This window comes from Ascidia mentula, chromosome 6, assembly GCF_947561715.1.
Source record: "Ascidia mentula chromosome 6, kaAscMent1.1, whole genome shotgun sequence".
In the NCBI taxonomy this organism is placed as follows: domain Eukaryota; kingdom Metazoa; phylum Chordata; class Ascidiacea; order Phlebobranchia; family Ascidiidae; genus Ascidia; species Ascidia mentula.
In genome coordinates, this window is record NC_138571.1 from 3,878,811 (window position 1) to 3,947,066 (window position 68,256).

General features: G+C 41.1%; 2 protein-coding genes across 2 annotated transcripts; both read right to left on the bottom strand.

The window, feature by feature from the left end:
- Window positions 1-1,837: 1,837 nt before the first annotated feature.
- On the bottom strand, window positions 1,838-52,500 carry LOC145906907 (protein NLRC5-like). Its single transcript, XM_082994368.1, has 5 exons — window positions 52,482-52,500; window positions 50,662-52,310; window positions 42,225-42,386; window positions 7,624-7,785; window positions 1,838-2,108 (listed from the first exon to the last, which is right to left on the bottom strand). Exons 1-5 carry the CDS (start codon window positions 52,498-52,500, stop codon window positions 1,944-1,946), a joined length of 2,157 nt encoding a protein of 718 aa, XP_082850494.1. The 3' UTR covers window positions 1,838-1,943.
- LOC145906294 (uncharacterized) lies at window positions 44,071-44,796 on the bottom strand. The gene has a single exon (XM_082993709.1). The coding sequence runs from the start codon at window positions 44,794-44,796 to the stop codon at window positions 44,071-44,073; it is 726 nt and encodes a 241-aa protein (XP_082849835.1).
- Window positions 52,501-68,256: the final 15,756 nt, after the last annotated feature.

Sequence of the window (68,256 nt, forward strand, 5' to 3'; positions counted from 1 at the left end):
AAATTTACATATTTTTTCAACATTCCAATGTTTACTGCAAAAGTTTGCACATTCATTTCTCTGAACAAAAACTTAAGCCCTAATCTAAAGGCAATCATGCACAAAGTTGTATGCTATTTATTTGCAAAATTAGTATTAATGGTAATAATACAGTTCCATATTGCTGATGCAAAAGAAATTTTTAGTCCTAATTAAAATGTATACATACAAAAATTGATTTCTTTTAAATTGACCTCTTTTACCCTGTGATCTCTAATACTCGCCTTTCCCTATCCTATTTGAAGCAGCAGGTGGAAAGATCATCATAGTATTTGGTACATGCTGTGTTTTTCGATTAGATGGTGATGATTCTGCATTGCTATTGGTGTTTAGCATTTTGTTACAAACAGAACTTTTTCAGAAAATGAAATGTTTCTGACATAAATTTAAACTTTAGATTAGTTTTTGTCAGCCTGCAAAGCACAATAAATGTAAAATATGTACATAGCTATTGTTGCAGTTATGTTTGTTATAGAATTGTTATTGGCCCAAGAGCTTTTCGATATACAAGACTGATTATTTTGACGGTGGTCAACAAATGTCAAGTTTAATAAACAGAAGAATATAGAACTGTGTTAAAACTCGCAGAAGCTGACCAGACAAACGTTTGAATCATACACTTCAAAAACCAACGTTTACCCGGTTTGGATACCAACACCAACATTTGGATACCAACACTTTTTTTTAATTCACACTTGGTTTTCTACCCAAATAGCTCAAAATGCTTTAACAATTATAACTTTCCAAATTTGCCTCCCTATTGCAGATTCCTCTGAATAGAACGTTTTCTATTTCCATGAAAAGTACTCGACCAACACGAAATTATTTCATTCGTTTCTCGTCTGTCCAACACATTTAGCCTACTAGATGGGATGAACATGTAGGGCGTTCTTTAAACGTCTACACAAAATATCAACACTGCGTATATCTGACTCCTGAAAAAAGGCTACTATCTAAACCAAAGTTAATCTGTCAGTTTAATGCATAAATAAAAGTCGCATAAGTATTACAACAAAACGTTACAAACCACGCGTACTAAAGTCTCTGTCTGTGAGTCTATAAAGAAATCATGGAATAGAGTTATAGACTGAAATATCGTCCTCTTCAAAGACTGAATTATATATATCTATGACTCTATGTTTCTCTATATTTCTCTATTTTTTACCCAAAGATGTGTGGCGTATATAGAAAACGCATACAGGGTCGTTTGGGTTCGGCCCGATCCGTGACTCATTTGAAAAGACAGCTGTGTTGATGGAAGGGTCACGTAACTTGAATAGCCGGATATTTAGCTGTCTTTCGTGCATACAATAAACAACGCGTTATCCGCCGTATGTTGAAATGGGTTCGTGGCGTATTACTCGACGTTAATAAAAATACAGATGCCACGTAAATACAACATAACATACGAGAAATGTGACGTCAGATACAAACACGTGAATCAATATGGAACTTGTCGGTGGCAATGCCTTTTACCTCATCAAATTTTTTAATATCAACTTTCCGCTACGAAACACTTACGGATATAGGCGTAGGTATATCAGGCGCAACAATACTTGTATAAAATTATTGAGAGTTCATCCAATAACGCAAAGATATTTTCCAAGAAAGACAAAAGAAGTGCACACTACACTTGCATCAAAGTAATCCCGGTGTTGTCAAAAAATGAGGAATTTATCCAGAGCTTGAAAAAGTTAAATAGAATCACAGACAAAGTCATAGACAGATTAAATACGAAAAGGACATGACGAATTTGCAAGTATAGAGTAACATAAAATAAATTCTGGTTAATATTGCATCGCGTGTTACGTCACTGAATTAGTGTAGCGTGGTAATATTATGTTGATTATACATTCAATGTTTTATCGGAAACAACTTAAGGAACTGCAAGCTAGAAAGGAAAGTTAAAAGTACATTTTTCCTGGCGACTTTGATCTGATGAGATTCTCCCCTGCTTGTGTGAAGCCACAATACGGAGCACACAACTCCACAATGTTGTGAACACAGGCAGCCAATGACTCAGCACTTTCATCCGTCAAATCGTTTTCGGACAGATCAAGAAACTCCATCTAAACAACAAAATAACTTATGCTTGGAGGTTAGGATCATGTTATGGTCGTAAATATCTAATTATGTTGTTGTAAAATGACCAGAGTGGATTTGTAATAACATAAACGAAAAAGTCCAAAATGAACAACAAGTTTCTTCTGATCAGATTATTACGTCAGTGATCTCATCGTCGTTTACAACATTTTATTCAAATATTTGTCAAGAAGTAAAATCACAAGGATTTTGGTAATAGTGGTCATTGTTCAAAAACAATTCACATTGTTTGCAAATAAACAATGCTTTGTTGATATTTGAACCAAACATGTAACAGCAAACTACAGCACAAATTAATATTTTGCATTATCGACGTCATCCTGCTGATACTTGGATAAGGAGTGGTTATGTCAGGCGATTTTAGTCTTCTGGTATATTTATTACTGTTTCCTGTTGTGATGTTCAACTGCAACTTTGTTCTGTGGTTATGTCAGGTTCGTTTGTTTCATTGCAGTTTCCAGATGTTATTTTTTGTTTGTTTCAAACGAATACAGAAGTGGTTACCAACCGGGATGACATTTGTAACTTTAATGGGAACTTTTCTTTGTATTCTAAAGCGGATTATTTGCTCAAAATAAAGTTTAATGTAAGAAGCCAGGATTGAAAAGGTTACCAACCGAAAGTATCTCGGGACGCAAGAAAGCAGGTAGGGGAGACCGGGGATAGCTCGGACGGTTTTGGGAAAATTGCTCATATTTTTTTTAAATTATGAACCACATTCTTAAATTTTGTTTTGTTGTTAGCAGTAAAGCATTGCTCAAAAAACAAAAGGTTTTTCGTTCGTTTTAGCTCACTAAAAATGCTCATTCAGCCCATTTTTTAAACAGGTCTCAAATGTCCGATGTCACCCCGGTACCGGGGTAACATCGGACGTGACTGGGGATATCTCGGACAGCAAGTTTTAACAGACGTTTTTTTTGTTTATTTAACAAATAACTGAAATCAAACTTGGCGCAATATCAGCATTGGGGCATTAGCGCATAAAATATCATTCAAGCTTTCAGGAATCGGGGCGTGGCCACTTATCGTTTCGACCCTTCCACACGTTCATGCTTTGGGTAAATCGTGTACGTTTAACGGCAGCACGGATATCATACATTTTAGAGTCAACAAACGATTTTTTATCTTTGGGGCTTTTTCTTACTGCCAAAATTCAATCATTTCATCCAGCCTCTGTTTATTCTCTACTATGACCGATAATTTTTCATAAAACTCAAATATTTTTGCCTTCTCGCGATTTTTTGCCATGATGTCCGAAGTATCCCCGACCACGTGACGACATGGAAATTCCTAAACTATGGCCGTATTTTTAAAGGTTACACAAAATCATCATTGGCCTATCCAAGAATACATATTTGATTATGCAATCAACCCAAAATTACTGCATTTTGATTAACTGTGACAGATATATAACCTTCCACATACAAATTGAAAAACCTGGTTTCACTGATAAATTGACTTTTTCGATTATAACTTTTTAAGCAGACATGATTTAATTCCAAAGTTCCTGTTAATGTTTGATGGAGACATAAGGCTTTTGTAAAGTGTCTTAACAATACCTAATTGTGACGTAAAATACCTGGTCCGAGGTATCCCCGTGTCCGAGGTATCCCCGGTCTCCCCTAAATATAAAACACTGCGGAAGTTGTCATGGATGGCAACGTATTGTTAATTTCGCAAGTCTGGGTTTCCGGGGTATTGCATCACACTGTTGCTTCAAAAACTCACAGGTATAATTTTGTTAGACGTAGTGGACATCTGACAGTTGTGAGTCGTGAAAGCAAACATATTTCAAGTGTGAGGTTAGTGGCAATTCTCGTAAGCAAAGCCGTGCAAAAATGTTAATTCCACTTATCGACTCGAAATGGTTCAACATGGAGCTCGATTCAATGGCAACTGGCAACATTTTTACAACCAAAGTTTGGACAGGTGATTGGACGATCGAAACTTGAAGCAACAAACTTCGGTCACCGATCAACTTCGGGACATTCTCTAAATATTTTTGGTTCCTGTCGTTTAAAATTCTACTTTCCAATTTCGGATACAACGAGTCAGCTCATGGGAAAACTTAACAAGAAACTTGGGTATCTGGAGTTAAATAGTCTAAACAAAAAAGCCAGAGCTAGAATGCTGTTCATCATAATCCTGGTAAACGTTTCGAACTCATACAGTGTTCATCATCAGTACTCAAATGAGCAGCTTACAAAAAGCGTCAAGGTAGGGAGGGGAAACAAAAGACAGAAGGGAAACAGCAATGACGTAAAACAACAAGCCGGAGGGCGTTTCACGTGATAACAGCACCGGCAGCCCAGCAGCGAGGTGATCATTAGCGACGTGTCGAGCTGCTGTGCAGACCTAGATGTTAAACAGATAGAGAGGTTTAGAGCTATCATCTATGTTGAGTGTTGGTGTATGGTGCTGGATGTATATGACAAGAAACTTTATCAAAAAAATTGAAGTTTGCTTTGGACCCAATATTATATGGGAAAAAAGTCTGTTCTGTTTGCTCTGCTCAGACGATTTAAATCAATGTCACGAAGCAGGAATATGGACGCCAGGGGAACTCCGTTAGTTCCAGTTCGAAATTCGACGTCACCAGGTAGAACATCTGGTAGACTCTTTGTTAACGCCGTGTTTCAGCGTGGGATTTTACAAACGTCGATACGTCATCGCTGTGTCGTCTCAAAGAAGAGTAATTTTGCCCCACGCGGGTTTTCCATATATTTGTCACATCGTTAACCAGTGGGCATCAGATTTTACCCGGGAATACTCAATGACTCAGGCTTGGGTAAAATTACCAGAGGTAGGCTAATTACACGTTATTGTCACATACTTGGTATTTCAGAGATACAACATTTATTATTGGACGAAATCTTTGTGTAGGACGAGCAGCTAACGAATTTGTTGTGGTCCAAAATATGAAATGGACAAACTGTACAGACGTTGTTAAATATATTACTCACTGGAGATGCAGATATCAAGGCAAGATGTAATTACTCACTGGAGATGCAGATATCAAGGCAAGATGTAATTACTCACGGTGGTAGACCGATTCACTCGCTGCTAGCTTGACGTTATTTATGGACATTCTCACCCATCTATCCGCATCACCAAGCTGCTTATCACATTTGTTACAACAATTGCAAAAATGCCAAACAAGAAGATACAAGCGCTGAGCTGGGAGCAGGGCTACCCCTTGCCTTAAAGCACGAAACAAGTTGTCGCTGCAATTTGCCGAGAGCGCAAGGAATCGTGTAAGTAAACCGCTTTTTGGTGTGTGATAATCGTATCAGAATTTAAATTAACTCTCGGGAACTGTTAATTTATTACGAGACATCACCTGACGAATCACAGAAAGTATACTCAATTTGTAATTTCCTGTTAGTTCAGACCCTTGTCTAGGAATTCTGGTCAAAATTATATTCGAGAGAAGTACTTTGGGGCATTTTGACCCCCTGTTGTACATTCATTTGTCGAACAAAGCGAAAAAAGTGTAGGTTTGATTCGTGCAAAAATGAATTACCGGAAGCTGTCTTAATGCAGCTACAATAATTTTTTTTCTATTAATTGATAGTAGTCCCCCTTCATGAGTCATCAGACCCGGCAATTGTTTTTGGCAAACAAGAGAAACTGTAACCAGATGCATGAAGTCGAATGACCTCTAAAGTTAAATTTTCAAGATTGTAGTGCATGTGACACGTAAAAATCAAACTTGTTAATTATTAAACTAAGAGATGGTCATAACTTTCAAACATTTTTGGCGAAAAAAGAAGCTTGATACGACGACTGGTTTCTGAGATACAGTTGATCAAAGTCGCATTTTTACCGCTGCGAACGAAATCGTGCGAAAGCGAGCTTATTGTTGCGTGACGTCATAGAAGGCCCTTTGGTCGTGCGAGTGCTGGCAGCAAGCCTTATGCGTAGCAATGGAAAACATTGTAAAACACGTTTGGTATAGTATTGCAAACAGGGGACAACAAGTGAACAAGTGCAACAGACAGATGACCGTTGTTTCGACCTATTATGTCTTATTTAGTTGTGTAATAATAAAACAGTTACTGGGACAAGGCGTTCTTGTTGTTACAGCATTTATGATCGCTAACGTGATACATGAACTTTTCAAAACACGACAAAGACAAACCGTCAATTTAGCATTGCCGTTTTGTCCACTCACAGCAAAAGATAGAAGTAGGTTAATTGAATTTGAGGCTGGCAAAGACCTCCGAGAAAAACCGACTATATTAGGTGATTATGCAACACAACACTGTTATTCTGTCATAGTACCACTTTTTGTCCGACAGTGGCGTTGCCAACGAGTTCGCGTCATAAATGACTTATTAAACCCGCCACAATCAACCACTAATGTATTTTTCGCAATAGAGTTGTAACTAGAAATGTTGAAATCATCATTTTAAATCAGCAGAAAGGTGAGGTTAAAGTTATGACATCAAACCAAAAATGACGTCATGTACTGTCACTGAGCAAAGAAACGCACCATCCCCGTCTTATCGAAGTACAGAGTAGTTTCGTTGCTGCTATACCCTTGCTATTCCGATGATCAAGGACAAATAAGACTTTGGTTTGTGACGTCACAGTGACATATTTTTGTGTGATGTAAAACCTTGTCCTGACCTTTGAGGTAACGTAATCTGTGAATTCTCCTATGTTTGAAACAATTCGATATCTGCAATATATGGCGCCTTCTCCCATGTAAACAATGCATTTTTTCGACGCGAGCGCCTTGTGTGATGTCATTTCCGCCATAGCGAAAAAGGTTTACGATATTTGGTCGCCGATACTTTTCGTGCAGTTTTCTCCATTTTTTGGTTGACGTAGAACTGTAAAACTTTGGATATATGTTTGTTGTAGATGTACATTTAGTTTTATGCAAAGTTGTCATGGCGTGGCAAATGCACTTTAAATTGTGATATAACCAAAACTAGAAGCAAGTTGGGGCTAGACACCAATTTATGTCGAAGTTCCGGTTCCGGTGTAGTAAGTATGCGTCCTCTTACACATTTTCACATCCAAGTGATTGAAAGCCCGCCTGTTATACTATGTTCTTCGGACTGCACAGGATATATGCCCGATGTGTGAGATGTGGTGTACTAAACACACTGTGTCAACTGCGACGTGATCATTATTGGTGAGCCTGACTGCGCATTACGATCACGACCGAAGAAACAACAGCGTGATGTAATTAACTGACAGAAGTCTACGGGAACAACGAGTGAGCAGCTTGTAGCGAGTTTGGAGCATAAGATAGATCAAAATATGGCATGATCTTTAGAATGACAACAAATCATAGTTGAGGAATAGTGGAAATACAACGGTTAAGCATTACATATCGATATGGCGATTGTAGGCATTTAAAATAACTAAGCCTGTAACTTTCTTTCTTTTCGTGTGTTGGATTTTTGCTCGCGACACAAATGTTCGTGTGTGTTGGACGAATTCCGACTAAGACATGAAATCACTCACCGGTTCCTTCAACAGTTTAATCTTCTCGAATAGGTGTTTGGCACCAACACCTGTCAGGCCGCATCTCATCAGATCCACTTGTTCAATGTTGTGGATGCAGTCGGCCACGTAAACCGCACCACGGTTTTCTATATTGTTGCCCCAGATGTCGAGCTTCTTTAGCTGAATGAAATAATATTGATGTTAAACAAGGTGTGAATAACAACACAGATAAGTGATATCAAAAAACAATACGTTGAAAACACGAATCAAGCAAGTAATAATTATTTTTAATCAAGCGCGAATATTTCTTATCCCGATTTAAACAAATCCGATTGATTTAAAAGAATAAAAACTGAGACAGACGAAGTAATTGTGAGGTTTGTATCAGAATGAATGACGGAGGTAAACCGATTCCTGATAATAAAACATCTTACAACCACCCAGTGTAGAACTAGCTTGCTAATAAGACTCGGCGATCCAAGTTATGAGATTACAATGCAGGGAGTTTTGTTTGCCAACAATCGCCTTCTTGTTATTTGTGATAAAATAAAGGCCATTGTATTGCAGGCATCGCATTAAACGTGTCACAAACTGAGTGCTTTTTACCCATGTGTTTTCCGCACTTTAGAGATGCTGTTCACATGCATTTAACTGGCTGTATCTGAGCGCTTAAAATAAAAGCTGAAACCGCAAGCTACCAAGGTACTTTCGCACAGATGAAACCAACTATATACGCTTTAGTGCGTTGGAATCAACCGGGTTTCCTCTCTTCAATTTGCTGTGTGCAATATCTGTGTGCCAACAGTTAAGTAGATTTGCACTGAACATGGCGTATGTGAAAATACCAACGACACTAACTACATAAGCTACTTCAACAAGACTCGGTTTGTGTTATACGATAAAACCTAATGGTTCTGCATGGGATGTTAATGGTTATGGACTCGTTTCGAGGCGTTCTAAACAAAAGTTACAATCATTTTAACTAGTGAACCCCCATTCCAACAAAGATTTATTGGAATATTCCACGCAAGACGGAATCTGAAAATGCTGAACGACATTCTGGCCTTCGTAACCACGTATATGTCTGAAACAAGTGAAAGCACAGTTTACACTTGGGAACATCAAGGCAGATGAAACGAAGCTTATTCACGTTGTGTCCGCACCAGATCAGGACACAGCGCTTCGACCGATTAATATTTTAGAATAACCACCTGATAGAGACAAGTATGCACTGCCGCCAAGACACGGTTGACACTTTTGACCTTTCTCGCCAAGAGCGCTCATCACGCTTAATCAACTTGCCTTCCTGTAGGCGACCAAAAGCCATCGGCGTTAATGGTGGAGATGCTTGCTTTGTTGAGTGATCATCACACTTGCTTTCTGCTTAAACCACTTTATTTGCAAACATGCATGAAGACCTTCGTATTGTTGTTGCAAGTGAAGACATTGCTGCCCTCGGTATTTGGCAAAGTGCATAGATTTATTGTGGCAGGAACGAACCACATCGTCCGAGTTTTCTGTGAGCAAAGAAAAGAATCGCGCAACTTTGCAAACATTTGGCAATCCCGAAGTTCCTGGCATGTGCTTTTACCATGAAGGTTTCGGGCAAAAAGCACGACAATGCTGTCCACCACCTTCCAGGAAAACTCCAGCGCTGGTTGGCTGTAATGGCTGAGGTAACCGGCAAACCAACCGGCCTTTTCCTTGCACGGCATTCCAGCCGAAATTTTCGTATCGACACGAACGTCAAAGTCAGTGCCATGTGTCCTACTGGATTTGAACGACGCACAAACTCAAGAGATATTGCATTCAAATCTGCTAAGTTCGATTGCTGCATAACCACGGCCTCAAGACTGTGACAAAAGAATTTCGCCTATATATTTATTTTGGTCGACCTAACAACATGGACGAAAAGTGTGTTTGACGTTATTCATGGACATTCTTACCCATCTATCCGCATCATCAAGCAGCTTATTGCCTCTAAGTTTGTTTGGCTTGGATTTCGCAAGCAAGTGGTTCAATGGATGAGGCAATTTTCTTTTATGTCAGCAAGCCAAACTACAACATCACATCAAAGCGCCGTGATAGGAATATCCACATCCGTCAAACCGTTTCAGTCATGACAACATTGTCATAGTTGGGCCATTACCACAATGTCAAGGCAAGATGCATTTACCCACGCTGGTAGACCGTTTCACTCGCTGGTTGGGGGAAATTCCAATGCAAGATTACGTGCGACCGCGCTTATATCTACCATTGGATATCCCGTTTCGGTATTCCAGCCAACATGTCCACCTTGGGTAACATAGGGTATTGTTGGGAATACGCACTACCCCTAAATATGATTTGCAGACGTCTTCAGCGGAGATGATTTATGGTACAACATTGGCGGTGCCTGAGCAACTCATCGTAGCGATTAAATAAGAACCAACGCTTTGCCCTGCACTCCGAAGATATCTTAAACAGCTGCTTCCGACCCCATGTCGAGAAATAACTAGGTTCGCGTAAGCGTTTTCAAAAAAATCAAGTTAATGTTAATCCGTGTTCGTTCGGTGCGACACCCACTTAACGACTCGTTATACTGTCCCTACTGGAGTTATTATAGAGGCCAAGGACCGAAACGGCCTCATACCGCACCGATATATAGAGACAAATATCCGGTTGCTGTTCGACATGATTGACAGTACTGACCCTTACCGTGTCCCTGGGGCACTAATGTCACGTACGGCCACCAGAATATTATACCAACGTTCGCATGGATTTTAATTGACTCTTTCTAAGTCGCATAAAGTAAAATCTGCTAACAAATATAATGATAAAAGATAATATCAATAATAATCACATGAAATCACTCACCGGTTTCTTTAACAGTTTAATCTTCTCCGATAGATGTTTGGCACCAATGCTTGTCAGGCCGCATCTACCCAAATACACTTGTTCGATGTTTTGGATGCAGTCGGCCGCGTAAACCGCACCACGGTCTTCTATATTGTTGTCTGAGAGGTTGAGCATCTTCATCTGAATGAAGTAATAATAATGTCATATATGGTGCGAATAACAACACAGATAAGTGATATCAAAAAACAATAAGTTAAAAATACGAATCAAACGAGTAATAATTATTTTTAATCAAGCGCGAATATTTCTTATCCCGAATTAAATAAATCCGATTTATTTAAAAAGAATATAAACTGGGACAAACCAAGTAATTTTGGTGCTTGTATCAGAATGAATGACGGAGGTAAACCGATTCCTGATAATAAAACATCTTACGGCCACCCAGTGTAGCGAATTCTTAATTAACAAAACTTTTTGATGCATAAAGGTCAAATTTTTATGTCAGTAAAGCCACATTGGTCGTTGTGTTGCAAGTAATTTCCAGTATATCTTCTTTGTTGGCGTTGGCCAAAGTGTGACCCTGTCAACGCAAATTTGCTTTGCCTTCAATATATGTTGTACAACGTTGTTTCACACGCCTGAGTGGCGCGGCTATTTCCTCTTTGATCATGGTTTGCTTTTGCAAGTGCTGTGCAAGGCACTCTGTAATCTGTCGATTGCCACGTAATCTGCTTGTGTGAAAAAGTTTAAGTTAACATTGCCTTTCTTTTGTCTTCATACTGAAATTTGGTAAGAATAAAATTGTGTATACAAGTTGGAGATAGATTGCTTCGAAATCAGAAGAAAGGAGATTACCAAATTCTAGCCCCAAGGCTCAGGCCTTTCAATTAAACTCTAAAAAAGGTGCACATAGGAAATCTATGCCTCAACTAAACGCTACCTATTGAGACATTCGTTGCACTAACAACAAATGAGAAGGTAATTTCGCACGATGTCAGAAGAAAATACGACGATTTCAGGTTCCTCGCTATTCCCTAAAATCACTTGGATCTGAAAAAAACTAATTTGAGAAGAACTTATCCTGACGATGGGTCAATTGTTATTGGTTAAAGAATGGATAAAAAGGCAATTTATTCTTAGCTTTCGTTTCGCATAAATCGACGAGGTTTACTGCTTTCAGTTTGCTGTGTGGAAGATCTGTGCGCCAACAGTTAAATAGGTTTGTACTAAACATGGTATATGTGACAATACCAACGTCACTAACTACAGTAAGTTACTTTAACAAGACTCGATTTGAGCCACTCGATAAAACATAATGACTTTGCTCAGGAAGTCAATGGAAATTAGCGGGCGTATCATGTGAACATGTTGGATGAGTTCACGTGAAACCTGCGATAAAACGTTGGACGAACAGACGACCGATTGTACTCAGGTTAGCGGTAAGGTTGGCGACAATGATACCAATGATGCGTGACGATGAGGAGTTACTAGGAATGAAGTTGGACCGAAACCCGACGACCGAACAAATATTACAAGTGTTTGTGCAAACAATTCTTCTCTGTGTTGATTGGTACCTAGTTTGGTACTCAACATATCGACGATTGACAGTCTATCAGCTAGCATGTGCCACTGTCACCAGCTGCACTGATGAGACCTTGTAGGTCGAAACAGTTTGTACACCTGTCTGCAGCTCTCAATGACTATTATGGCTCTTTTGCGCATATAGTAATTCTTCTCTATTTTCTAAACATCTATGCTGTTTTGCTTGTTTTTACACACCTCAATTTAATCACTGATAATTATTTTTACATGTATTTACGAAGGGGGGACTCCTATTTTGGAGAGCTATCTGACACCTCTATGTGTCCTCTTATTTAAATGTGCCACAAACTGAGTTCCTTTTACCCATGTGTTTTTCGCACTTTAAAGATGTTGTTCGCATGCATTGTAATGACTATTTCTTAACCGGCAAACCAATCGGCCTTTTCCTTGCACGCAATTGCAGCCGAAATTTTCTTATCGACACGAACGCCAAAGTCAGTGCCATGCCTCTTACTGGATTTGAACGAAGCACAAACGCAAGAGATATTGTATTAAAATCTGCTAAGTTCGATTGCTGCATCCACCACGGCCACAAGACTGTGACAAAAGAATTGCCCCCATAAATTTATTTTGGTCGTCCCAGCAACATGGACGAAAAGTGTGTTTGACGTTTTTCATGGACATTCTAATCCATCTATTCGCATCACCAAGCAGGATTGCCATGTGTGTTTGGCTTAGATTGCGCAAGCGGGGGTATCTATGGAGAGGTAAATTCTGTGACGACGTTTACCGCCGTGTTACAACATATACTATCTTGGTTGGATGATTTAGCAGCAACCTAGGCCAGACCTAGGAATCACTTTTTGCAATCCAAAGTATATTACGTCACAAACAAGAACAACAAAACCCTTGCAAATTCTCAATGATTCAGTTTTATTGTTGAAATGGGATTGAATCCCAACCGTTATTACGTTTACCGTACGTTTACCCATGTAGCACCATTATGAGTCTAAGTACAAGATCACTCGTGAATACGTGATTGTTCGCAAGAAAGGACACCGGCTTCATTTTAATTCACTTATACTTGACCTCTTCATGTTGTAAGACGGTAAACACAAAATATTATGTGTTGGTTGGTCGTAGAAAGAGGATCAGACAACAGACAAGCTACTGAGAAAATGGTGAAAGGAATTCAATGTTTGTGGAAGAAAATATAGAATGCATCTTCACAACAAATTGCTATTCGATCAATTTCAAGTGGATGCAACACGGTCATGTCAAATTTGCGTACAAATAAATGTACAACTTCAACAAACCTATTTCAAAAGCTTCTACGTCATCTTAATAAAGCAGAAAACTGCACTATATAGTAGCGGCGACCAAAAATCGTAAACCGTTTTCGCCGTATTGTGATCAGCGTTGGGTTAAAATAAAGGCTTATTACGCTTTGCTTTTGCATCGAAGAAATCGACAAGATTTTCTCAATTCCAATTTTCTAATGGCGAAATATCAGTGCGCTTACATTTCAAGGGATTGAACTCAATTACGCAAGTTGAAGTTAGAAACCAAGTTACATCGAAGTTCGGGTTCGGATAAAGAGATGGTTTAGAACTTTGGTTATCAACCGTTTTTGTTTTGCGCTTATATAATTACATTAATTTTGATTAGCGACGCCACTTTGAAAACTGCAGGATGTTTAATGTTTCTACAATAATATTCATAAATATGTGAATTTACCCAATTAATATTCAGCCACCCAAGAGTTAAATTTCCAGGTTACATGAATATTAGGCAATCGATACGTGTAAACTAACGATACTTCATACAGACGTTTATAAATAATTACGAAATATTGATGTTTTGTTGCAGCGCATTAAGCTGGCTTGGACTCGCATTGCCCAGCCGCTTTGGAGGTTTCATTGTAATCATATTAACCTTGAATAAAAGATGAACAAAAACAATTCAGAAAGGATTGAGACGGAAACTAGCGGCAGAAGAACTAACAACCACTGTCGTGCGATGCTACAAATTTCATTTGCCACGAAAGAAACATGTTATTTGAAATTGCATAGTGTTCGACGTTATTTTTCGCATCAGTTTGCGTTAAAGGTCCTGACGATGCTGAACTCTGACCTCGATACCTGCAAGAATGTACCACTTTGAGGGTTAAAAGTTGTTTTTGTTGACAACACGTCGATCACGATTGTTCAGTCGATCGTTTAACTGGTCGATCGCGTCTGATTTTGTTTTGTCTTTACAAAGAAAATTTCAGTATCGCGAGGCGACTATTCGCAAACTACTTTGGGAAACTCGACCCAAATCGAATTGTTTCTGATTGATCGTATTCGCTGACATGTTAACCATCTCTGGTACATATATCGTTATATGAGTATTCGGTCCGGAAGTCGCAAAAAGGAAACAAGTGGCCGACAAAACATGGCGATCAATGGGAAATCCGCCCAGTCAACTTAAACATTAAAATCTTGATTCTATGTGAGCACACACATCCTAAACCGTCCATCTGTTTTCTGTTTTCTTTTCTAGTTTGCTTTTGAAGTTCGTCGCGCCATGTTTTTTTCCATCACATTTCTTACAACAATTGCAAAAATGCCGAACAAGAATATTCAAGTGCTGAGCTGGGTGCAGGGCAACCCCTTCGCTAAAAGCACGGAACAAGTTGATCCACATCATCAAGCAGCTTATTGCCTCCAAGTTTGTTTGGCTTGGATTTCGCAAGCAAGTGTGTTTATGGATGAGGCAATTTCCCTTATGTCAGCAAGCCAAAGTACAACAGCACATCAAAGCGCCGTGATAGGAATATCCACGTCCGTCAAACCGTTTCAGTTGTGTCAACATTGACATGGGGCCATTACCACAATGTCAAGGCAAGATGTATTTACCCACGGTGGTAGACCGTTTTACTCGCTGGTTGGGGAAAACCCCAATGCAAGATTACGTGCGCCCGCGCTTTCATCTACCATTGGATATCCCGTTTCGGTATTCCAGCCCACATGTCCACTTTGGACATTGTTGGGAATACGAACTACCCCTGAATATGATTTGCAGACGTCTTCAGCGGAGATGTTTGATGGTACAAAATTGGCGGTGGCTCAGCAACTCATTGTAGCGATTAAATGAGAACCCACAACGTTTTTGCTTGCACTCCGAAGATCTCTTAAACAGCTGCTTCCGACGCCCATGTCGAGACATAACAAGGTTCGCGTAAGCGTTTTCAAAAACATTAAGATAAGTTAATACGTGTTTGTTCGGTGCGACACCCACTTAACGACTCCTTATACTGTCCCTACTGGAGTTATTCTAGAGGCCAAGGACCGAAACGGCCTCAAACCGCACCGATATATCGAGACAAATATCCGGTTGCTGTTCGACATGATTGACAGAACTGACCCTTGCGGTGTCCCGGGGGGCAGTACTGTCACCTACGCCCACCAGAACATTATACCTACGTTCGCATGGATTTTAATTGACTCTTTCTGAGTCGCTTTAAATAAAAGCTGCTAACGAAATAAAGTGATAAAAGACAATACAACAATCAATAGTGCAGACGTATTTATACGTGACAAAGTATATTTTCGCACGATGTAAGAAGAAATTATGGCACCTTCAGGATCTTTGCCATCCCCTAAAATTACAAAGACTACTAAAGACTGAAAAAAACTAATTTGAGAACAACTTCTTCAGGCGAATGGTCAATTGTGATTAGGTGAAGGAATGGAACCAAAGGCATTTCGCTTTAATTTCCCAAGAATCGACAGGGTTTCCTCCTTTCAATTTGCTGTGTGGAAGATCTGTCCGCCAATAGTTGAACAGATTCGTACTGAACATGGCGTATGTGAAAATACCAACGTCACTAACTACAGTAAACTACTTCAACAAGACTCGGTTTGTGTTACACGATAAAACTTAATGACTTGGAGCGGACGTATCATGCGAACATATTGGATGAGTTCGCGTACAACTTGCGATAAAACTTAATGACTTTGCTCGGGATGTCAATGGGAATGAGCGGACGTATAATGTGAACATATTGGATGAGTTCGCGTACAACTTGCGATAAAACTTAATGACTTTGCTCGGGATGTCAATGGGAATGAGAGGACGTATCATGTGAACATGTTGGATGAGTTCGCGTACAACTTGCGATAAAACTTAATGACTTTGCTCGGGATGTCAATGGGAATGAGCGGACGTATCATGTGAACATGTTGGATGAGTTCGCGTACAACTTGCGATAAAACTTAATGACTTTGCTCGGGATGTCAATGGGAATGAGCGGACGTATCATGTGAACATATTGGATGAGTTCACGAAAAACCTGCGATAAAACTTAATGACTTTGCTCGGGATGTCAATGGGAATGAGCGGACGTATCATGCGAACATGTTGGATGAGTTCGCGTACAACTTGCGATAAAACTTAATGACTTTGCTCGGGATGTCAATGGGAATGAGCGGACGTATAATGTGAACATATTGGATGAGTTCGCGTACAACTTGCGATAAAACTTAATGACTTTGCTCGGGATGTCAATGGGAATGAGAGGACGTATCATGTGAACATGTTGGATGAGTTCGCGTACAACTTGCGATAAAACTTAATGACTTTGCTCGGGATGTCAATGGGAATGAGCGGACGTATCATGCGAACATGTTGGATGAGTTCGCGTACAACTTGCGATAAAACTTAATGACTTTGCTCGGGATGTCAATGGGAATGAGCGGACGTATAATGTGAACATATTGGATGAGTTCGCGTACAACTTGCGATAAAACTTAATGACTTTGCTCGGGATGTCAATGGGAATGAGCGGACGTATCATGTGAACATGTTGGATGAGTTCGCGTACAACTTGCGATAAAACTTAATGACTTTGCTCGGGATGTCAATGGGAATGAGCGGACGTATCATGTGAACATGTTGGATGAGTTCGCGTACAACTTGCGATAAAACTTAATGACTTTGCTCGGGATGTCAATGGGAATGAGCGGACGTATCATGTGAACATATTGGATGAGTTCACGAAAAACCTGCGATAAAACTTAATGACTTTGCTCGGGATGTCAATGGGAATGAGCGGACGTATCATGCGAACATGTTGGATGAGTTCGCGTACAACTTGCGATAAAACTTAATGACTTTGCTCGGGATGTCAATGGGAATGAGCGGACGTATCATGCGAACATGTTGGATGAGTTCGCGTACAACTTGCGATAAAACTTAATGACTTTGCTCGGGATGTCAATGGGAATGAGCGGACGTATCATGCGAACATGTTGGATGAGTTCGCGTACAACTTGCGATAAAACTTAATGACTTTGCTCGGGATGTCAATGGGAATGAGCGGACGTATCATGTGAACGTGTTGGATGAGTTCGCGTACAATCTGCGATAAAACTTAATGAATTTGATTGGGATGTCAATGGGAATGAGCGGACGTATCATGCGAACATGTTGGATGAGTTCGCGTACAACTTGCGATAAAACTTAATGACTTTGCTCCGGATGTCATAGGGAATGAGCGGACGAATCATGTGAACATGTTGGATGAGTTTGCGGGAAGCCTGCGATAAAACTTAATGACTTTGCTCGGGATGTCAATGGGAATGAGCGGACGTATCATGCGAAAATGTTGGATGAGTTCGCGTACAACTTGCGATAAAACTTAATGACTTTGCTCGGGATGTCAATGGGAATGAGCGGACGTATCATGCGAAAATGTTGGATGAGTTCGCGTACAACTTGCGATAAAACGTAATGACTTTGCTCGGGATGTCAATGGGAATGAGCGGACGTATCATGTGAACGTGTTGGATGAGTTCGCGTGAAACCTGCGATAAAACTTAATGACTTTGCTCGGAATGTCAATGGGAATGAGCGGACGTATCATGCGAACATGTTGGCTGAGTTCGCGTACAACTTGCGATAAAACTTAATGACTTTGCTAGGGATGTCAATGGGAATGAGCGGACGTATCATGCGAACATGTTGGATGAGTTCGCGTACAACTTGCGATAAAACTTAATGACTTTGCTCGGGATGTCAATGGGAATGAGCGGACGTATCATGCGAACATGTTGGATGAGTTCACATGAAACCTGCGATAAAACTTAATGACTTTGCTCGGGATGTCAATGGGAATGAGCGGACGTATCATGCGAACATATTGGATGAGTTTGCGGGAAGCCTGCGATAAAACTTAATGACTTTGCTCGGGATGTCAATGGGAATGAGCGGACGTATCATGTGAACGTGTTGGATGAGTTCGCGTGAAACCTGCGATAAAACTTAATGACTTTGCTCGGAATGTCAATGGGAATGAGCGGACGTATCATGCGAACATGTTGGATGAGTTCGCATGAAACCTGCGACAAAACTTAATGACTTTGCTCGGGATGTCAATGGGAATGAGCGGACGTATCATGTGAACATGTTGGATGAGTTCGCGTGAAACCTGCGATATAACTTTGGACGAACAGACGACCGGTAGTTCCCTGGTAAGTGTTATGGTTGTCGACAGTGATACCAACGAGGCGTGACGATGAGGAGTTACAGGGAATTAAGTTGGACCGAAACCCGACGACCGAACAAATGTTACAAATTGTTGTGCAAACGATTCTTCTCAGTTTCTAAACATCTCTGTCGTTTTATTTGATTTAACACACCTTAATTAAATCACTTATTTTTCTTTGTAATTTTTTTCTTTTGTTTTGCGCACATGTGGTTATGGATTATCATTTATTCCATTTGATGATGCCAACACTTACCTTTACTTTATAAACATATTTCTCCTTACGTAATTTTACTGCTAGTTATGTCAAAGTTCGAGTTACGGTGTAGTACGTACAATGAAAACAAGAGTGGTGACTGACTTTGGGGAAAGAGGCAGTGGAGCAGGAGGTGGGTGACGTAAAGCGGGCGAAACGGTTATTATCCTTCCTATATGCGGCGTAACCAGGCTTCACCGCCTAGATGTGACGGGACGACTCCTATAGGTGTGATTATGTTGCCATATTTTGGAGAACTATCTGACACCTTGATGCGTCCTCTTTCAGATTTTCACATCGAAGTGTATGAACGCCCGCCTGTTATACTACGTTCTTCGGACTGCACAGGAGATATGCTCGATGTGTGAGGTGTGGTGTACTAAACACACTGTGGCAACTGCGACGTGGTTGATATTGGTGTGACTGATCGCGCATTAGAAGTCTACGGGTTAGCAGCATGTAGCGAGTTTGGTGCAAAGCATAGGCCTCAAAATGGCACGATCCTCAGAATGTCACTAAATTATAGTTGGGTTATATAGTGCGAATACAATGGTTAAGCATTACTAAGCATTTAACTTTCTTTCTTTTCGTGCGTTGGATTTTTGCTCGCGACACAAAAGTTCGTGTGTGTTGGACGAATTCCGACTAGGACATGAAATCACTCACCGGTTTCTTCAACAGTTTAATCTTCTCCGATAGATATTTGGCACCAATGCTTGTCAGGCCGCATCTACCCAAATACACTTGTTCAATGTTTCGGATGCAGTCGGCCACGTAAACCGCACCACGGTCTTCTATATTGTTGTCGAAGAGGTTGAGCATCTTTATCTAAATGAAATAATCTCAATGTTAAACAAAGTGTGAATAACAACACAGATAAGTGATATCAAAATACAATTAGTTGAAAACACGAATCAAACAAGTAATAATTATTTTTAATCAAGCGCGAATATTTCTTATTCCAATTTCAATAATTCGATTTGGAATAGAAACTGGGATGGACAGAAACTGGGACAGACGAAGACTCGTTCCAAGTTATAAGATTACAATCCAGGGAGTTTTGTTTGCCCAAAACACTAATTTGAGAACAACTTCTCCACGATTGGTCAATTGTGATTACGTAAAAGTATGGAATCAAAGGTAGTTTACTCTTTGTTTCTCTTTCGCAAGAATTGACGGGGGTTTCCTCCTTTCAATTTGCTGAATGGAAGATCTGTGCGCCAATTGTTAAACAGATTTGTACTGACATGGCGTATGTGAAAACAACTACAGTAAGTTACTTCAATAACTACAGTAAGCTACTTCAACAAGATAAAACCTAATGACTTTGGTCGACGACCGAACAAATGTCAAGTGGTTGTGCAAACGATTTAAAACTCTTTTTAACATCTCTGTCGTTTTTTTTCAGGTTAACACACCTCAATTTAATCATCATATATACTTGTAAATATGCATATAGACAACATAACACACTTTGTGTTCGCTTTAAAATCGCCAAGAACAATTGAATCGAAAATCGATCGTAAAATCGAACTACATGTTTATAATGGAATGTGACCGTGCTTGACTTTTACCCAAGTAATTTATGTTCGATGCCGATTTCACGCCAATAAGAATTGTTACTTTTCTTTTTTTCCCTTTAATTTACAATTGATGTTTTTTTTCTGTTGAAAAGTACTCAGCGCATATGATGCTCAAAGACTGTGACCTCGTTTAGCGCCGTGTTATTGCGTTAAATTATGCAACAAAGTTGGTCCTAGATTCAACCATGATCTTTTGAGAAATCTTGATAGCGTTGACTATATTTTTAGGTGCGAATTCGCTTGTGTAATACGATAATCTTTGCAAACATTTCAAAATATTACACAGTTCACTATTGAAATAAAATTCCCGGAGATGAGTTAGTAACTTTCCTGAAGAGCGTGAACTACTCGGTTAAAAAATTGGTTGGTATAGCTGATATACGAGGAAACAACCTCGACATTACATGTACAAGCAGAGAAAATGTTATTAAGCTTTATGGCATACTGGCTGATAACGAATATATTAAGTATGTCCGACTGTATGAAAGCGACAAAATTAATGTTGCGATCGGATGCGTGCCTTATCCATTTCCTAACGAATACCTAGTCGACGAACTAACAAAGAAATATGGAAAGGTCCAAAAAATTACCCATCGAAAACATAAGGAAGGGCTGTTGACCGGAATGAGAGTGGTCCAAATGATTTGAAAAACGAAATAGAAGAAAACCCGATACCAAGCTACATTAGAATTGACAATTTCGAATTTTATGTTACCTATCATGGGCAAATTTTTACCTGCAAGTATTGAGGAGGAAAAGGACACAAACAAGCAAACTGTCCAGATAGAAAACAGGATTTCCCAGATTTAGGTGCACAAATACAAAATAACCAAACACCACACCGAAACGCCGCAACAACCAAAAAGTCTGATAACAGAGACCCAACTGGTGAGAGGGCTGAAAAACACGCAGCAACCGACGACGAGGCTCCAGAGAACTCCACAGGAGGTAACTTCAAGCAACACGAAAAAGAACTGCAAACTACTCCTCTTAAAGGTAATTGCAAAAAGAGAAGTCTAGGAAGCCCGGAGGAGCCGAAAAGCAAAAGAAGCAGCATTACCTGGCAATGCAACCACCTTCACATGGTGGTCATGTGGTTTAGAATATGCTGTAGGATTGGAATGCTGCACCAGTGAAGTATTCCTGGCCGAAAAGGCAATGGAAGTATGTGAGTGCCCAGCCCTCAAGAACACAATGAGACTTATGCCCTGCTGCAGAGAATTTCAACCAGAGTATCGTCTTGATGGAGACATGTTCGAAGTGCCAAAGGTACTCTCTTAAGTGTGCTTGTGAAACCGTAAATGTTGTGCCTAAGTCCCCGTTGGGGATTGCATGTAAAAATAGCATCTGTAAATGCAGAATAATTTGTTGTGCGTGAAAAAAGATATGGGCACGCCAAATTAGCCCCAGTCGTCCTTACCGTTGCGATCGTGGCATGGAATACGAATGGGACATGGAACTTGGAGTAAATCGAACAAAGGAATATCAACAGAGAATTTTTTTTAACACAAGTTATGGCTCTCAACATCTTTTCGCAAAATGTTGGCGGTTTAAACAACACAATGAAACGTAAATCGATATTTCAATATTTTCGAAGTAAAAAATGTAACATTGCCTTCTTGCACGAAACGCATGGCAGTGTTAACAAAGTTAAGTAGTGGGAAATGGAATGGGGAGGTAAAGCGTTTTGGGCACAAGGCACATCTAACAGTAGAGGCGTTGCAATTTTACTAGACAAGTCAACTTCGCAACATACAAATAACGTTCGAGTAGACCAAGATGGCCGATACATAATGGTTGAAATGTCAATTAATGCTATTGAACTGGCCCTTGTCAATGTCTAAGATATATTTCGACAAAAAAATCCAAATCTGCAGAAATAATCGAAATTTCAGAAAAATCCATACGCCGCCTTACGTATTGATTTCTTTTTGTTAGATAAACAACTCACTTCAAATGTTACAAATGCCGATATCGACCCGGGAATATTGTCAGATCATTGTATGATAACGTTACAACTTAATACCAACCCTCCGTCCCGCGGAAGAGGATACTGGAAGTTTAATGTATCCCTGCTTGATGATACCAACTATAGAGAGAAAATAGTTAGTCACCAACTTCGAACGCGAAAATCCCCCAAATGATACAAATCCACATACAAGGTGGGACACACCAAAAGCCGTAATTAGGGGGGAAACAATTCGTCACCCCTCAAACGTTAAAAGAAACAGATTAGCAAACCTACATGAATTCGAAAACCGTATAAAAAAAGTGCAAGATACTTTAGCTGAAAAGGGGGAAGACGAACGTTTACTAACCGAGTTAGCGCAACTTAAGGACAAATTAAACGAATTTCTTGTGCGCCAAACTAAAAGGGCAATCGAAAAATATTTTTACATGGCGCTTATGCAAATGGCAAAAAATAAATCTCCCGGATTAAATAGTTTTCCTGCAGAATTTTATTTGACCTTTTGGAGTAACTTGAAAAACATGTTTATGGCAGCTTGGAAATATACAACGGCAACTGGAGCGCTCTCCAACACGCAAGCGCAGGGGGTGGTAACATTAATACCAAATCCTGAAAAAGACTCTCTCCTACCGGCAAGTTACAGGCCGATAATACTACTGAACTTAGATCATAAAATTGCCTCCAAAGGTATAAATACGCGATTAAAATCGGTTTTGAACCAACTAATTTCTCCCAGTCAAAACGGTTTTATACCTGGTAGATATATTGGTCCGAACATTCGCCTTTTGTTCGACGTAATCGATTTCGCAGATTTTCGTAATATCCCCGGTGCGATACTGTCCTTGGACATATACAAGGCATTTGATACCATAAGCTGGGACTTCATCTACGAGGTGCTCAAAATATTTGGGTTTGGCAATAAAATTTTATCCTGGATCAAATGCCTTTACAGGCAACCGACCGGTATTATAGTAAACAACAACCACTTGTCGCCGGAGTTCACAATTAAACGAGGTGTAAGGCAAGGAGATCCACTTTCTCCTACCCTTTTTGTTTTATGCATAGAATGTCTTGCGAGCGCACTTAAAAAGGCCAACTTTCAAGGCATTCAAATTAACCAACACGAATTTAAAGTCTCGATGTTTGCAGATGATACGATCGTTTTTTTAAAGGGAGATGAGGACGACTTTGATAAGGTATTTCAAGTAATAGAGGAGTTTGGAGAATTGTCAGGGTGCAAATTAAACATGAATAAGTCCGTCGCTTTTTCATAGGTTCAAAAAGAAATGAACGTTTCAAACCTATGGAAAATGAAGGTTTGTCATGGCCCGAAAATGTAATAAAATATCTTGGGGTAGAAATACCAATCAAAACAAATGACAACAATGTTATGGTAAACAGGAACTTTAACCCTACTCTTAAACAAATCCAAGTGGTATTAATTCTCTGGTCGTCAAGAGGCTTGACACTACTCGGAAAGACAATAATTATTAAATCTTTGGTAATTCCAATTTTAACGTATAAATTCAATGTATTACCGATAATCTTAACCAACGATCTTATTTCAAAAATCATGCGACCAATATTTAAATTTCTTTGGGGGTCGAAGTGGGAAAGAGTTAAAAGAGAGACAATATGTTTGGATGTAGACGAAGGCGGCCTCGGCGTGATTGATATTGAAAACTACCTCCTTGCACTAAACTTAAAATGGTTTGGAAAACTCCACAATGACAAGGTTAATGAAACTTGGAAGGTGATAGAAAAGCCGTTTTGCAACGAAAATTGGTTGGAGGTAATTTTAAATGGAAATGCAAAAGTTGAGTCTTCACGGTTAAAGCGAATTTTACCCTTACGATCCCTGCGAGCCACCGTAAGATCTTGCAAAAACCGTTTTGAAACGCTAGGCTAACAATCGAACAATCGTCCATTATGGTTCAATGCCCAAGTAAAATACCACGCAAAACCCGGGTTCATGGATGCATGTATTAAAGCGGGGATTTTATTTCAAATAGACATACTTAACACAAACGGAAAGTATCTTGCACATGATACGATTGCAAAAAATTACGGCTTAACGCCCAATAATAAGGACTTCGTGGAAGTTATTAAGCTTGTCTCGAAATTTAGAAGCTTCCAAATTAAATTAAATCTCAATGCCGTTACAACCAACAAACAATTACATTCTTTTGGGAAAATAGATAGTAACATGTGCGTTTTTTTGCAAGAAGCAAGTAGAAACTGTGTGTCATCTTTTCTGTTCGTGCACCATTGTCAATGTATACTGGGAGGATGTCATTTCATATTTAAGTGCTAGAATACGACAAAATCTAATTTTAACAGATGCAGAAAAACTATTTGGAATCCATTCTGATTTGCCAAGTAAACTTTTTTAAATTGTGCGATGTTATGTGACAGATATGTGATTTTCAGGAGCAAATACGCGGAAACGAACCCGACCTTAACGAAATTTGTGATATTTTTGAACAATCTACGTAACTGTGAATTTTACCTAGCAAAAAAAGAAATACTTTATATTTGCATAAAATTAATGGTCGCATACTGTCTGAAGTACTCAACGTAATTTGTCATGTTTTTTTTAACTTTTCGCTCTGCTTCTTATGTGTAGATTGTGGTAGCGTATTTGTGTAAAATAAAAGAAATGTTTATGGTAATAAAAAAAAAAAAGATTCACACGTCATGCCGTGACGGCGTGATTATCTCGCTTGAAGCGGTTGACGGCGGAGTTAAATCTGATTTCAACTTTTCCGTCAGCTGCAATGATTGGAAGCTTGTTTTCGTTCGACTTGTTATGATTAATTTAAGGTGGTTTTACCAGCTTTTATCTATAAATTGAGTGTTTTGTGATAAGTTATCACAAAATATTTGATGTATTGTTATTAATCGCAATGGATTAAATTGTCTTGCGTTGATTAATTTTTGCCTTTAATAAAATCGTTTGGTTTAAAAACTCTTCTTTCGGTGCCACTAACATCATCAGTTTTCTGTTCCAACCGTGATAGCGAACTAAATAATAAATCTGTTTTAAGAAAACGCTCTGTACATGATTAATTCGTTAATCGCTAACAACAACTTTTTTTGTAGCTTAAAAAAACTAAATGAAGTTTCCTACCAACGTATTTACGACATAAAGACGTTCATGGTATTTTAGATGTTGAATTGATTTGCAGCGTTGGCGCCAACCGCACTGCAGGTGTGAATACGCGACCGTCATGCATCACCAGCCGCAACCGCCAACCGCGATATGGGCGTAAAAGGAAGTTTTCACCAAACTCTTTAACAACGCGAAGCACTGACGAGGCGCGTGCAATTACTAACGCCGATGTGTTTACGCCTCAAAGACACACCTGTAATATGGCTTTCATCAGTACTTCGACAAACTCCCTTTAAAAACGAGCTAATGTGCATCACTCTAATACGGGGGTTACATGATCGTCGTTTGATCTGAAGCATTCCCGTATTATTTAAGTTACGAGCAAAGCTTTGTCAGAGATTAACTGCCTGATGTCCATGTAACAATACTTTCACATCATGTATCAAATACGAGGCGTCAGTTGGATTTAAAAACAATTCTGGGCAAAGAAAACGACAGGTGTAATCGTATGTGCATGGAATCGTTTCAAATAAATGCATGACAATTTTCGACAAACGACCGGAAGCATCTTCATCTGCAGGAATGCGGATTGTGTATCATCAAATCCGCATCAAAGATAGTAACACTTCCGTAGAGTTTCTGAATGTGTAGAACGTCCCGGATTGCGAATCTAGCTTTGGGTTTCTCACCAAAAATTTGTTAAAGAGACAGCAAAAGAGCGGTGTTTCCTTCATGGAACATCTTATCACTATGACACATTTACAAGTCCATTACTCTATGTGAAAGCATGTCGTTTGCATCGCCTGAATGAAAGACAAAGACAACCACCTACAAAGCTTGGATCAACTTCAGGACAAGTGTACAAAATCAGGCTTCTCGAGGAAGGCCAGTTATGAAAATATTGCAGAGGCGCGAACTTGGACAACGCTTTCGTGATGCCACCATAAAGGACAAAATCTCAATGATTGTTTTCGACACCCCCTTTCCTTAAGTGCTCAAGCTAATGTACAAAGAGAAAGAATTGAAAATCCAAGCAAGGATTGTTCACAAACGACCGCCGTCTTTGGGAAATATTCTGACCAATTACCGGCAACTGGCATTGCAAACAGACTGCAGCAACTCCGCGGGGAGTTACGCTTACAGACAGTACGCGGACATCGTGGCAACCATACATCTATGGTGATTGAAACCACCAATTTAACGACGAAAACAGGTAAAAAATACAAACTAACGCAACATCTACTCTGTTCAAGTTATGGCATTTACGTTGCAACGTGCCAAATCTGCCATGAGCAGTACGTTGGTCAGACAAAAAATAGCTTCTCAAAACGATGGACGCAATATAGGTCTGTTTGAAACGCGACAATAGGCAAAACGGGGTGTACTGAAAAGACGACCCTGCGCCACCATTATTTAAGCGCGCACGCCTCGTCAGGTCGACAAAGGCCCATTGACAACTCTTTTGCAGTGACATTTGTGGAACAACCGATGGTAAACAGACTGGATGTTTGTGAAGCCAAATGAATAAACCTGAAGCAAGTCCAAAAAATGATTATTCCCAGAACTCGGGGAATAATATCTTGGCGTTTTATTGCTGTGTTCTTCGGTTGCAACGTAATTCTGTTCATTGGATTTTATCATTCCTCTTATCTGGTTCTGTGTTGTGTTTGCGTCGTACGTTAGTGCTTCCATTGCAGTGTAGTGCATAAGGAAGACAGCAGTACGGGAATTTTTGCTTTTTGCTTTGATTTATTTTATTTCATTCTTTTGTTTATTTTTTGAATTCCCGTATAGCTTGCTGTGTTTACTTGCAATTTCGTATTTGCAGAAACTGAGGATTCCCGTGCAGGGGAAATCGATTTTTCAATTTTGATAATCAATCAGTTTTCTTCGATTTGAAACTTCTGATAACTTATTATCAAAATAAACTGGTGTCGCTCATAGAGTACAATGTCAACTAAAGTGGTAGATTCTGGAGAAATTAAGGAACCAGTCTCGACCGGAAACATAGATAATTATCTGGGTATTGTCACTGAAACTAAAACATAACCAGTTGGATTGGGTTTCCTGACTATTTTAGTCCTGTGCTTCAATAATTCCACTCATTTTCATTAGACCCCATTTCAAAAATTGCAGCCTGCTTCATTATTCCTACAAAAACATGCAGAAATTTATGAACACTTGTATGACAAAAACAATTCAAAGTATAATATGCCACAAACACGAACAACCAAACCCTTGCAAATTCCAATTGATTCAATTTTTTTTGTTCAAGTACCTTTCTTGCAACAATTGGGTTTAATCGATGTTATTATAAATGAAACCAAAATCTGAAACCATATACGACGATGCGAGATTCCTCAGCAGCTTCTTCTTAGCTTCCTTGGTACATTTCAGACAAATCATATTATGAGAGCACAAATTCTGCATCGTCACAGAATGTTTTAATTGAAAATCTACATAATTTGCCAAAATTAACTAAAATGTGCCCCTGATTTATTGTTTATATTATTTTGCGTCACTCGACTCCTCTTATAAAACAAATGAATCTAGCGCGCAACACCTCTGGTACGCTGACATTTTCGTACACGTTGGATGCATTCATTACAATACAAACATAAATATTGTTCGTTTGGACAGACATGAAATCACTTACCGGTTCCTTCAACAGTTTAATCTTCTCGAATAGATGTTTGGCACCGCCTGTCAGGGCGCATTTTTCCAGATCCACTTGTTCAATGTTTTGGATGCAGTCCGCCACGTAAACCGCCCCACGGTCTTCTATATTGTTGTAGGATAGATCGAGCAGTTTCAACTGAATGAAATAATATCCAAGTTATACATGGTGTGAATAACATTAACACAAGGTAAATAAATGAGCGGTATTAAAACCATAGTTTGACAACACGAAACAAAATAGAAGTAACTATTTAATTTTGACATAAATATTTTTCTCCCGACAAAAATAAATATCTCATTTCGCTGAAAACTTAGAGGTTAATGTTTGGATACTCGTGAGGAACACCCGACGGAGTAATTGGTAAGTTTGTATCAGAATGAATGACGAAGGAAAACCGATTCCTGATGATAAAACATTTAACGACCACCCAATTTAGAACTAGCTTGATGGAATATTGTACGGTAATAAAAAGTTCTCTGTTCCAATTTTCTAATGACGAAACATCTGTGCGCCGACATTTAAAAGATTGCACTCAATTACGCATTTTGGAAACTATTGTTACGTAATACAGACGTTTGTAAATGATTGTTACGAAATATCATGTTTTGTTGAAGCGCTCTAAGCTGCCTTGGACTCGCCTAGCCCAGCCGCCTTGGAGGTTTCGTTGCAATCATACGAACCTTGAATAAAAGATGAACAAAATAATTCAGAAAGTATTGAGAAGGAAACGAATCGGAAGAAGAACCAACAGCCACTGTCGGGCGATGCAGGTCGAAATCAATGAACTGAAACGCGCATATCTACGCAACCGAGACAGTTGTCCCGCGAACCCTTCCACGTTTGTGCACCTGATGCTGGACAGGGAATTATTGTGCGTCCAACCAGACACTGTCTGAGTCGTAGGAGAATGGTAAAATCTTCATTTAGAGGAAAATGAAATGGCGCAAGTGGACACTAGACCACGAGGCGTTAAGGGTGTCGAATTCCATGTGATGTCGAACATCATAACAATCGAATACTGTTACGGATTGCCAATCACCAGCAGACCATCCCCAATTACCGGTCAAGTAGACGTTTGTCTTGTGGTTGAATTAAAAGTTTTTATCGAAGTATGCGCTAAAGCACGAGTGTGCAGTATTCCAAATACGGTGGAATGGATCACCCGTGTTGTTAAAAATACGAGTTGGTCACTGGTGCGATTGTAAGTCCTTTACAATGTGATACAGTTACCGGTTCCACCGCCAATGTTAGGGACGAACAAATACACCTGTCGGAGAGGTTGCGAATTGCTGGTATTTGTCCTATATCCGGCGATGCAAGTTTCTGCTACCAACGGTACTTGTTCATCTTGATTCATGTAATACCTATGTATTATTTACTACTTGTTACAAGTTTCATTTGTCACGAATAGAAACATGTCATTTAAAATTACAGTGCGTTTGACGTTATTTTTCGCATCTGTTTGCATAAAGTTCTAGCGATGCTGAACTCTGACCTCGATTTCTGTGAGAATGTGGAACCCCCCTGCACAAGTTCACATAAAGGTCAAAAAGTTATTTTTGCCAAGTCTCGCACAATGGCGATTAGTTCTGTCCAAATAGAAAACGTCATAAAATTTGCCCAGAGTAATGCGGTAGGTAATTACAAAATGTCTTTGCGACGCGAAACCTGGATCTGGACATCATCATGAAACAAATATTTCTTGCACATTACGGGCGGCTAACATTTCGATCACGATTGTTCAGCCAATCGTTTAACTGGTCTATTTTGCGAAGCTCGACACAAATTGATTGTTTCTTGTGGAACGTATTCGCTGACATGTTAACCATCCCTGGTATATGTCGTTACATGAGTATTTGGTCCGAAAGTCGCGAAAAGGAAACAAGTGGCCGACAAAAAATGGCGATCAATAGAAAATCCGCCCAGTCAACTTAAACATTAAAATCATGAATACATGTGAGCATAGTTTGCTTTCGAAGTTCGTCGCCCCATGTTTTTTTATCTCACATTTGTTGCAACAATTGCAAAAATAAAGCACGGAAGAAGTTGATCCACATCATCAAGCATCATCTAAAAACCCGACCAAATGTGGAGGTAATCCTGTTGCTCCATAAAATGAAAAAAAAACAATAAATGTCATTAACAATGAAAACAAGAGTGGTGACTGACTTTGGGGAAAGAGGCAGTGGAGCAGGAGGTGGGTGACGTAAAGAGGGGGAAACGGTTATTATCCTTCCTATATGCGGCGTAACCAGGGCGATTGGTCAATTGTGATTAGGTTAACGAATGGAACCAAAGGTATTCCGCTTTAATTTCCCAAGAATCGACAGGGTTTCCTCCTTTCAATTTGCTGTGTGGAAGATCTGTCCGCCAACAGTTGAACAAATTAGTACTGAATATGTCGTATGTGAAAATACCAACGTCACTAACTATAGTAAGCTACTTCAACAAGACTCGGTTTGTGATACACGATAAAACGTAATGACTTGCTCGGGATGTCAATGGGAATGAGCGGACGTATCATATGAACATGTTGGATGAGTTCGCGTACAACTTGCGATAAAACGTAATGACTTTGCTCGGGATGTCAATGGAAATGAGCGGACGTATCATGTGAACATGTTGGATCAGTTCGCGTAAAACCTGCGATAAAACTTAATGACTTTACTCGGGATGTCAATGGGAATGAGCGGACGTATCATGTGAACATGTTGGATGAGTTCGCGTAAAACCTGCGATAAAACTTAATGACTTTGCTCGGGATGTCAATGGGAATGAGCGGACGTATCATGTGAACATGTTGGATGAGTTCGCATGAAACCTGCGATAAAACGTAATGACTTGCTCGGGATGTCAATGGGAATGAGCGGACGTATCATATGAACATGTTGGATGAGTTCGCGTGAAACCTGCGATAAAACGTAATGACTTTGCTCGGGATGTCAATGGGAATGAGCGGACGTATCATGTGAACATGTTGGATGAGTTCGCGTAAAACCTGCGATAAAACTTAATGACTTTGCTCGGGATGTCAATGGGAATGAGCGGACGTATCATGTGAACATGTTGGATGAGTTCGCATGAAACCTGCGATAAAACTTAATGACTTTGCTCGGGATGTCAATGGGAATGAGCGGACGTATCATGTGAACATGTTGGATGAGTTCGCGTACAACTTGCGATAAAACTTAATGACTTTGCTCGGGATGTCAATGGGAATGAGCGGACGTATCATGTGAACATGTTGGATGAGTTCGCGTACAACTTGCGATAAAACTTAATGACTTTGCTCGGGATGTCAATGGGAATGAGCGGACGTATCATGCGAACATGTTGGATGAGTTTGCGTACAACTTGCGATAAAACGTAATGACTTTGCTCGGGATGTCAATGGGAATGAGCGGACGTATCATGCGAACATGTTGGATGAGTTCGCGTACAACTTGCGATAAAACTTAATGACTTTGCTCGGGATGTCAATGGGAATGAGCGGACGTATCATGTGAACATGTTGGATGAGTTCGCGTACAACTTGCGATAAAACTTAATGACTTTGCTCGGGATGTCAATGGGAATGAGCGGACGTATCATGTGAACATGTTGGATGAGTTCGCGTGAAACCTGCGAAAAAACTTAATGACTTTGCTCGGGATGTCAATGGGAATGAGCGGACGTATCATGTGAACATGTTGGATGAGTTCGCGTACAACTTGCGATAAAATTTAATGACTTTGCTCGGGATATCAATTGGAATGAGCGGACGTATCATGTGAACATGATGGATGAGTTCGCATGAAACCTGCGATAAAACTTTATGAATTTGCTCGGGATGTCAATGGGAATAAGCGGACGTATCATGTGAACATGTTGGATGAGTTCGCATGAAACCTGCGATAAAACTTAATGACTTTGCTCGGGATTTCAATTGGAATGAGCGGACTTATCATGTGAACATGTTGGATGAGTTCGCATGAAACCTGCGATAAAACTTAATGACTTTGCTCGGGATTTCAATTGGAATGAGCGGACGTATCATGTGAACATGTTGGATGAGTTCGCATGAAACCTGCGATAAAACTTAATGACTTTGCTCGGGATTTCAATTGGAATGAGCGGACGTATCATGTGAACATGATGGATGAGTTCGCATGAAACCTGCGATAAAACTTAATGACTTTGCTCGGGATTTCAATTGGAATAAGCGGACGTATCATGTGAACATGTTGGATGAGTTCGCGTGAAACCTGCGATAAATTTTAATAAATTTGCTCGGGATGTCAATGGGAATGAGCGGACGTATCTTGTGAACATGTTGGATGAGTTCGCATGAAACCTGCGATAAAACTTAATGACTTTGCTCGGGATTTCAATTGGAATGAGCGGACGTATCATGTGAACATGTTGGATGAGTTCGCATGAAACCTGCGATAAAACTTAATGACTTTGCTCGGGATTTCAATGGGAATGAGCGGACGTATCATGTGAACATGTTGGATGAGTTCGCGTGAAACCTGCGATATAACTTTGGACGAAGAGACGACCGGTAGTTCCCTGGTAAGTGTTATGGTTGTCGACAGTGATACCAACGAGGCGTGACGATGAGGAGTTACTGGGAATTAAGTTGGACCGAAACCCGACGACCGAACAAATGTTATAAATTTTTGTGCAAACGATTCTTCTCTGTTTCTAAACATCTCTGTCGATTTATTTGATTTAACACACCTTAATTAAATCACTGATTTTTCTTTGTTAATTTTTTCTGTTATTTTGCGCACATGTGGTTATGGATTATCATTTATTCCATTTGATGATGCCAACACTTACCTTTACTTTATAAAAATATTTCTCCTTACGTAATTTTACTGCTATTTACGAGTCTTTTAATACAAAGAGAGCCGATAATTTTCGTGTGGCTTTTAGCGCTGATTAGTTACTGCAGGTTAAACAAAACTAGAAGCAAGCTGGAGTTGGACACAAAGTTATATCAAAGTTCGAGTTCCGGTGTAGTACGTACAATGAAAACAAGAGTGGTGACTGACTTTGGGGAAAGAGGCAGTGGAGCAGGAGGTGGGTGACGTAAAGAGGGCGAAACGGTTATTATCCTTCCTATATGCGGCGTAACCAGGCTTCACCGCCTAGATGTGACGGGACGACTCCTATAGGTGTGATTGTGTTGCCATATTTTGGAGAACTATCTGACACCTTGATGCGTCCTCTTTCAGATTTTCACATCGAAGTGTTTGAACACCCGCCTGTTATACTACGTTCTTCGGACTGCACAGGAGATATGCTCGATGTGTGAGGTGTGGTGTACTAAACACACTGTGGCAACTGCGACGTGGTTGATATTGGTGTGACTGATCGCGCATTAGAAGTCTACGGGTTAGCAGCATGTAGCGAGTTTGGTGCAAAGCATAGGCCTCAAAATGGCACGATCCTCAGAATGTCACTAAATTATAGTTGGGTTATATAGTGCGAATACAATGGTTAAGCATTGCTAAGCATTTAACTTTCTTTCTTTTCGTGCGTTGGATTTTTGCTCGCGAAACTCACAAAAGTTCGTGTGTGTTGGACGAATTCCGACTAAGACATGAAATCACTCACCGGTTTCTTCAACAGTTTAATCTTCTCCGATAGATGTTTGGCACCAATCCATGTCAGGCCGCATCTACCCAAATACACTTGTTCAATGTTTCGGATGCAGTCGGCCGCGTAAACCGCACCAAGGTCTTCTATATTGTTGTCGAAGAGGTTGAGCATCTTCATCTGAATGAAATAATCTCAATGTTAAACAAAGTGTGAATAACAACACAGATAAGTGATATCAAAAAACAATACGTTAAAAACACGAATCAAACAAGTAATAATTATTTTTAATCAAGCGCGAATATTTCTTATCCCAATTTCAATAATTCGATTTGGAATAGAAACTGGGATGGACAGAAACTGGGACAGACGGGGGTTTCCTCCTTTCAATTTGCTGAATGGAAGATCTGTGCGCCAATTGTTAAACAGATTTGTACTGACATGGCGTATGTGAAAATAACTACAGTAAGTTACTTCAATAACTACAGCAAGCTACTTCAACAAACTCTGTTTGAGTTACAAGATAAAACCTAATGACATTGGTCGACGACCGAACAAATGTCAAGTGGTTGTGCAAACGATTTAAAACTCTTTTTAACATCTCTGTCGTTCTTTTTCGGTTTAACACACCTCAATTTAATCACCATATATACTTGTAAATATGCATATAGACAACATAACAGACTTTGTGTTCGCTTTACAATCGCCAAGAACAATTGAATCGAAAATCGATCGTAAAATCGAACTAAATGTTTATAATGGAATGTGACCGTGCTTGACTTTTACCCAAGTAATTTATGTTCGATGCCGATTTCACGCCAATAACAATTGTTGCTTTTCTTTTTTTCCCTATAATTCACAATTGATGTTTTTTTCTGTTAAAAAGTACTCAGCGCATATGATGCTCAAAGACTGTGACCTCGTTTAGCGCCGTGCTATTGCGTTAAATTATGCAACAAAGTTGGTCCTAGATTCAACCATGATCTTTTGAGAAATCTTGATAACGTTGACAACATTTTTAGGTACAAATTTCCTTGCGTAATACGATAATCATTACAATCATTTCAAAATATGACACAGCTCACTATTGAAATAAAATTCCCAACTGGATACACACCAGTCACGGTTAGCGGCAGGTGGCGCGGTTTTCTAAACACGGCAAGCGGCAAGGCATTCACACGTCATGCCATTCTAGGTCTGACGCTCGTGCGAGCAGGAGCGAAAATGACAGACAAGACAAGTTATGCGCAGGCAGTAAATAAGAAAGCGGCAAGTTTTTAAAGGCCAAACTGTTTATCTATGCGTTCTGAGAAATTCCAAAAAAGATATGAGTTACTTTCTTTCCTGAGCAGCGTGAACTACTCGGTTAAAAAATTTGTTGGTATAGCTGACATGCGTGGAAACAACCTCGACATTACATGAACAAGCATTGAAAATGTTATTCAGCTTTATGGCATACTGGCTGATAACGAAGATATTAAGTATCCGACTGTTTGAAAGCAACAAAATTAATGTTGCGATCGGATGGGTGCCTATTCCATTTCCTAACGAATACCTAGTCGACGAACCAACAAAGACATATGGAAAGATCCAAAGAATTACCCATCGAAAAGATAAGGAAGGGCTCTTGACCGGAATGAGAGTGGTCCAAATGAATTTAAACGAAATAGAAGAAAACCCGTTACCAAGCTACATTAGAATTGACAATTTCGAATTTTATGTTACCTATCATGGGCAAATTTTTACCTGCAAGTATTGTGGAGGAAAAGGACACAAACAAGCAAACTGTCCAGCTAGAAAACAGGATTTCCCAGATTTAAGTGCGCAAATACAAAATAACCAAACACCACACCGAAACGCCGCAACAACCAAAAAGTCTGATAACAGAGACCCAACTGATAAGAGGGCTGCAAAACACGCATCAACTGACGACAAGGCTCCAGAGAACTCCACAGGAGGTAACTTCAAGCAACAAGAAAGAGAACTGCAAGCAAGTACCCCTCTTAAAGATAATAGCAAAAAGAGAAGTCTAGGTATCCCGGAGGAGCCAAAAAGCAAATCAATTAGCTTGTGTGAACAAACAAACACGGTTACTTGCAAAAAATGCAAAAAAGAAGCAGCATTACCTGACAATGCAACCACCTTCACATGCTGGTCATGTGGTTCATAATATGCTGTAGGATTGGAATGCTGCACCAGTGAAGTATTCCTGGCCGAAAAGGAAATGGAAGTATGTGGGTGCCCAGCCTGCAAGAACACAATGAGACTTATGCCCTGCTGAAGAGACTTTCAACCAGAGTATCGTCTTGATGGAGACATGTTCGAATGCGTGCAGTGCCAAAGGTACTCTCTTAAGTGTGCTTGTGAAACCGTAAATGTTGTGCCTAAGTCCCCGTTGGGGATTGCATGTAAAAATAGCATCTGTAAATGCAGAATAATTAGTTGTACGTGTAAAAAGATATCGGCACGCCAAATTAGCCCCAGTCGTCCTTACCGTTGCGATTGTGGCATTGAATACGAATGGGACATGGAACTCGGAGTAAATCGAACATAGGAATATCAACGGAGAATTTTTTTTAACACAAGTTATGGCTCTCAACATCTTTTCGTAAAATGTTGGCGGTTTAAACAACACAATGAAACGTAAATCGATATTTCAATATTGTCGAAGTAAAAAATGTAACATTGCCTTCTTGCAGGAAACGCATAGCAGTGTTAACAAAGTCAAGTTGTGGGAAATGGAATGGGGAGGTAAAGCGTTTTGGGCACATGCCACATCTAACAGTAGAGGCGTTGCAATTCTAATAGACAAGTCAACTTCGCAACATACAAATAACGTTCGAGTAGACCAAGATGGCCGATACATAATGGTTGAAATGTCAATTAATGCTATTGAACTGGTCCTTGTCAATGTCTACGGACCAAACAGGGACGAACCGGAATTTATAGATAACTTGTTTTCATCACTAAACAATTTCTCAAATGCCCATGTAATTATAGGCGGAGATTTAACTTAGTATTGAACGACAATCTCGACAAATCGGGTACCGATAAACATGCTAACCGGAATGCGAAGAAAAAGTTAGAGCAATTTTCAACTCTAGGAAACTTGCAAGATATATTTCGACAAAAAAATCCAAATCTGCAGAAATACTCGAGATTTCAGAAAAATCCATACGCCGCCTCACGTATTGATTTCTTTTTGTTAGATAAACAACTCACTTCAAATGTTACAAATGCCGATATCGACCCGGAAATAATGTCAGATCATTGTATGATAACGTTACAACTTAATACCAACCCTCCGTCCCGCGGAAGAGGATACTGGAAGTTTAATGTATCCCTGCTTGATGATACCAACTATAGAGAGAAAATAGTTAAAGTAGTCACCAACTTCGAACGCGAAAATCCCCCAAATGATACAAATCCACATACAAGGTGGGACACACTAAAAGCCGTGATTAGGGGGGAAACAATTCGTTAGGCTTCAAACGCTAAAAGAAACAGATTGGCAACCCTGCATGAATTCGGAAACCGTATAAAAAAGTGCAAGATACTTTAGCTAAAAAGGTGAAGACGAACGTTTACTAACCGAGTTAGCGCAACTTAAGGACAAATTAAACGAATTTCTTGTGCGCCAAACTAAAAGCGCAATCGTCAGAAGCAGAGCACGTTGGGCCGAAGATGGGGAAAAAAATACTAAATACTTTTTAAACTTAGGGAAACGGCACAACCAAAAGAAAACCATCGATAAATTAAGGTCGGGAAACGGGATCCATAACAGACCAGAAGCTTATTTTGTCTGATCTTGTTATTTTTTACGAAGAGCTGTACAAACAAAACGCAAACAATCTGGATAGTAATGCCACCGCTCGTAAATTAGCAAACCTTGATCTACCAAAATTAACAAATGAACAAGGCATTGAATTAGATGCAGAAATTACGGAAAAAGATTTTTACATGGCGCTTATGCAAATGGCAAAAAATAAATCTCCCGGATTAGATGGTTTTCCTGCAGAATTTTATTTAACCTTTTGGAGTAACTTGAAAAACATGTTTATGGCAGCTTGGAAATATACAACGGCAACTGGAGCGCTCTCCAACACGCAAGCGCAGGGGGTGGCCGATAACACCACTGAACATAGATTATAAAATTGCCTCCAAAGTCATAAATACGCGATTATAATCGGTTTTGAACCGACTAATTTCTCCCAGTCAAAACGGTTTTATACCTGGTAGATATATTGGTCCGAACATTCGCCTTTTGTTCGACGTAATCGATTTCGCAGATTTTCGTTATATCCCCGGTGCGATACTGTCCTTGGACATATACATGGCATTTGATACCATATGCTGGGACTTCATCTACGGGGTGCTCAAAATATTTGGATTGGCAATAAAATTTTGGATCAAATGCCTTTACAGGCAACCGACCGGTATTATAGTAAACAACAACCACTTGTCGCCGGAGTTCACAATTAAACGAGGTGTAAGGCAAGGAGATCCACTTTCTCCTACCCTTTTTGTTTTATGCATAGAATGTCTTGCGAGCGCACTCAAAAAGGCCAACTTTCAAGGCATTTAAATTAACCAACACGAATTTAAAGTCTCGATGTTTGCAGATGATACGATCGTTTTTCTAAAGGGAGATGAGGACGACTTTGATAAGGTATTTAAAGTGATAGAGGAGTTTGGAGAATTGTCAGGGTGCAAATTAAACATGAATAAGTCCGTCGCCTTTTTCATAGGTTCAAAAAGAAATGAACGTTTCAAACCTATGGAAAATGAAGGTTTGTCATGGCCCGAGAATGTAATAAAATATCTTGGGGTAGAAATACCAATCAAAACAAATGACAACAATGTTATGGTAAACAGGAACTTTAATCCTACTCTTAAACAAATCCAAGTGGTATTAATTCTCTGGTCGTCAAGAGGCTTGACACTACTCGGAAAGACAATAATTATTAAATCTTTGGTAATTCCAATTTTAACGTATAAATTCAATGTATTACCGATAATATTAACCAACCAGCTTATTTCAAAAATCAAGCGACCAATATTTAAATTTCTTTTGGGGTCGAAATGGGAAAGAGTTAAAAGAGAAACAATATGATTGGATGTAGACGAAGGCGGCCTCGGCGTGATTGATATTGAAAACTACCTCCTTGCACTAAACTTAAAATGGTTTAGAAAACTCCACGATGACAAGGTTAATGAAACTTGGAAGGTGATAGAAAAGTCGTTTTGCAACGAAAATTGGTTGGAGGTAATTTTAAATGGAAATGCAAAAGTTGAGTCTTCACGGTTAAAGCGAATTTTACCCTTACGATCCCTGCGAGCCACCGTAGGAGCTTGCAAAAACCATTTTGAAACGCTAGGCTTCGTCCATTATGGTTCAATGCCCCAGTAAAATACCACGCAAAACCCGGGTTCATGGATGCATGTATTAAAGCGGGGATTTTATTTCAAATAGACATACTTAACACAAACGGAAAGTATCTTACATATGATACGATTGCAAAAAAATACGGCTTAACGCCCAATAATAAGGACTTCGTGGAAGTTATTAAGCTTGTCTCGAAATCTGTTTTAAGAAAACACTCTGTACATGATTAATTCGTTAATCGCTAATAACAACTTGTTTTGTAGCTTAATAAAATTATATGTATTTACGACATAAAGACGTTCTTGGTATTTTAGATGTTGAAATGATTTGTCGCGTTGGCGCCAACCGCACTGCAGGTGTGAATACGCGACCGTCATGCATCACCAGCCGCAACCGCCAACCGCGATATGGGCGTAAAAGGAAGTTTTCACCAAACTCTTTAACAACGTGAAGCACTGACGAGGCGCTTGCAATTACTAACGCCGATGTGTTTACGCCTCAAAGACACACCTGTAAAATGGCTTTCATCAGTACTTCGACAAACTCCCTTTAAAAACGAGGCAATCACTCTAATACGGGGGTTACATGATCGTCGTTTGATCTGAAACATTCCCGTATTATTGAAGTTACGAGCAAAGCTTTGTCAGAGATTAACTGCCTGATGTCCATGTAACAATACGTTCACATCATGTATCAAATACGAGGCGTCAGTTGGATTTAAAAACAATTCTGGGCAAAGAAAACGACAGGTGTAATCGTATGTGCATGGAATCGTTTCAAATAAATGCATGACAATTTTCGACTAACGACCGGAAGCATCTTCATCTGCAGGAATGCGGATTGTGTATCATCAAATCCGCATCAAAGATAGTAACACTTCCGTAGAGTTTCTGAATGTGTAGAACGTCCCGGATTGCGAATCTAGCTTTGGGTTTCTCACCAAAAATTTGTTAAAGAGACATCAAAAGAGCGGTGTTTCCTTTATGGAACATCTTATCACTATGACACATTTACAAGTCCATTATTCTATGTGAAAGCATGTCGTTTGCATCGCCTGAATGAAAGACAAAGACAACTACCTACAAAGCCTGGATCAACTTCAGGACAAGTGTACAAAATCAGGCTTCTCGAGGAAGGCCATTTATGAAAATATTGCAGAGGCGCGAACTTGGACAACGCTTTCGTGATGCCACCATAAAGGACAAAATCTCAATGATGGTTTGGGGCACTCCTTTTCCTTAAGTGCTCAAACAAATGTACAAAGAGAAAGAATTGAAAATCCAAGCAAGGATTGTTCACAAACGACCGCCGTCTTTGGGAAATATTCTGACCAATTACCGGCAACTGGCATTGCAAACAGACTGCAGCAACCTCGCGGGGAGTTACGCTTACAGACAGTACGCGGACATCGTGGCAACCATACATCTATGGTTATTGAAACGACCAAAAACGACGAAAACAGGTAAAGAATGCAAACTGACGCAACATCTACTCTGTGCAAGTTATGGCATTTATGTTGCATCGTGCCAAATCTGCCATGAGCAGTACGTTGGTCAGACAAAAAACAGCTTCTCAAAACGATGGACGCAATATAGGTCAGTTTGGAACGTGACAATAGGCAAAACGGGGTGTACCGAAAAGACGACCCTGCGCCACCATTATTTAAGCGCGCACCCCTCGTCAGGTCAACACAGGCCCATTGACAAATCATTTGCAGTGACATTTGTGGAACAACCGATGGTGAACAGACTGGATGTTTGTGAAGCCAAATGAATAAACCTGAAGCAAGTCCAAAAAATGATCATTCCCAGAACTCGGGGAATAATATCTTGGCGTTTTGACTTTGATTTATTTTATTTCATTCTTTTCTTTATTTTTCCATTTCCCGTATAGCTTTCTATGTTGACTTGCAATTTCGTATTTGCAGAAACTGAAAATGCTCGTGCCGACGAAATTGATTTTTCAATTTTGATAATCAATCAGTTGACTTCAATTTGAAACTTCTGATAACATTGACTTATTTCCAAATAAACTGGTGTCGCTGATTGAGTACAATTCCAACTAAAGGGGTAGATTCTGTATAAATTAAGGAACAACTCGACCGGAAACATAGATGTTTATCTGGGTATTGTCACTGAAACTAAAACATAACCAGTTGGATTTGGTTCCCTAACTATTTTCGTCCTGTGCTTCAATAATTCCATTCCTTTTTCATTAGACCCCTTTCAAAAATTGCAGCCTGCTTCACGACAAAAACATGCAGAAATTTATAAAAACTTGTATGACAAAAACAATTCAAAGTATATTACGTCACAAACACGAACACCCAAACCCTTGCAAATTCCAATTGATTCAATTTTTTTTGTTGAAGTACCTTTCTTGCAACAATTGGGTTTAATCGATGTTATTACAAATGAAACCAAAATCTGAAATCAAATACACCCTCACATTTCCGCCACCAAAAAATGAATAGCATGCGACCCATATGGTGGTATATGTCTACTACTTGGAAAACGCTTGCATGTTTTCCCACATCCCTGACAGTCAAGTAATGTATGATTTGCTACTCATGAAAATTTTTTATTTTGGTTTTGAAGTCTCACAACTGGATAAATATCTTACTGGTATAAAAATCCATGAACAACATGTTACCGGTTTGCTTCTCCTTTGAATCACGAAGGTGAGATTCTCGAGGTCGGTCGGGAACAGCGATGAGTTTCTGAGGTCGATCTCATCAGGGAGTAAGGAGGACACGGATGAAGTTATCTCCTCATCGTTCACTTCATGAGCCCAGCTGCAACATCGAAGTATCTCATGGTTGGATGAAACCCCTATATACGACGATGCGAGATTCCTCAGCAGCTTCTTCTTCGTTTCCTTGGTACATTTCAGACAAATCAAATTAGTAGAGCACAAATACTGCATCGTGACAGAATGTTTTAATTGAAAATGAATCTAATTTTCCCAAACAACCTAAAATGTGCCCCTGCTTTATTGTTTGTATTGTTTTGCGTCACTGGGCTCCTCTTATAAAACAAATGAACCTAACGCACAACACCTGTAGTACGCTGACATTTGCGTACATTCATTGCAATACAAATAAATATTTTTCCTTTGAATAGACATGAAATCACTCACCGGATTCTTTAACAGTTTAATCTTCTCGTACAGATGTTGGGCACCAACACCTGTCAGACCGCATTTATGCAGATACACCTGTTCAATGTTTTGGATGCAGTCCGCCACGTAAACCGCACCCCGGTCTTCTATCTTGTTATTGGAGAGGTTGAGCACTTTCAACTGAATGAAATAATATACAAGTTGGACATATGGTATTCAGGCTTGGCAGCCCAGGCAATGCAATCTAGCTGGATCAGCCACATTTTCCTGACAAGTCGGAGCGAGATTTGAAAAATCAAGCTCCCGGTGATGTTTGAACTCACGACCCTGGACTAACCAGGCCCAACGCTCTACCAACTAAGCTAGGAGCTCAGTGGTTTCACGGGGTATATTGTGGCCAAGGTACACTGGTGCGCAAGCGCACAACTTGCCAGGCAACCTTCACATATACGTAGGGGATCCCTACCACCGTATCCGATAACGCAGTAATAATACATGCAATGGCATGATGGGCAAGATCGCCCCACTGCGCAGGTCCTTGGTTGGCGATCACAGCCAACGTATCTCGATCATGAGGTATTCAGGCTTGGCAGCCCAGGCAATGCATCCTAGCTGGATCAGCCACATTTTCCTGACAAGTCGGAGCGAGATTTGAAAAATCATGCTCCCGGGGAGGTTTGAACTCACGACCCTGGGCTATCCAGGCACAACGCTGTACCATTCAGTGGTTTATCGGGGTATATTGTGGCCAAGGTACACTGGTGCGCAAGCGCACAACTTGCCAGGCAACCTTCACATATACGTAGGGGATCCCTACCACCGTATCCGATAACGCAGTAATATTACATGCAATGGCATGATAGGCAAGATCGCCCCACTGCGCAGGTCCTTGGTTGGCGATCACAGCTAACGTATCGCGATCGTGAGGTATTCAGGCTTGGCAGCCCAGGCAATGCAGCCTAGCTGGATTTAATTTTGACACAAAGATTAAATATTTTTTCTCCCGATAAAAATAAGTATCTCATTACGCTGAAAACTTATAGGTTCATGTTTGGATACTCGTCAAGAACACCCAACAGAATAATTGGTAAGTTTGTATCACAATGAATGACGGAGGAAAACCGATTCCTGATGATAAAACATTCAACGCTCAACCAATTTAGAACTACCTTGCTGGAATATTGCACGATAATAAAAAGTTCTCTATTCCAATTTTCAAATGACGAAACATCGGTGCGCCAACATTTCAAAGATTGCACTCAATTACGCAGGTTGGAAACTGTTGTTACGTAATACAGACGTTTGTAAATGATTGTTACGAAATATCATGTTTTGAATTATGAATCTGACGCTCTTCTGGTGGAGAACAACAAATATACACCTTTTGTTTAAAAAAGATTGTATTTTCTGACGTTTCGCCTGTACGAACAACTAGGCTTCTTCAGAGAATAAAACATACACAGTAGCGAAGCGAACCCACAGGGCAAAGAAATTGAGCGACGAAAATGAACAAAAAGGCATAACAGCTAAAACACAGCGGGACATAAATCAATGGACAACATCGATCACGGGTCAAACGGCCATACATGGGAAACAAAAGTCACGAATTGTTACGGGCGAAATTGCTGAACACGGGCGAAAGTACTTTTCAATCGTTCCGATTTAAAACATTCGGTAGCGAATTAAAAAATAATTTTCCACAACCAACCGTTTTGACAAAATTGTTTCTTGTTTTAATACTTTTGCTTCCTTCCAATTGATACGGTGGTCGGTGTCAAGCATGTGGGCACATAGGGCAGATTTATTGGGTTCCATATTGCGTATGGCTGCCTTGTGTTCTTTGATATGGGACGTTAAATTGCGCTTAAATCTGGCCAATATACACTGTGTTACAATCAAGACAAGGGATTAAGTAAACTACACCGGTCATTTGAAGCATGGGAATACGGTATTTAGGTTTGGGAAACATGTTTTCTAAAGTGCAAACCGGTTTCATGGCAACTTTTACGCCAGTGGCGTTGAGTATTCTTGATATCCGCTCAGAAACTCCTTGTACATATGGTATGGAAGTGAATGCTGTGTATGCTTGTTGGGGTTTGTTGTGTGTGTGGGGTGTGAGATTTAGGTTGGTGGGAAATTTGTTTAGTTTTAGAACGTTCCGAATGTGTTTGCGTTCAACCCTCCTAGTGTGTGGATCGGCAATATGTGTAATCGTTCTGTTATATAAGGTTCTGGCCACAGTGAGTTTTTGATGTTTCGGATGGTGTGAGGTGTATTGTAAGTAGCGGTTAGTGTGTGTAGGCTTGTAAAAAATGGAGGTGGTAAGTTTCCCGTCTGGTTTTGCAGTGACGTTTACGTCCAAAAATGACAGACTGTGGTCGTGTTGTGTTTCCCGGGTAAACTTAATAGAAGGTTCGATGTTGTTTATGTGATTATGAAACCCTGCGACCTCGTCTTTTGCTATGATGACGTACGTGTCATCGACATAGCGGAGCCAAAGTCGCGGGGGTTTTTTGAAGGAAGCAAGAGCGGTTTGCTCAAGTTGTTCCATTATAATGTTGGCTAGAACCGGTGAAATGGGAGAGCCCATGGGGGTGCCAAAAATTTGTTGGTAAATGTCGTGTTTATATGTGAAAACAGTCGAGTCTAAGCACAACTGTAATGCCTCTTGGATGTGTGCTAACTTAAGATTGGTACGTTCATGTAGTGTTGTGTCTTGTTGTAGTTTGTCCAACAGGCTAACGACATCTAACGATACTTGACACTCATGGGGAAGTAATTTATATTCAGAAATAATCTTAACAAACTCACTCGAATTTTTTACAGTAAAGTCAGTACTATTAACTAAAGGAAACAAAATTTGGCTGATGAAATTAGATAGCTGGTAGGTTGGCGAGTTAACAAAAGAAACAATCGGTCGTAATGGAATACCTTCCTTGTGGATTTTGGGTAACCCGTAGACCTTTGGGAGCACTCCGTCGCTGCTATGTAGTCTTCGATACTCCGGTTGGGATATGCAGTCTTCTGTCCGTAGTTTCCACACAAATTTGTTCAGTTTCGTCTCCAGTCTAGTACAAGGTGATTTGACAAGTTTCTTGTAAGTTTCGTTGTCCGAGAGCATGGTAACAACTTTATTGTCATAATCTTGTCTGTCCATGACCACAGTGCAATTTCCTTTGTCAGCCTTGGATATGATGATGTTGGTGTCTTTCCTCAAACTCTTAGTTGCTTCCCATTCTTCTTCAGAAAAGTTTGAAGGTGGCAATTTGGCTTCTTTCAAAATCTTAGAAATTTTGCTACGGGCATGATCGGCTTCCGATAGTTTATCTGTGCCCAGGCGTTGAAGAGCTGCTTCAGAGGCACTGATCAGATCAATGGTGGGTAATTTGCGTGGAGTGATGGCGAAATTTTGTCCCTATTCTAACACTGTTGTTTCTGCTTTAGTTGAGAAACGGGAAGAAATGTTTTTAATCCGAATTCCTTTTCGATCGGAACCCTGTTGTCTGTCTTTGTTTGAATTATCCAAAGATTTCATTTTGGTTTCATGTTTTGCTTCACATAAACTGGGTACTGCTTGTCGACGAAAATTTCCATACGAAACCAAGGATTCAAAAAGACTCGAGGAAAGATGTTCCTGGAGGTGTTTCTTCAGATTCTCCGAAGTCTTCTTAAGTTGCGAGATTTTTTGGTGAGAATTTGCAATGCGACATTTTAGCAATTGCCAACCGCAGTTTCTCCCAAGTTTAAAAGCCTGTCTGGTCTTGTACCCGGGAAACACAACACAACCATACTGTCATTTTTGGACGTAAACGTCACTGCAAAACCGGACGGGAAACTTACCACCTCCATTTTTTACAAGCCTACACACACTAACCGCTACTTACAATACACCTCACACCATCCGAAACATCAAAAACTCACAGTGGATTACACATATTGCCGATCCACACACTCGGAAGGTTGAACGCAAACACATTCGAAACGTCCTAAAACTAAACAAATTTCCCACCAACCTAAATCTCACACCCCACACACACAACAAACCCCCACAAACATACACAGCATTCACTTCCATACCATATGTACAAGGAATTTCTGAGCGGATATCAAGAATACTCAACGCCACTGGCGTAAAAGTTGCCATGAAACCGGTTTGCACTTTAGAAAACATGTTTCCCAAACCTAAATACCGTATTCCCATGCTTCAAATGACCGGTGTAGTTTACTTAATCCCTTGTCTTGACTGTAACACTGTATATATTGGCCAGACTAAGCGCAATTTAACGTCCCGTATTAAAGAACACAAGGCAGCCATACGTAATATGGAACCCAATAAATCTGCCCTATGTGCCCACATGCTTGACACCGACCACCGTATCAATTGGAAGGAAGCAAAAGTATTAAAACAAGAAACATTTTTTGTAAAACGGTTGGTTGTGAAAAATTATTATATTAATTCGCTACCGAATGTTTTAAATCGGAACGATTGAAAAGTACTTTCGCCCGTGTTCAGCAATTTCGCCCGTAACAATTCGTGACTTTTGTTTCCCATGTATGGCCGTTTGACCCGTGATCGATGTTGTCCATTGATTTATGTCCCGCTGTGTTTTAGCTGTTATGCCTTTTTGTTCTTTTTCGTCGCTCAATTTCTATGCGCTGTGGGTTCGCTTCGCTAATGTGTTTGTTTTATTCTCTGAAGAAGCCTAGTCGTACGTACAGGTGAAACGTCAGAAAATACAATCTTTTTTAAACAAAAGGTGTATATTTGTTGTTCTCCACCAGAAGAGCGTCAGATTCATAATTCATCATGATACCTGGTGGTCAAAGCCTATTTTCAGTTTTCACCATATCATGTTTTGTTGAAGCGCTCTAACCTGGCTTGGACTCGCATAGCCCAGCCGCCTTGGAGGTTTCATTGCAAATCATATGAACCTTGAATAAAAGATGAATAAAAATGATTCAGAAAGAATTGAGACACAAACGAATCGACAGAAGAACTAACAGCCACTGTCGTGCGATGCAGGTCGAAACTACGAACTGAAACGCGCAAATCTACCCAACCAAGTCAGTTGTCAAGCGAACCCTTCCACGTTTGTGAACCTGATGATGGACAGGGAATTATTGTGCGTCCAACCAGACACTGTCTGAGTCGTAGGAGAATGGTAAAATCTTCATCTCTAGGAAAATGAAATGGCGCAAGTGGACACTAGGCGTTAAGAGTGTTGAACTCCATTTGAAATCGAACATCATAACAATCGAATACTGTTACGGATTGCTAATCACCAGCAGACCATCCCCAATTACTGGTCCAGTAGACGTTGGTCTTGTTGTTGAATTAAAAGACTTTTATCGATGTATGCACTACAGCACAGGTGTGCAGTATTCCAAATATGGAGAAATGGATCGCCCGTGTTGTTAAAAATACGAGTTGAACATTGGTAGGATTGTAAGTCCTTTGCAATGTGATACAGTTACCGGTTCCACCGCCAATGTTAGGGACGAACAAATAGAACTGTCTGGTATTTGTCCGGTATCTGACAATGCAACTTTCCGCTATCACCGGTACTTGTTCATTTTGATTTATGGAATCACCTATGTATTATTTACTCCATGATACAAGTTTCATTTGCAACGAATAAAAACATGTCATTTGAAATTGCACTGTGTTCGACGTTATTTTTCACATCAGCTTGCATAAAGTTCATGAAGATGCAGAACTCTGACCTCGATTCCTGTTAATTGGGCAACTCTTTCGTGACGCCACCAAAAAGGACAAAATCTCAATGATTGCTTAGGGCATCCCCTTTCCTTAGGTGCTCGAACTAATGTACAAAGAGAAATAATTGAAAAGCCAAGCGAAAATTGTTCACAAACCACCGCCGTCTTTGGGAAATATTCTGACAAATTATCGGCAACTTGCATTGCAAACAAAAAATTGCAAACGGTGCGCAGACATCATGGCAACCATAAATCTATGGTTATTGAAACCACCAATTTAACGACGAAAACAGGTAAAGAATGCAAACTAACGCAGCATCTACTCTGTGCAAGTTATGGCATTTATGTTGCATCGTGCCAAATCTGCCATGAGCAGTACGTTGGTCAGACAAAAAATAGTTTCTCAAAACGATGGGCGCAATGTAAGTCAGATTGGAACGTGACAATAGGCAAAACGAGGAGTACCGAAAAGACGGACGCTGCGCCACCATTATTTAAGCGCGCACCCCTCGTCAGGTCAACATAGGCCCATTGACAACTCTTTTGCAGTGATATTTGTGAAACAACCGATGGTAAACAGACGGGATGTTTGTGAAGCCAAATGAATAAACCTGAAGCAAGTCCAAAAAATGATCATTCCCAGAATTCGGGGAACAATATCTTGGCGTTTTATTGCTGTGTTCTTCGGTTGCAACGTAATTCTGTTCATTGGATTTGATCATTCCTCTTATCACGTTCTGTGTTGTGTTTACGTCGTACGTTCGCGCTGTGGTGTTGTTGCGTTGCGTGTTCATGTCATTTGCCCAATTTTATATTAGCGCCACTGGAGCCGCAACGCCTTCCATTGTAGTGTAGTGCATAGGGAAGACAGCAGTACGGGAATTTTTGCTTTTTACTTTGATTTGTTTTATTTCATTCTTTATTTATCTTACCAATTTCCGTATAGCTTTCTGTGTTTACTTGCAGTTTCGTATTTGCAGAATCTGAGAATGCCCGTGCAGGTGAAACCGATTTTTTAATGTTGTTAATCCATCAGTTGACTTTAATAATCGATGGTATTATAAATCAAACCAAACACATCCAAAGATTTTTCGCCACCAAAAAATGAATAGCATGCGACCCATATGTTGGAAAACTCTTGCATTTTTTCCTATATCCCTGACAGTCAAGTAATGTATGATTTGTCGCTCATGATAAATTTTCATTTATGTTTGTCTCATAACTGGACTAATATCTTACTGGCACAAAAATACATAAACAACATCTTACCGGTTTGCTTCTTCTTGGAATCACGAAACTGAGATTCTCGAGGTCGGTCGGGAGGAGCGATGAGTTACTGAGGTTGATCTTATCTGGGAGTAAGGAGGACACGATTGAAGTTATCTCCTCATCGTTCGCTTCTTGAGCCCAGTTACAACATCGAAGTATCGATTGTTTGGTTGGTTCCCCCATATACGACGAAGCGAGATACTTCAGCAGCTTATTCTTAGTTTCCTTGGTACATTTCAGACAAATCAAATTAGTAGAGCTTAAATCCTGCATCGTGACAGAATGTTTTGATTAAAAAACAACTTAATTTGCCAAAATTATTCAAAATGTGCCCCTGCTTTTTTGGTTATATTGTTTTGCGTCACTCGGCCCCTCTCATAAAACAAATGAACCTAACGCACAACACCTCTGGTAATCTGTCATTTTCGTGCATGTTGGACGCATCATTGCAATACAAACATAAATATTGTTCGTTTGGAAAGACATGAAATCACTCACCGGTTTCTTCAGCAGTTTAATCTTCTCGTACAGATGTTTGACACCAAGGTTTTTCAGACCACATTTATACAGATCCACTTGTTCAATATTTCCGATACAGTCGGCCAGGTAAACCGCACCACGCTCTAGTATATTGTTGCGGGATACGTTGAGAAGTTTCAGCTGAGTGAAATAATATCCATGTAATACATGGTGTGAATAACACAAGGAATCAAACAGATAATGGTATATATGGATGTCGTACCGTTTTGTTTAGAGTTTGCTTCATACGAATATAATGGCGTGTTTTGGTTGAAATACAAAGTTTAAACAAACATAAGTTACATTCAGAGAAGCGAGAAGTTTCACCACGTGCACTTATCACCCGCCCTGTTATTTAAAATTTAAGTCGGTTTTCCGAATATTGTTTTGGATAAAACTCCTTTTAAGTGATGTGTAAGCCTTTCCAACAAACGTTAGCACAATTCATTTTTTTGGGACTACATCTCGATTTGAACCCAGAAAATCCCGGCCACGAATCCCGACCGTTATTACGTTTACCACAACACTACCCATGTTGCACCATTACGTTTCTGAGTAGAAAATCACTCGTGAATACGTGTTTGTTCGAATGGGCACCATGTGTTGTTTATATCTGACACCACTTAAACTCTGTTCGATTATCGCCGTCAATAATATGATGGCGAATAATATCGCCGAAAAAATACATTGCAATGAAAGGAGAGAAAATCTGTTTTGCGTTAAGTTAACACCATGTCTGGTAGCGTCATAAATTAAAAATAATTGATTTATCCGACGAATAAGACTTTATATTGGAGGGAGTTAAAACACCAAACATTAAATACTGTAAGGTTTTTGGCGGGCCAATTATATTACGTCCCCAACAATCCAAATTCATGGGGTAAGTCCCCCGCGCCCCCCTCCTAAGGGTGACCGTCGTGAGTACAGAAATGCATAAACAACATCTTACCGGTTTGCTTCTTCTTTGAATCACGAAGGTGAGATTCTCGAGGTCGGTCGGATGGAGCGATGAGTTACTGAGGTCGATCTCATCAGGGAGTAAGGCGGACACGATTGAAGTTATCTCCTCATCGTTCCCTTCATGAGCCCAGCTGCAACATCGAAGCATCGCTTGGTTGGTTGATTCCTCCATACACGACGTCGCGATATTCTTCAGCAGCTTCTTCTTCGCTTCCCAATCTTCACGTGAACATCCAGGAACTACGGCTTCGATATCGCAGAAAACTGAAGAATCGCAAATTCCGAACGCGAACTTGGCAACAACCTCCCATCTGTCCTTGGTAAGTCGGGTGTATTGTTTCTTGAATTCTTTTAAAGGCATGATCGTCATCAGGTAAACCGCGGAGAAGAATTCTTGCCAAATGAGATGTGAAAAATATCTACGTTTATGTCCGTCCAGTATTGTCAACTTTAAGTTTCCCTGTTTTGTAATTGAGGTATTCAGAAAAGCATGAACTGTTGAGTCATTCAGTTTTGCGCTTTTGAAATCCTGTACTTTAAATACAACTTTCTTGTTCCGAAATCCGTCCCAGGCCAGTTTTGAAAGTTTGTTCAACTGTGGATTTTCATTCTTCAAGTGCTCAGTTTGTGAGTATTGAACACAAGTAGATGCCAGAACACGGGTAAGCGAAACATGCTGAATATCATCATCATGACTCAGCAGATAGTTGACGGTCAGTATGAAATTAACCGGAACGTAACAATAAGAGAACATATTGGTGTTTTGTTCAAGTTTGTTCTGTACAGAGTCATATCTTGCACCGCATATCTGTTGTCCAAGTTCTCTCTGTGAGTTTGGAGTTAAGCCGAGTATCTGAGCAATAAACCTTGGTCGATGTGATGGATGGAGTTTGTAGAATGGAGCTGGTCGTGACGTGAATATCTTCCGGGAACGTGGGAGCAAATATCCATTCAATAAATGCTTGAGATAAACTTCAGCTTTATTCTTTTCATCCAAGAGGGGAGTTGGAACTTTACTTGAGAATTTAAAAGCTGCTTCATCAACTCCGTCGAAAACCAAGAGAACATCTGGATCACCATTGATGGCTTGCATTATGCCTTGAGCTACCTCTGGATTGTATTCCCAGCTAAGCAGCATGGCGTGGAGGAGAAACCGAAGGAAAGTCATGCTTGTTTTGAAATTTATATTTCGAATTGCAATGTAGAAGATGAAGGATATTTTACCAAACAACTCTCTATGCAAAGCTTGTAAAGCCCATGTTTTGCATGAAGTCGTTTTCCCGATGCCCGCTTGACCTAGAACACCTACAATATTTCCATGCTTTTCCACGTACTCGAGTTTTGCTTCCACTTGTTCGGGTTTAAATTTCCTTTCTGCTTCTCTTTGTGCTGTTTGCTTTGCACGAGTAAACAGTTCTTCAGGGCTGATGTCACCGGATGGTCGATCGTAAACTTTAGCCAACTCCTCTCTACGATGGTAATGTCCTTCTGCTTGAAACTCGTCATCAATTTGTTGTGGTTTGCTGACTATGGATAGGTTGACTGGTGTTATGTTTCGTTGGGTAATTTCTGCAAGTGATGATTCTTCACTGGCGATGGATTTCACTTTTATTTTTAAAGTTGACTTCAGTTCTTCGCCTACAACAAGGTTTTTTAAACTTTTTTTTGTACAACGTGTCAGGTGTTTTGTAGAACAAGAAATGAATGCGTACATTTTGGTTTGGGATGTCACATAACTGATTTGATTGAGAAAAACTAATTGTTTTGTCGTTGATGCTGAACATAAGCGTCGATTTACGAGTGACTGACCACACGGTGCCACACACATGATACGATGCGTTAAGGTAGTTTCAAAAGACCTGTGTTATCACTGTCACAATCAAGACAAACACAAGTGTCTCGTGGATTGTTACGTAGCGCAGCAGTTGTTGTAACATAATGGTAAAAATCGTCATTGTTGCGTGAACCTGAAAAAGTCACCCCTAATAATTCACAAAACGTTAAATAATCGACGCCCATGAAGAGTGTTGAGGTCACGCCTCATTACGTACGGCGGCAACAATGCGCTTGCATGCCACAGTCGCGTGATGCGTGGAATGTGCCGTAGTCCTTTTCATGTGATTATTATTTGTGCGTGTTACTTGAAATGCAATTTACTTCCCTATAAATGCGTGTGTGCTTGCCTTGTTTTTCATTCTATGATTTGCAACGATACGAACAAAATATAAAGAAACACAACAAAGTTATTGGCGACAAGGACGGGATCAACTAACTGAACGAGGTACACGCAGTTTGGTATTGATTATTTTTGTTCGCCCGAAGATGGAAAAAGTTGCGAAGCTCATTCAAGAACAGTTACAACAGCAATAAAAGCGTCACGATGAACAGCAAGAAGAGCAGCAAAGGAGTCACGATGAACAGCGAGAAAAACAACGTAAGTGTCACGAAGAACAAATGAAGTTGATTCTTGCGCTAGTTGAAAAGGCTGGTTCAAGTGGAAACGCTGCACCTTCCGTTGCTACGCCAAACTTTTCGGCATTTGACGCAACATCGGAGTTGTGGGACGACTACTGGTCGAGGTTTACTACGTTTATACGGACACATACTGTACGAGAAACGAGGGTTGCTCAGGTTTTTTGACCAACAAAACTACCACAACGTACAAGCTTTTATCCAACCTGGCTGGACAAAGCTCTCCTGCAAAGACCGTCAACGATCTTTCTATTAAAGACATCGAAGCCTTTATGAAGGAACAGGTCGGTCCAGAGCGATTTGTGATTCGGGAACGTTTCAAGTTTTGGAGCAACATGGAACGCAAGCCAGGGGAAACAGTGCAAGAATTGGCTGCACGCATTCGCCACGACGCAGTCTCGTGAGATTTTTCCTTGATTGGAAACCAGCTGGACGATGCGCTGCGCACTAGGTTTATTTGCTCCATAGCCAATGAAGCAGTGCTGAAGGCAATTTTCAAAATCAACGCCGATGAGCTGACATTTACGCGTGCTATTGAAGTTGCCATGCAAACTGGAGACGCTGCAAAGGTTGCAAAGGAAACCGTTTATGGAACAAGGGAATAGGTGCATAAAGTTCGGGGTGCAAAGAAAACTGCTGTTGTTCAAGGTCAGTTCAAGGAGAAGATTTCTTGCTACCGCTGCGGAAAGGCAGATCATATTGCACCCAATTGCCGATATAAAACAGCAACATGCCGTTTTTGCAAGCTTTTGGGACATTTGGAAGCAGCTTGCAGAAAGAAGAGGGCATCTAACGACAATGTCAATTTGTTGTTTTCGATCATGCCGCAAGCCATTTCACCTACGAAGTTAGAGGTAACCGTTACCATAAACGGCAAAGCACGTCTATTGGAGATGGACACCGCAACAAACGGAAACTTTATTTCTGTCGAGACGTGGAGAAAAGTTGGAAAAACGTTTTTCAACTCAGCGACAGAACATATTGTTCCGATTGTGGGGGCGTTTGAGGCAAAAGTTCAACATGGACCAAACATGAGCAAGGTGGAGTTTTTCGTCTCCCAAATGCCGCATTTAAATCTGCCTGGACGATGCGCTATCCAATCCCTGCACATTTCGTTGGACAAGCTACTTCACAGTCCCGACGAGCTGACGATAGCCGTCCGGACACTCATTTACAAGAAGCTTGCAAACAACTTTGTGGACAATACCCAGATCTTTTCAAGACCGAATTGGGATGTTTAAAGGATTTTGAACTAGAGGTAAAGTTTACGAAGGACGTGAAACCCATATTCTGCAAGCCGAGACCTGTTCCATTCGCGTTACAAGACGATGTCAACCTCCTATATGACGCAGGCATCGCAAGAGGTATTTGGACCCCTGTGAAATTTAACAAGTGGGGAACACCAGTGGTTCCAATACGAAAGTCGCTGCTTCCAGGACAAACCAAAGCCAAGATACGGGTTTGCGTAGATTACTCTGCAACCGTTAACCCGCAGTTATCTACGTACCGTCACCCACTTCCACTTCCTGAAGACTTAATGCGCAAGTTGCGAGGTGGATACAGCTTTACAAAAACTGATTTGGCTGTAACCAAATCCGATTGGGGCCAGAGAGTCGCAAGAGACTGGCAATCAGTACGCACAGAGGTGTTCTATTGCAAAACGTTTTGCCATTTGGTATAACCTCCGCTCCAGGCTACTTCCAATCGATAATGGACGACTGTACAAAAGATTTGCAAGGTGTAACCGTCTATCTGGATGATCTTTTGGTTAGCGGATCAACGGCCGAAGAACATATTCACAATCTTCGCCAACTTCTTCAAAGGCTCAACGACAAGGGTTTACGCTGTGGTATAGAGAAATGCAAATTTGCATTACCACAAGCGGAATACTTGGGGCACATACTTTCCAAAGAAGGCATTTCCAAAGGTTCAAAATTGGATGCGGTTGTCAACATGTTACCACCGGAAGATGTGCCAAGTCTACGTTCATTTCTTGGTTCAGTGCAGTTCTACAGCAAGTTCCTGCCATCGCAATTCGCAAATGTTGCGGAACCTTTTTATCGACTTACCAGGTCAAAGGTTGCGTGGAAATGGGGCAGGAACGAGAATGCTGCATTTTGCTAATTGAAGGAATGGTTTTCAGCTGACACAGTTCTGACTCATTTCGACCCTTCATTGCCTGTTGGAATTTCCTGCGATGCAGCAAACGTTGGAATTGGAGCAGTTCTGTTTCACCGCTATCCAGATGGAAGCGAGAGGCCAATTGCAAACGTGTCAAAATCATCAACCAAAAGCCAGCGCAACTACAGCCAAATTCAGAAAGAGGTTCTTGCAATTATCTTCGCGCTGAAGAAGTTTTACCAGTATCTTTTGGGCAGGAAATTTGTTTTGGTGACCTACCAAACGCCACTGATAGCTTTGTTTGGTCCCACTAAAGCGACACCTGCTTTAGCCGCTAACCGCCTAGCAAGGTGGGCACTTGTGAGTCAATTTCAATACGAGATTGAATACAGGAAGACATCGGAACATCCGAATGCCGATACAATTAGTCGTTTACCAGTTGGGGAAGATGCAGACTTTGACAGAGAGAAAAGTGCACAAGACACCGACATTGTTTGTGCAATCACCAGTCTGAGTTTACAAGTGCAACCCACCGAAAAGAAATTGCAAAAGATACAGTTTTATCCAAAGTCATGCGCTTTACAAGAGAGGGTTGGCCATCTTCTTTGCCAAACAGTGACCCAGTTGCCAAGTTTCGCAAAGTAGCGGATTCGATGAGTACAAGTTACGGATATTTACTATATGGTTCGCGGTTAGTCATACCGGAATCACTTCGTTCTACTGTTCTGCAGATCTTACATACTGGACATTTTGGGATCCAACGAATGAAGCAGCTGGAGAGGACCGCAGTTTACTGGCCGAATATCGATGATGACATTACAGTTCTTTGTCACAAGTGCCAAACTTGTGCCGAACACCAAAACGCCCCGTCAAAGTTAGCAGTTCGTCCATGGATGATGCCAGAAAAGCCATGAAGTCGATTACATATCGATCACGCAGTTAACTTTCTGGGAAGTAACTGGCTTCTGATGATCGATGCATATTCAAAGTACCCTTGCGTACATCAAACACAATCTATGTCATCAAGAACCACTATGGAATTGCTGGAAAGAGATTTTGCTCATTTCGGCTACCCACACACTATCGTGTCGGATAATGCACAAGCATTTATGTCTGCTGACTTTCAAGAATTTTGCAAGCAAAGGGGCATCGTACATTTGACAGGAGCACCGTATTTTCCTGCAACCAATGGCGCTGCGGAAAGATTGGTCCAAACTTTTGAGAAGGCAATGAAGAAGTCTTCCAAACCCCTTAAAGAAGCATTGCAGGAGTTTCTGTTGCAGTACAGGCGTACTCCCAACGCTAGTGGATTTTCACCAAGTGAACTCCTTAACGGCAGACAAATCCGAGCAAAATTGATACTCTGTTACCTTCACCAGCACACGTTATGCAACGTAATCAAGTAAGGCCGACACGAAAATCCGAAGATACAATTTCTTTTGAAGCTGGAGATCCATGTTATGCTTTATACATGGGCCCGAGACACAGCAAGGATGGTCGCTGGGTTCCTGCCACTATTATTAAATGTTTTGGCAGTCGAATGTTTTATGTAAAAGTGTTTTCCCGAGGTCCAATCTGGCGACGTCACATTGACCAGTTACGCATTCGATACGTTTCTGACCAAGATTTGGAACCGGTGGAAGAAGGAAGATTTCTGCAGCCTCCGTCTCCAGAAATATACGTTCCAACCAATCCCAGCACTCCTTTCTGCGAGTTGTTTTTATCCCTCCAATGTCGGGCCTGTAGCGACACAATATGTTGTGAAGATGTACCGTCGCGGGATGTGTAAGTTTTTGTGCGTGTTGCCTTTTTCTTGCGATACTCTCACGTGTCATGTGTCACGCCATGTTCGCATCATTCGATTTACGACGAGTAAAGAGCAAGCACGCCACATTTTGGTGACCCCGACCGCCAAGAAACGATATTTCCTGGACAATGCAAGATCGAGAAGAAGTACTACACACTGCTGTTTCTTTGAAACAACAAACCGAAGCTCAATTTACGCTGCGCAAAATATCTTGCGATAGAACGCAGTATTATTATGTGGTGTCAGCATTGGACCAACTACCGGCAAGCCGCCTTTTGGATCTACTTCAAAGTCCGCCTGAGCAGAAGAAATACGCAGCAATTAAGGAACGCTTGCTTAGAACATTTGGACTTACGGAGTATGAAAGATCTGCACGCTTGCTTAACATTACGAGCTTGGAAACCGATCACCATCGCAGCTCATGGATGAAATGTTGTCCCTGATGGCCGATCATGAGCCATGTTTTTTGTTTCACTACATTTTTCTTCGAACCTTGCCAGAAGATATTCGGCTCGTGTTGACAAAAGAGACGTTGGTCGAACCAAGGCAATTAGCACAACGTGCCGACGTACTTTGGAAGGCAAGAAACAGCGAGCAATTTTTCGTTTCAAAAGTCTGCAAGCGTGAAATGCCTTCAGCAAGACCTGCGCAGCAATCAAGTAAGAACGGTTTCTCCTTTTATCACCAACGCTTTGGCGACCGTGCCCTTAAATGCCAGCAACCCTGTGCTTATCAGGAAAACTTAAAGGCCGGCCGTTGTTAACTGCAGCAGCGGCCGGCGTTCACATGAATTTGTTTTTTCTATGGGACAATAATTCACAACAACAATTTTTGGTCGACACTGGAGCAGAAGTTAGCGTTTATCCGGCTTCCAGTAGGGAACGCTTGCGTCAATGCAACGACTTCAAGCTTGTAGCCGCTAATGGGAGTGCCATTAAAACAGTTGGAACAAAAACAATTTCGCTCGATTTAGTTGCGGGCAAGTTTTCTTGGAAGTTTGTTTTAGCCAACGTGCCCAGGCCGCTTCTCGGAGCAGATTTCCTGCGCGCAAATTCCTTGCTTGTCGACCTGAGGCACAAATGCTTGTTAAACGCTCGTTCCTTTGCGAGTGCACCACTTCAATGTACCAATCACTCACCAATGCAACTCAACGCACTTTCGACAAGTAACAACATTTACGCACAATTGCAAACGCAGTTTCCTTCCATAACTACTCCCAAGATCTCCGCAGTAACGCCAAAACATCAGGTGGGACACTACATTCCAACTGTTGGTCCATCAGTTCACGCAAAAGCACGACGCTTGTCGCCAGAAAAATTGCAAATAGCAAAACGCGAGTTTTCTAAAATGTTGCAACTGGGTATCATTCGCCGATCTTCTAGTCCATGGGCATCACCATTACATATGGTGCCGAAATCCTCCGGTGATTGGCGACCGTGTGGCGATAATCGCCGTCTGAATGCTGCCACAATACCAGACCGTTACAATATACCGCACATTCAGGACTTTAGTTCTCGGCTTGATGGAGCAGAAGTGTTTTCAAAAATTGATTTGGTGCGCGGATACCATCAGGTGCCAGTTGCTAAAACCGACATTCCAAAGACAGCCGTCATCACCCCCTTTGGTTTATTTGAGTTCCTTCGCATGCCATTTGGATTAAAGAACGCTGCTCAAGCTTTCCAAAGACTTATGGATTCTGTTTGTCAATCATTGGATTTCACCTTTGTTTACCTAGATGACATACTGGTTGCGAGTTCCTCGTTAAAGGTTCACCGCACACATCTCAAACAACTATTTCAACGACTTGCAGACAATATCCTTTTCATTAACGTGAATAAATGCGTTTTCGGAAAAACGCAAATTGATTTTCTGGGACATCGAATTGATTGCAACGGTGCTCAGCCACTTCCGGACGAAGTTTTAGCCATTCAACGTTTTCCGCCCCCAACTACGATTAAGGGCCTACAAGAGTTTGCTGGTATGATTAATTTTTATCATCGTTTCATTCCTGCGGCTGCTAAAATCATGTCCCCAATCTATAAACAATTTTCTGGCAAAAATTTACAGCTGCAGTGGACACCTGAATTAAATGCCTCCTTTGAAAATGCAAAAATGGCTCTGCAACGTGCAACCATTTTGTGCCATCCGCAACCACGGGCTCCAACGGCATTAACCATCGATGCGTCGGATAAAGCTATTGGCGCGGTATTGGAGCAGCAAATCAATGGAATTTGGAAGCCATTGGCTTTCTTTAGCAAGCATCTGCGACCCGCAGAAACAAAGTACAGCACTTTTGATCGTGAGCTTTTGGCGTTGCATCTTTCTGATCGCCACTTTCGATATTTTCTTGAAGGTCGAACGTTCACCGCGTACACTGATCACAACCCTTTATCATTCGCTCTGAAGAAGCAGTCGGAACCTTTTTCTGCTCGACAGCAACGCCATTTAACTGCTATATCCGAATTTACAACGGATGTTAGACACATAGAGGGAAAACAAAATGTTGTTGCAGATGCATTTTCCCGGTCGTTCATTGCCTCTGCAGACCAATCACATATTGACCTTGATTACAACGCCCTCGCTGCTGCTCAACAAAGCCAAGAAGTACAAGCATACCGCACAGCGCTTACCAAGTTAAAGCTTCAGGACATAAAGTTTAAACCCGGTTTAACGCTCTTATGTGACATGTCAACCGGTTCCCCTCGAGCAATCATTCCACAACCATGGCAACGTCGTGTATTTAACGTGATTCACGGGTTGGCGCATCCTTCTGTTCGAACTACACAGAAGCTGGTATCAAGTAAATTTGTCTGGCATGGCATGAATAAGCAAGTTCGCACATGGGCTCAACAGTGCAATGCTTGGCTGAAGGCAAAAGTTGGCAGACACACGCGTGCACCATTGAAGCATTATCCTACAGCTGCAAGCCGTTTTCAACACATCAACGCTGACATTGTTGGGCCTCTTCCACAATGCCAAGGTAACAAATACTTATTTACAATCGTTGATCGGTTTACTTGGTGGCCTTAGGCTATACCTATGCCCGATGCTACAACAGAAACTTGTGCACGTGCTCTTATTCACCATTGGATAGTCCGATTTGGAGTTCCATCTCAAGTTACCTCCGATAGAGGTTCGCAATTTACATCGCATCTGTGGGCGACTGTTACCAATGTTATTGGTATTAAGCGCAACTGCACAACAGCTTTCCGCCCTCAGGCAAATGGTCTTGTGGAACGTTTTCACCGACACTTAAAAAGTTCCTTAATGGCCAGACTCAACTCTTCAAATTGGATAGATGAAGTGCCATGGGTGTTGCTGGGAATCACGGCCATGCCGAAAGATGATCTTCAATCCTCCAGCGCTGAGCTGGTATATGGCGAACCGATCGCTGTACCGGGTGATTGCATTCCGCACACCACCACTGCCGTTGAACCCTCGCAATTTCTTAAAACGCTTCGCAGTTCCGTTTCCCGTGTTCTACCTGTACCAATGTCCCGCCATCGAACTTATCGTACTTTTGTTCCTGATTTGCTTTTTACTTGCGAGTATGTGTTTGTTCGAAAAGATGGATACCGTCCTCCCTTAAATTCACCATATCAGGGACCTTTTCATGTTGTAAAGCGCAACGACAAATATTTTATGTTAGATATTTCTGGAACTCGGCAAACAGTCTCCATTGATCGCCTTAAGCCGGCATTTATTGATGCAACACAGTCAGTTCTTACACCAAAGGCTAAAAAAAGAGGCCGACCTCCAAAAAGTGCAAAGCCCGCTTCTGGGGGGGAGTAATGTAGCGACACAATATGTTGTAAAGATGTACCGTCGCGGTTTGTGTAAGTTTTAGTGCGTGTTGCCTTTTTCTTGTGATTCTCTCACGTGTCATGTGTCACGCCATGTTCGCGTCATTCGATTTACGACGAATAAAGAGCAAGCACGCCACAGGCCATATGTATGTTTCAGAATGTACAGGCTTGATTATCCGGTCACTCGCAATACGCAATCGCAGACGGGTGTTAATTAAGCCCCGTCACACAAAATCAAACAGACATTTTCTTACCAAAGTCCTGTTGTATTTCCCATGCTGTTTTCATATGCTTCATGCAGCTTGCGGCAATATGTACCGTGAACTTAGCTTCACGCGCCTGGCAATATGCCGTTTTGTCGGTTTAAATGACCCCCCTTATGCCCAAATTTTATCGATTCTGTCGGACCATGTGTTTTGTTTCACATATGATGCACCCTTTTAATTATGCCCCATTCTTGAGGCAATACGATCATCTCATCAAGTTAATTTGACAATTTGAAATATTCGTCACGCCCTGTTGCTCTCTCGATTTCCCATATGCGTGTATTTCACGTTCAGCGAATCCAACTGGTCGCATTCCCATATGATATTTTAGCGTTTTCAGTCTTCGGTGACCGTGATCTTACCCACCTATTACCGCCAATTTGTACGATGTAAAGAAAGGTAACCTCTTAGCGCATTTGTGCATTTCCCTTTTCAAGTTCCGTCCGATTATTTTGTTCATTTCCTTTTAAATTTCATTGCGGATTTTGTGGGATGCACCGATGATGTCATATAACATGAAAATATGTGTAACCGATGTGCGATTTGTGAGGATTGCAGCAAGATGTTTAATTTGTTATTGCGATTATTTTAGAAGCAACGGGGTCTGAGCCATCTAATGCAGGAACTTGCGCAAGTGAGATCGAATTTATATATTCTCTCGAAGTGCAAGGAGGAGAACATGATACCTAAAGGCATCAGAGTAACCAATCCGTTAAAACACACCTTCAACACTGAGCGGTCGCAACAGCTGTGCAAAAAAGTCTCTGTTAAACTGCGAAACCACCTACTAAGAATTATGTACAGCAAGCAACATAATCTAATAACAAGCATTCGTGGTACAAGGGATGACGACACGGATATTATTAACTTGGCTACATGTCGATATAACAATGCTCTGCATAAAGCTATCAACAAGACGAAACGGAAACTAGACGATTTGCGAAAAGAAAGACTTTCAAGTACACGCAACACTAAAGGAGGTGATACTGGTACAATAAACTTATCTGCACATAAACTTAGCAGTGGCGAAACATCACTTCTCCGGAAGGGTCTTAGTTTTTGCCCAGCGTCAATGCTAGACAAAATCAAAGCATGCGCAGATTTAGAGGCGTTCTTTCGCCGCATGCGCCTGGCTGAATATTTTCATGCGAACTCCACAAGCACACAAGATGGCTACACGAATAAGGCCCACTCCAAATCACACCACAGCGAATGGACACCTCCGGAAGGACGCAATCCAAACCTCGACCTCTACATAAGCTGTTTCCGGAATCGCGCAGAAGCGGAAATTCCTAACAAAGAAAGCAGACTTCACCACAACTTGTCACTAAAAGAATCAAAAGCTGTCCGGCAACTACGGAATTGCAAAAACCTCACAATTAAACCCGCGGACAAGGGAGGTGCCGTGGTTGTTATGGAAACAAAGGACTACGTACAAGAGGCCCATCGGCAACTAAACAACACAACGTACTACAACAAATTTGATACTGACCCCACAGATAAATACAGGAAAGAACTTGTAAAACTGGTTAAATCGTTTCCAGAGCGGGTCCGGAAAGAGCTGGGCTTGTTGATTCCCGAGGACCTTTCACCAGGCTTTTTTTACATGTTACCCAAAGTACACAAACCGAATATTCCAGGACGTCCAATTGTAATCGGCATTGGCACGCTCACGGAAATGGTATCGGAGCACGTGGAAAAATTATTTAAGCCACACGCTCAAGCCGCCAATAGCTATGTTCGGGACACCACGGATTTTATCAGAAAGCTATCCTCCATCAAACACCTTCCGCCCGATGCTATCCTGGTTACGTTGGATGTTGTATCCCTGTACAGCAACATAGACCACGGACGCGGACTGGAAGCCTTGCATAAAATACTTCCCGAAGAAGATGACTTCACAGAAATTGCTATTCAATTGACCAAGTTCATTCTGACACAAAACAACTTTCTCTTCAACGACGAACACTACATTCAGGTCAAGGGGACGGTGATGGACACACGCCTAGCACCACAGTACGCGAACATTTTCATGGCAGATCTAGAGAAACGATTCACGAACACCTGGAAACCGTCCCTTGTATTGTACCGTCGATTTATCGACGATATCTTTTTCATCTGGACTGGGGGAGAGAATTCTCTTCGAACTATCGTGGAGGACTTCAATGAAGAGGACCCTAACATACAGTTCACCATGGAACACTCGCTCACATCGGCGCATTTCTTAGACGTAACGGTTTCGCTGAACGACGGTGAACTCTTTACCTCCATATACCGGAAGCCAACGCACAGCGGCAAATACCTACATCCTTCCAGTGCCCATACGAAACATGTGTATCGATCCATCGTACACTCACAAACACTCCGGTACAGACGAATATGTTCCCGTGGCGACGACTGCAACGCACAGTTGTGTGAACTGCGTAACATGTTTATAGTGAATGACTACCGATCCAGCATGGTAGACAAGGAGATGACAAGAGCGACGACCGTCCAACGAGACCTGCTTATTCAAGAGAACCAGCGTGTTAACAAAAACACACGAATCCCCATCGTCGTCCATCTTGCATGGTGATAGCAGACTTCGTGCAGTGTTCCCGCAGCTTCCGGTTGTCGCTTATCGCCAACCACCAAACCTGAAAACATTGTTAACCCACACGGGGACTACTACCAAGAAGAACTTTGGGACTTACCCATGTGGAGGTGCGAGATGCGCATTATGCCACCATATGCACCGGTCTAATCAACGCATGACTAAGCATGGGCAAAATTTCTCACCACAGGGAACATTTTCCTGTAGGTCAACCAACGTCATTTACGCCTTAACGTGTGCTCGCTGTCCAGGAGCTTTGTACATCGGACAAACCGGACAAACACTGAGACAACGAATGAACGGACACAAGAACGATATTCGGCACAACAACTACGAGAAACCGGTAGGATCCCATTTTAACGAGCCTGACCACAGTGCTGAAGACATGAGGGTTATGGTTCTGCAGAAGGTCAGGAGAAAAACTAGACTAGCGAGAGAGACGGCGGAACAACGCCACATCGAAAAGTTTGACTCTATCAACCACGGTCTCAATAGAGACTGGGGCTTTATGAGTCACTACACGCACCAAGATGCCACGGGCACCAAGTGACCAACAATGAACACTTCTTCGTGCGTTTATCCTTTTTTCTTTCTTGTTAGCGCTGTTAGCGCTGTTACCGCATTTTATTTGACACGTTATTTGCTGCACCTGAATAAGCGAGATCAATCTCGCGAATGCTCGTGCTAATAAAGTGGTTTCATAGTCAGTCCCTTACAGAAGCAGTGCACAAGCAAGCAATATATTGATTATTTTAGTGGTTAGTGTTACGTTCATGTTCGCTTTTAGGTTTATTTCGCTGCACAACATAAAACGACGTAAGGAGATGCATTGTGGTGGCGCTCAGAAGCGCCCGATATGAGTTGATTGTGATTTTCCTGTTTCCTCTTGTCAAACGCGTTGCCAAAAACGCGAAACGAACCGGCGTCCGCGGAGACGTCACACGTGAGCCACTTCAGGTAGTGCGCGTTTCCCATAATTTATACATTTAAATGAAGTCATTGCATTTATCGCAGGCCTACAAAATCACCGATTGCTTTGCAAAACATGCTTGCGAGCAGCACACAAGACGACATTCCGTGCAACACCGGCCAACCGCATAATCCAACCTAACGCATTCAAGTGGAAATATCGCAGCCGTTCGAGAAGTTCGTTTTCTTTGATTTACTCCAGTCGTTCCAAGGCTTTGAAACCAATGTATGGTCACCGCGCGATAAGCTATAGTGTAATGTCACGATAAAGAACCCTAAATTTTACAGCGACGTTAATACAATCGACACAACCAGCGTTGGGCCAGACATCATAGACGAGATTTTTGTCGATTTAGGGATTCTTAATCCATCACAGTGCACCGATCAGGTGACGTCGGACGAAGAGGAAATTACAAAGTGTACATTAGCGTGTGGTGAGCGTTAATGTGTTTTTACCGATGTAGAAACCAAAAAAAAACAGATCCTCGCGCATTTTTCCCAAGAAATGGTGATGACGGCCATGACCGTTTATTGCTCATTTACTACGCCCCCTCGGACGAGGACGATGATTGTCTTAATGCATCGCAAAAAAACGCCGACCTCTTGCATAATGGTGTTGAATGTGCTTCAAACCGAAAGCTGTTTTCTCAGCCGATAAATATTTGGCCCTATTGTAGTAGATTGCCAGTATTATAAATGATTCGCCTCCAGAGTGCTCGCCGATTGTATCACAGGTTATGGCACAATTGAACAAAAATGGTGCGTCGCTCGGTGCAATTCGTCTGATGGATGAAGGCGAACTCCCGCTGACCCCGGATTCCCCCACCAAATCAAGCCCGATTGGGGCAAACTGTTATTCTTTCGCATGTTTAGTAGTATTGTTCCCACCTACACGATTCTTTTCTTTTGAGGGGAGGGGGGAGACGTAACGCCTCGTGGGAAAGAATAAAAATTTTATGGCACGGAACGGACGCAGATCATTTCCCCTTTATCACAGAACTAACTTTCGCGCCCTGCTTTTGTGTTATCGTGTTTTTTTAGCAAAAGGCCTCGAGGGCAGGAATGAAATGGCGCAGAACGGAAACCTTTAGATGAAGGCGGGCATGGTTTATGCGATTGTGTTCTGTTTTCTCGCTTCTTATTCTGTGTGTGCATGTGTTTTTCGGGAGCTCGCACTTTTTCTGCCAGGAACAAAAAGATGGCCTGTCCGGGTGTATTAGTCGCAAAAAGCACTCAGCAAATAAATCTTTCACTACAGGTTATCCACCAAACGCTCCACAAACAGATCATTTCCATACAATAAATTGTTACTGACGCTGCCAGGCATATTTTATTGTTGAACACTGCTCTTCTGGCAAACTTTATTTTGTCGACGTTTCGGCTGTTATGAAGCAGCCTTCATCAGGAGGTATGAAATGTAAATCAAGCAAAGTGCCACAATATTGTCTACAGCAGTACTCAGCATTAACTTCCATACAAGTCGAAAAAATGTCCACAATTTCATGCAATTCGTAGCCGCTTGCTTGTAGCAATGCGTTTAGAAAATCCGCTTGGAGTGCTTTTGCCGGATGTGTACGTCCGCCGACGTACGTTTACACCGTTTAACACATAACTCTCTGCCGCTAACGCGCCACGTATTTGAAACCCGCTATTGCCACGCGTCAGGGCGCTCATTTGTTCCGCGTCATCCGCGTACCAAAGCGATGTGGTCAGCTGCGTGTTTTTCGCTTCGATGTAGTGCTCCCTGTCGGCGGCAATGTAAAAATCGTACGGTCCAGCGTGTGTTACCGTGGCTAAATGCAGATATTCAACCAGTATCGACGACGAAACACTAGTCTGGGTGGGCTTCATCGTGAATAAATCCAACTCGCTTTTCGCACAGCTGATCGAGCACTTGTTGATCAGCGCCATCCTTCAAGCGAAAATATCGCCACGCGAAGTCGCGCATGTGTTTGCCAGCCGCCTTTTCCCGTTTCTTGACCGGTTCACCGGGTGGCGACTGTTAAGGCTACGACTTCGCATCGGCCAAAAAACGACCAGCCGCCAGACGCGATCTCTTTATATTGGCTTTCCGCGATGGCCGACCTGCCAAGAAGTCGCTTGCGAAGCCCACCCCCGATTCTAAAAACTGCAACACGGCGCGCCCCAAACTCCTGAACAATCCGCCCAATCCATGGCCGCGTTGCGAATTAAACTGCTAGCCGTAATGTCGCTTCTTCACCAGGTATTGTTTGACGCCACGCCTTTTTCTCGTTCGCAAAATTTTCTTCACCTCGAATGTATGTCTCCTTTCCACATGCTGTAATTCCTGCTCGTAAAGTGTCCTCTTCATAACCGTGCGGCAACGACGTGGCGTCCATACATGTCTTTCGCACGGCTTTCACGTGAGAGGGGAATACTTGTTTCGCGAGGTGTGTGACTTGGGAAGAATCTCGGGGAATATTAAACACAACCAAATAATGCGCATTCAAACTGATTGTGCGATGTTCGCTGCCCTTAAGAAAGTTGTTCTGCACAATGTAAATTATACTCGTGTCTTTATGGTGACTGTCCTGGGTGAACAAACGCGAAACGGTCAAGTTATCACGTATCAAAAGGGTTCGCAGGCCTGTCTCGTAAGAGGTAGGAGCGCCCTGCGCGAATTTAATTGTGTCAAGTAGGGTCTAGTACGCAGGCTACCATTGATCATAGTACAAAAAATCTGTTCTGGACGGGGCACGCTGAAATTTTCCTTTATTCTTAGCGCGACAAAACAAGTCTTTCCACTTCTGGTTGGTCCAGAATTAAGGCATGTAAGCGGGAGCGCAAATTCCATGTTAGCGCAAAAACGAGGAACGCAAATCGAATGAGTTTCAACGGTTGTCGCATTTAAAATTTCACGCCCGTTACCCGCACACGACAATGTCAAACTGACAATGGTACGAATCGGTAATTGAGCCCAATTATACCAACATGAATTTAAAACGCAATGCCAAAAAACCCACACCGAGATCAGTTTCAAAATCGATACGCGAAATAATTTTCACCGAATGGCATAATTTACGCAAGCGACATCAAAAACATTGACGAATCACATTTTCATTGCCACTGAGCGGCGAACATAATTCACGCAATTATTTAACTCGCCCGCATGCACGCAATCTTAGTAATGACATTAATCACGATGCCGCTTAGATGTCGTCCGAATCATACAGAAAGCTATTCAAGCCATTAAAACGATTTAGCTTTACAATGGCGGAGATCAAACAAGCTTAGGAACACAGAGACGAATTACGATGTTATCGGAAATAAACCCACAAAACAGCATACTGCCAGGCGCGAAGCTAAGTTCACGGTACATATTGCCGCAAGCTGCATAAAACATAGGAAAACAGCATAATCGTGTTGGGCGTTACTGTACATAATATTATAAACAAACACTCCCATATGTGTGGAATAGTACAGAAGCACACCGCGAATTTATTCTGGAATCTTATTAATATTCATTGCATAAATGCAAACAAGTCACTTCTTTCGGGATGGCGACTTTTCATCACACACCCATGTAACA

Coding starts and splice junctions, on each gene's coding strand:
- LOC145906294 (XM_082993709.1), bottom strand. CDS start 44,796: ATGGGCTCTCCCATTTCACCGGTTCTAGCCAACATTATAATGGAACAA.
- LOC145906907 (XM_082994368.1), bottom strand. Junction 42,387..50,661: donor TTCAAAGAAGAAGCAAACCG/GTAAGATGTTGT, acceptor TATTTCATTCAG/TTGAAAGTGCTCAACCTCTC. Junction 2,109..7,623: donor TTAAACTGTTGAAGGAACCG/GTGAGTGATTTC, acceptor TTTGTTGTTTAG/ATGGAGTTTCTTGATCTGTC.